At 40.5% G+C, this 72,089-nt stretch overlaps 3 protein-coding genes and 1 long non-coding RNA gene across 5 annotated transcripts; 3 read left to right on the forward strand and 1 right to left on the reverse strand.

Moving 5' to 3' along the window:
- Positions 1-4,805: 4,805 nt before the first annotated feature.
- Positions 4,806-8,942, forward strand: LOC310961223. Its single transcript, XR_014593627.1, has 4 exons — positions 4,806-4,854; positions 5,746-5,858; positions 6,007-6,083; positions 6,264-8,942. It is a non-coding gene; the product is annotated as an uncharacterized lncRNA (long non-coding RNA).
- A 7,812-nt stretch (positions 8,943-16,754) lies between these two features.
- Positions 16,755-19,777, forward strand: LOC310960641 (bone morphogenetic protein 2; the record flags this gene model as incomplete). The annotated part of the gene is made up of 5 exons (XM_083932394.1): positions 16,755-17,064; positions 17,310-17,449; positions 17,741-17,857; positions 18,430-18,619; positions 19,362-19,777. 5 exons carry the CDS (start codon positions 16,755-16,757, stop codon positions 19,775-19,777), a joined length of 1,173 nt encoding a protein of 390 aa, XP_083788520.1.
- Positions 19,778-20,984: 1,207 nt separating this feature from the next.
- Positions 20,985-29,816, reverse strand: LOC310961014 (uncharacterized protein). 2 transcript variants are annotated; one of them, XM_083932927.1, is made up of 3 exons: positions 29,697-29,816; positions 29,517-29,613; positions 20,985-28,267 (listed from the first exon to the last, which is right to left on the reverse strand). In XM_083932927.1, the coding sequence occupies exon 3, from the start codon at positions 28,132-28,134 to the stop codon at positions 21,859-21,861; it is 6,276 nt and encodes a 2,091-aa protein (XP_083789053.1). In that variant the 5' UTR covers positions 28,135-28,267; positions 29,517-29,613; positions 29,697-29,816; the 3' UTR covers positions 20,985-21,858. The 2 variants fall into 2 exon arrangements, with proteins under 2 accessions (XP_083789053.1, XP_083789054.1); XM_083932928.1 differs by having other exon boundaries at positions 29,517-29,610; positions 29,697-29,757.
- Positions 29,817-43,306: 13,490 nt separating this feature from the next.
- Positions 43,307-69,043, forward strand: vstm4b (V-set and transmembrane domain containing 4b). Its single transcript, XM_083933153.1, has 8 exons — positions 43,307-43,422; positions 46,261-46,668; positions 58,265-58,318; positions 58,524-58,631; positions 58,865-58,898; positions 63,937-64,061; positions 66,325-66,389; positions 66,993-69,043. The coding sequence occupies exons 1-8, from the start codon at positions 43,371-43,373 to the stop codon at positions 67,116-67,118; spliced, it is 972 nt and encodes a 323-aa protein (XP_083789279.1). The 5' UTR covers positions 43,307-43,370; the 3' UTR covers positions 67,119-69,043.
- Positions 69,044-72,089: the final 3,046 nt, after the last annotated feature.

The raw sequence follows: 72,089 nt of genomic DNA on the forward strand, positions 1-72,089 counted from the left end.
GTGGGAAAACCGCGTCAAAGAAAATATTAATCATAGCAGAGTATTTTTTAAATAATTGAATGTGTCCGGAGTTGGGCTTGAAGGTAATGGCCCTTTCCCTACTTCCCATCCCTGCACCCTTGCTTGGAGTACACCTATTTTCAAACTCAGCCTCAACTACACGCCTGTAAAGTTTTGTGACTACATATAAAAAAATAAACACCTGGCAATAGCCGCAAAAATTTCCCCTACACTAGGTGTCTCCAAGATCACATTTTGCCATGATGACGAACAGACAGACTCACAAGGTGAAAACAGTATCAGCATTGCTTTAGCATCTGGTAAAAACTTCAGTGTAGTCAGTATCTCTTTGTGTTTTCTTTTGTTGTAGTTTATGATGTCTACAGATATGTATTCATATACATTAGTCATACCAGTTTGCACACAGACTAAACATTTGCACACAGTTATAACTTTGGGCAATCTTCCATCATGAAAATGAGTTATTTAAAGGCGAGCCAGTTCATTTATGGAAAGATGAAGACAAAGGTCCTTGAGTCTGTACCTGACCAGCACATAGTCCACACTACTACTCTCATCAGCTCTAATGGAGCTGAGGAGGATATCCTCTAGTCATCCTAATGGCTCCAGTGAGTATTAATCTAATACCCCTGTCTCAAGTATGGCAATGGAGGCTTACAGAAACCTGGCTGCTTCAGTCTAAATCTTCACTTTTCTATGTCTCGCTCTCTTTTTTTTCTCCGTCTCAGTCTCTCTTTTCTGTCATCCCCTATCCATGTCAGTCATTTCTCTCATTAGGCCTTTTACAGTGTGTCTTTCTCTAAACTCTCATTTTCAGCTCGCCTTACTGCAAAATGTACTTAAACTATATTTTGACATTTTTATGAAGCAGAGATTTAGGAGAAGGTACGTTTAGATTGACCTTATAGGGAATTCATAGCGGGAAGGAAAATGTGTAGGATAAAATGGCAGACAAAGAAATTACATATTGGTGTTTATTCAATCAATGCACCCGCGGTGGGCGTCCTGTAGTTCTATTCACTGGCTAAAGGAACACAATTCTGCTCAATCTTTGAAACTTTTTTCTCAGCTGTTTGGGGCTAAAAGCAGCATTCTGTTGACATGATGTATTGAATTTGTTTCACAGAACAATAAACGTGCTTAATGAAATACTTAGACTGACTATTTGGGTTAATTCAGGCTCAAAAGAGAACCCTAAAAATCCATCCAAATGTGGGCTGACACAGACGAACACAGACTCCAGGGAAACACGTCTTCCCCGTAACTATGCTCTTCACCTGTTTTGAATCATCCTCTTAACAACTCCACCCATTTCTACAACCTACTCTGGCCTCTTGACGAGGTGAGCCCACCCCCCATAGCCTGACAGCCATGCAGGACAGCCAATCGGGAGATAATGTGCCGTGACAGATGAATCATAACAAACACGTTTGTGTTTCATGTTAAACCAATAGTTGGTGACTTATTTACGTTGACTACTTACATTCAAATACAACTTAAGTTACGTAACAAACATACTTATTTTGACCCAAACTACAACCTCCTCTTAAGTCTAATCAAGTGGTTTTGTTTGAATTTACCATGTGTTTAAAATTGAGGTATGTAGTAGTTTGACGCCTAGGCAGTGGCGGCTGGTGAAATTTATTTCTGGGGGTTGGCATTGTCAAAAATAAAGCAGAATTTCTCACAGAAAAATATAACCTGTTCTGGCAAAAAACAGTGAGAAGATTATGTCAATATAATGTACACAGACAGTTCACATTGTCCCTATTTGGTTCCTATCAATAACCCCAAAAGATAATGATTGACACATGTTGTAACTGAACTGAACATTCTTTTTTCATATATATATATATATATATATATATAGGGAACTATCCTATATATATTTCAGAAAGGTGCTTTAGGTCATTGGCTCCAGTATTTATCCAGGCTTGATCTGTTATTTTGATTTTGAAAAGGAGGAAAGGAAGGCAGGATAGTTCCTGAGCATCACAACAGGCAGTTAGATGTGACGTTTATACCAACCTCTTGTTAAACCATCGATCCCTTCCTTTTCCTCACTCACTGGTTGTCATGACAACTGTAACATTGCGCTGATCCGGTCCAAGTTGTTTAACAAGTTCTTCTGATAGTGATCTTCTCTGAAACAGATTTAGTTTGAGAGATTTAACAGTTAAGGAAATTGGTCGGCTCCATGTTGTGGACCCTCCAAACACAACTATCGTTTGAGTTTCCAGTCACACGTAGGCTGTCAATAACCCATCAAAAACACTATGGGTGAGAATTGGGGAGAGATTAAGGGAGTGGTTTTGGGCAATATTTGTATCGCCTCGAGGTCCCATGTATTCATCCCATAGAGCACAGCGAGCTGCGAGCCTAACCTCTTAATGAGTGTGTTTGTGGAAACAATGAGCGCTCTGGGACCGGTAAATTTGTGAGAGCAGCTTTCCTCGCTTCGGAAGCGGCTCGATAGAGACAGTGATGAGAGATAAGATAAATATTTCTATGCAGCCATTGCTTTTAGTTAGTTGTATTGCAGAAAATGCCCTTTACGCTAATAATTGACCACACAATTGTAATCCTAGGATGTAATTAATGAATTTAAAAAATAATAATAATATAGTACAATCGCCCTAGTTCCCTCTATGGGCAGAATACCCAGCAGGTTTAAAAAGTCCTGTCTAAGCATTCGTATGTAAGGAGTTGGAAATGAGAATGTGTTTACAAGGGCCACTAACTCACTTCAGGCCTTAACGGATGTTTGCTCCTACAGGGAACAATTAGAAGGTCACAGGACGTTCAAGGTGTCTTCCTGCCTTTTTACCTAGTGTCCCCTTTGGTAACATTTATTGTTACATAATTCCATCCAGCTATAACCAAATGAACAGCACAAACCTCATGTTGTTGATTCCTTGTGGTTGCTCGCAAGGCATAATTTTTTGGCCAAACGCCACAGGTGCTACAGACTCTTTTGACACTCTCTGTTACGTTCTCATTTAATGCAAGGGTACTGCTATTTAATTTAACTCAACACTAAGCTTCCAGTCCCAAATTCTAGATACTGGTTGAATTCAATAATAAATGTAGCTTTTATTAACTTACTTAATTGAGAGTTTAGAATCAATCATATGCTGACATATTGTTGCGTTGTGTTTTGAGGACTGACAAACACATTAAAATGATGTCAAAAACCTGTTGTATTTGAGGCATTGGTACCTTTGGACACTGTGCTGGAAAGTGCTGTGCTGAAACACAATACGGCAATGAGAACCAGTTTTCTTGGGTGTGTATTTGTGTCTATAAATACAGCTACATGAGCGACTGAGCAATAACATGCAGCTCAGTCTATGTCACAAGAGCGGCTCTCACAGCACTTTAACACGGATCCTTGTACAAAGAGGTCAGAACGATGAGTGAGAGTTAGACCCATGCTTTTCTGGTTTGGGCAGTTTGCATCATAAGCTTTGAAGCATGTGATGATGATGATGATTAGGGTGACCTGTTGGACCAGGTTTGGAAAAGAAAAACATTTCTTGATGATCTCCCTCCACAAATGCATTGATGTGGCTCTTTTGTAATAGTTCTCCCTGTGCCCTCTCCATAAGTAGAGAAATAATCAAAATAAGAACAAATTCTTGTTTGACCAATATTGAATGAATCAAGTGCCTATGTGACCTAGAATTATCCACAATCAGAACCAATGTAGCACAGAGGCCATTGTACTTCTTTTTACCTCCTTTTAATAAAGAGTGGGCATGAACCTTTTCGTATTCTTAACCTATCTTGCTCTTACTTTTTTCGTATATTGGGTTCATACGAGTGTGCCTCGTCAGATTAAGCAAGTGCTCCTAACTTCAGAAAACTTTGTGCCTGCGTGAACATGAGAAGTATCACCTGTGCGCGTTCATGAGAACTGTAAATTAGTATAATTTACACCTCAATGTTACCATATAAGGCTACATGTCCTGCCTGATATGTCCGGAAATGTTCATTGATAATGGCAACAAAAAAGTAAAAAAAAAGAACTTTTCGAGCTCCTGTCTTTCAGTTTCTGTTATCCACAAAATAAAGCCCATTCTTAATTGAAGTAAAGGGCCTGCTAAGAATAAGGTATGGGAGAAAACAAAGGGTTGTACTATCACTTAAATAAAAAATAAATGCATTGATATGAAAATAGCTTTAAAAAAAAAAAAATTCTCACAGGGCAATCGATAAAGGAGGGGGTCAGGGGGAACAGACGAAGAGAATCTGTAATTACACATTTTAGTGTCACCTTTTTCATTAAAGTTTCATTATTAGTTCAAGATTTAATTTTGTTTTCAGTTTAGTTTTCTGCTTCTCGGCTTATTTCACTTATTGCTTTCCAATTTTACGTCCCTGGCCTGATTTTTAGATTATATTTTGACAGTTATCAAGCCTTTTTTTTAATATATAGGACAGATAGGAAATGGGTTGAGAAAGAGGTGGAGACATGCAGCAAAGGGCCTAACCACTTAGCAGAGCATTTTTAATATTGGATCCTTGATTTAACAAATGAGCCATGCCTCACTACGGTAGCTTAAGCAGTTTACAGGGTTTAAAATATAGCTTTAAAATCTTTGGACACATTAAGTTAGTTTTCTTTTCGGTGAAACCTGGCTGGCAGATGACACCATAGGAACTTGGTTTTTTACTTTCTGTTTTAATTGAAAGTGGATGAATATTTTCACGTGTGCATGGCAACAGAGCCATGTGACTGAGGTGTCCTTTATAAGGAACAAGCTGTGGACTGCTGAGTGACAGATTATATAAAAGTGAAGGGCACAGACGACACAAAGGATGAACCATCAGGTAAGCCATTTTAATTCAATTTACATCATTATTTGTATATTTTTTTGGCTAACTTGTCAAACTAATATGATTTAGTTAGTGAGTACTTTCTGTTTTAAATATAGTTACCCTATAGTCCCGTCTTTCTAAAAACGTGTGTGTTCATAGCAGTATCAGTGTGATTATAGAATCTATAATAAGCTGATGGATTTCGTTTTTGTTTGTAAGAAAAGGAAATAAATGTGACTACGCAGGTGAAACATTTATCCACCTTGGTGTACCTGGATCATGTAGTTTTTTGTTACCACCATTGGGGGAACAAAAGTTTGAAAATATCTAAATTTACAGGTAGTGTCTTTCATTTCTTTTCATGTACTGTATATTTATATTTTATTTTCAGCATACAGTCACAATATCTCTGCACAGAGCCAACATGACAGCATCTGTAAATATGATCAAGTGTCAAAATCTGAAAATCTGTGAAACCACAGAAATCTGCTGAGAGATTCCTATTTAGTGATCAATAAAGTGATCGGAAGAGCCAATTAGATCCTGCTAAAATCGGTCCAATAACATTCTCTTAAATGTGTCAGTGACTGAAATGAAGTTAGTCTGGTTGGTAAAGACAGATGTCCGTCCTCCACAGAGCTGGTTCTGTCTGACGTTCCTGCCTGTTAAAGGGAAGGTTTTCGTTGCCACCGTACTCTACAGGGGAATTGTTGGGTCTATGTAAATCATAAATAAGTCATAGAGTGTGGTCTTTACCTACTCTTTAAAGTGTCCTGAGATAACCTTTGTTATGATTTGGCACTGTAAATAAAATTGAATTTCATTTAACTTAATTTAATTAAATATGATGCCAGTTTGACATATAGGTAACAGATGCGCAAGATATTTACTGTTTATCTGTAGATTTCTGCATCAAGAATGACTGACTACTGCACTGAAGAAATCTTCTTCATTGTCTTCCTGAGAAAAAAGATGGTGGCATCATGGTAAAACAACTTGAACGTGAAAACAACAAGGTAATACTTACTGCAGGATGTTACTATGTATTTATCACTTTGCCTTTGCCATAGCCTTTCTGATATACTGTACATTAGTTAGTTTGTAAATGAGAATGTAATGTAAATGAAATATTGATACCCGTCTGTTCTGTATTTTATCTGTCAGTGTTTCAAGGTTGCAGAAAAAAGAACATCTGTAGCGGCAGTGTTAATATCTAATGTGACATACTGTAGCTTTTCTGTGTAAGTATAGGACCATGAAAGCAGCACAACACACACTATCAGTCATGCCCCCTCTGTTGTTCTCTGTTCTTTGTGTTGCTGAGTTTTGTTATATTAAAATGTTATTGCTCTCAAAATATGCAAAAAAGCCATCTTTAGTTGGTAAAAGTATAACTAATAAAACCTATTTTCATATTACAGGCAGGTAATGTACAGGCTCTGAACAACAATCAAATAGCACCCAGTGGACCAAGTTCAGCAATTTATAGACATTTTTTATTGGAGTCTTCCCAGAAATGGCCTCAAGAAGAAAAGGCCTAAACAGACAGCTACCACATCATTTGTCTGATCTCCTACACAAACTAAGTGAAACTGGGACATTATTTATTGAGCTGTATGACCATAAGAAAGAAAGAATGCAAACCATTGCAAGTGAGCTTCTGGGGACATCTATAGTGATAAACAAGATGCAGAAAAGCACAAACTCAACCAGAATGATGGGGGCATTTGTTGGAGGACTTGGAGTTGTGGGAGTAGCTGCAGCTCTCTTTGCAGGAGGATCGTCAGCCAGTGAAGGAGCTGGAAGGATGGCACTACTAGGAGGCACTGCAGCACTTTTTGGAAGTGCAGCTGTTATTTCAGCAAATGTAACCAAGGCAGAAACAGAGAAAATAAGTATAGAAACAGTGGAAGAATTGGGAAAAGAATTCATGGCAATTATTGAACTACTAAAAGATGTCCTGATAAAAATTAAGAAGGCGTCTGAGGAGCTGGAGGAAAACTCCTCCTCATTAATGACAACAACTAGGGAACAGACACAAATAAGTCTGTCAAAAACAAAACAGCTTCAGCAAGTTCTTAAGCAAACCACGGAACTGTCAGAAAGGAGCAAGAAAGTAATGGATGCGACTCTAACCATGCTGATGCGAGTGAGGGAACTATTAAACTTCATCGTCAGTATCACCCGAATCACTCCTAGCTCTGAAGAGGACGCAAAGTTAAGAACCTGTATCACAGAATCAGCCTTGCAATGTGAGAGAACAGTTCTTGAGTATGCAAAGATGAGGAATACACTCAAGGACTTTGAGGAAATGATAATAGAATAGAAATATATGACATTCAATCATTAAAAAAACACAGTATTTTAGCAGAACTGTCTCCAAAAGATTTAAAGTCCAACTGAAATCATATTAGTCATCCCTTTTGCTGTCAAAGATAATCTCAACGTGTTTTTAAATGTACAGTTAATAGTTTATTTTTTATTGTTAAAAGGATGAAAAAATGTAGGGAAATATCAAATACTTCTTTTCATCTCGACATTTCTGTGTCTGTGTTTCATTGACACCTGTTCGCAGGCTGAGCCCCGGCAGGGGAACCACAGACCAAGTATACAAACTTGTGCTACATGTCATGGGAAGACAGCATGTGGTGGTGGTACTGAAGAGTAAACACCAGACCAGCATCTAACCAAAGTGATTAGCTGAGCACCTAATTAGCTCTCTCGCCTTCAAACTGACATTATCTGTGCAATTTCCCCCAGCAAATGTTTATTTGGTGGTTCGTTAAACAAGCTAAGGTGCTATACAAGACTTGTGTTCGTGTTGCTAAGATAAGAACTCTGATTATGATAGAACACAGACATTACTGCTTTATGCACAATGTGATTGGTTCCATCCACGTAGAACTTGTTATTCTTACAAAGTAATGCGAAAGTAATTGGCGGCATCATGAATTTCTGATAGGAGAGCACAGGACAAATGATTTACACAGCAGATATACGTAAATGCTATAGCAACCAGAATAACAGCATTTAACTTCATTTTAACTGTAAGTCGAAGATGTATTAAAAGAGATATTTTATATATTTGGGGCAATAGAGTGGAGGGTTTATTGGTTTATGTACTGCATGTTACATTTCTGTCTTTACATTTTGTTTTATTATTCTCCAATGATCAAAGTGTTTTTATTGTTTTTCTTTGCTTGAATATATTAATGTTTAAACATGAGGTTGAAACAAAAATAATGTAATTGATTTCCCTCTGTTTTGGTTTGAAATATGCTATTTGAAATCAAAGTCTTACTTATATTTTACAACATACAGTATGATTTCATGTTTTACAACATATTATTTCATAACATTTTGTTTGCTTAATACAAATTGCTGTCATGGGTGTTGACACAGTCAAAAACCTGTTAAGTCAACTGATTATGCATAGTAGTCAGTGTGTAAAACCTGTTCAACCTGTAACATTACACAGCATCCAGACATTCTGTCATTGTTATTTTCTCAGAAAAAGAGTACATGAAAATGTTAAGAATCAGAATCAGAAATACTATACTATATGCACTATACTACTAATAATCCCAGGGGGAAATTACTTATATCCTATATCCTTATCCTACTTGGAAATTACTCAGGCCTAGACCACACATACAAAAGCCTTTTTGTAAACAGGGTTTTTCCCTCCTTCATTTTAAAAAAAAAATCACACACAAGTAGCGCTGAGTTTCTAAAAATATTCACCCTGGACAGCGTTTCAGATTCAAAAGATCAATTTTACAGTTATCTAAAACGTAGTTTGCGTGTGGACAAAAAAAATCTAAATTTAAAAAAATAAGTGTGAACTAGGCCAGAAGCCAGACATCAAAATATACAATTACAGACTTGAATTTGAGATAATAGTGAGTCAATAGTGTAATTATAATAGTATACAGTAGTTAAAGACATTAAACCTTCATTGAGGAAATGTCATATTAGACATACTGCATATTAAAGATGTTGTGTTTTTCTGTATATGCTTGACATTGCTTGTAGATTAAGGGTAGGTAGAAATGTAGCTAGCTACATTTGAAGACTGATAAGATGTACTGTATATAATTGGTAAGAGATAACTGTGTCAATAAACTGATTTTTGGATTGCTTTGATGAATTACACAACTAATCTACTGATTCACTAGCCTTTATCCTCTGGCCTTGTATGCTGTAATAAAGACTAAGAGGGTGATGTCAATTTAGGATTCTTGCAAGACTATTATATTGCTTAGTCATACAGTCACACCTATACAAACTGTCCTTTCGCTTTCACTTCAGTGTGTGGTCCAAAACAACAAAGCATTTATTCATTAGCTGATTAGAAAGAATGCAGGAAATTCGGCATTGAAAATGCCTTCTGTTTGTCCTCAGCACAACAGAGTATTAACCTGACTCCACCCGATGGATTGACTTGCATGATTCACATTTGCTCTGCATATCCATCTGGGAACTCTCTTTTGGAGATCTTTGTAAAGGGGGTGAAATAACTGGTTGCTGATTGGGTAGACTATCTGTCTATCACCGCCTATGATGGAACTAACAGAGCAATGCAATAAAACGTGCTCAACAGCTCCGCTCATCTCATCCGTCTAAGCCGCCGTGTTGTTTACACTGAACATTCACTTCTCGTTGCGTCACACACTCGCCTCAAAACCAACGCTGATTGGACGTTCGCTTGGCAAACGGCTCCAAATCGTCTCCATCCCACATTACCAGACTGATCCATGAGTAAAATACAATGGAGTTGTCACGAACAGGAGGGTCTCATGAGGCTAGGAGAGTATAGCCACTGCTAGCATTCCATCCAACACGTGTTTGTGTCCTTTCTATTGGCATAGATGTTACTACATCCAGCATAGATGTTACTACTTCCAGCTCAAAGTAAAAAGTTTCTGGCTATACTACCCCTATGCTCTCTGGCTGTCCTTCTCAAGTTCTGTAAGAACTTGTAAGTTCTGTAAGAGTTCAGAAAACATGTATAAATACAGACAAGATCAATGCAGAATACGAACAGAAGGCAGCATCTATGTTTAACTCTCGTCATAGCCAAAGCAAATGGTTAAAATGATGTTCGGTAAGAAAGGTAAGAAGTTTACTTTAGTTTGACACCATAAGACCAACTGAAACCATTACACCATCATTTGTATTTGTAGTTTAAACTAAATTTTAGCTAGAACTTTAGCCAAAATCTGTCTGACTGCTGACACAACACAATCACTGTAAGTGTCCTACAATGTCAAACTGTTCCTTTAAGCATGAAGAGGTAGAATACAGTGTGTGATTGCAAATCAGACATGTCACCAATCATCAGTGACAATATTAGTTATAGTTGTACCCCTGTAATCGCTGCAGCTACACTGAGAAGGCCTGCTGACCCTGCTTGTTTGTGGTCAGAGCCAATAGAGATGCATTTTTAAAAAATCACGTTACATTGTGGCTGACTTCGACACCCGTGTCATATGTTTCCGCTTTTGCTGTGATTGTATTCCTCTTCATTATTCATTCAAACAGAGTTGCAGCAGTGGCCAGCACTTGTAACAAATGCCTTCCATGTGTCTCCAATTGCCTCAGTAGAGATATTTAACACAAGGTGAAGTCATTAACACATGGTCACACTTGTCAGATGTGGAGCCAGGCGGCCCTGGGTGAAAGAGTAGACAACAGCACACTAAAGCTAATGATAAAGAAATCATCGGCAACATGCTTGTGCATCAGTTCTTAATGGAAAAATTCAGCAAATTCAGCATTTACTAAAATGTAACAGGAAAAACAGAGAAGCCAGTCTGTAAAAGTCTTCAACAGCTGGGGACTAAACAATGGATTTGGAGGACAAATATTGAACTATACAAAAAATTTGAATATGAGTACATTTGACATTGTTACTTTAGACACTAGCATCACTTTGGGGTGTTTTTCACTTAAGGACCCTTATGATACATCCAAGACAAACCTCGTTGTTAAGCTTGAGCAACATTTTACATTACTTTTAAGTTTATCCAAACTTTAGTCAAGACAATATGGGGCCTGAGAATATCAAATCAATTAAAAGAAAAATTAAACACACTAGAATTGCATTTCTGAGGTTTTCTTATGAAAATAATGATAGTCATTTTATTTAAAAACCCGGAGACACCTACAATAAATATGACATGGCATTTTGAACCTTATACTGAAATATGATTATACTCTACACGTCAATGAAACTGAGCATCCAGCACAAAAAGCCCAAGTCAATATTGCCATCTTCTGTTCAACTAAGAACACTGCATCCACCCAGTAGAAGTGAAAACTGAGTTAATGATGTTGTATACATGGACCAGTAGGGAAAGCACTGGTATGAATATTAAAATTAATTATGGCTTGATTCCATTTAGCTGCCTCAGTTTTCAGGGTTCTTGTATTGTGTATGCTGGCTCACTGGCAAGCTGCCATGGCTTACTGGGACACTTGAATAGAACAGAGTCATAGCTAATGTGCTTATCCTGCTAGGGCTAGTCCAAATGTATCCTGTGAAAAAGGCTTGAAGCAGTGAATTTAATGGAACCGTACAGTTACAGTACATCCTGTTATAACACATCCTAATCCTGGTCTCCTGTGAACACAAACTCCAAATTACACCCAAAGATATTTACATGAAATCCAATTATTTTGTGACATTTATCTGCTTATATTAACGCCTAGGTTAAGGCACCATTTCAATTCATAGCAAGTGGATGCATCATCGCTAATCATGAGCGAAATGAACAGTCAACACCATGGCTTAGCAATTCATACTTGAAAACTGCAGAACAATGTCTGTGTGTCAGGCATACATCACATACCTAAAGAATCAAAACTGTAAACTTATGGCATGCTTAGTACCCAGCAGTCAGCTTTCCCCTATCTGGTTAGCTAAATTGTAGCCAACTAGGTAAACTAGTTAATACAGTATATAGTTACTTAAAGGGGGTATGTCAGATCACTAACATTAGCCATGTTTGCTTTCTCCTTATTTCTGTGCTAACATTTGAGAAGGATAACTGGTTGGTTGCTGACTTATTTTTAAGATGATATGACATGAATTATTGTTAGTCAGAAAAGATCAAGGCTAAATCTTCTTGATGTAGGCTAGCAAGCTAACATTAGCTAACAGCAAAGAATCAAGCTTGCTTAGCTTTTATTCGAGCACAGTGTGAAAGGAGTGGGACTTGGGAAGGGTCTATAAGTAAGAATGCTTCCCAAAAAGGTTATCTTGTCCATTTCATAAAGCTAGCTAAGTGACAAGCAAAGTGAGACAGCCGTTGTCATGGATACAGGCAGTCTCTTCTACATTCCAAACACAGATTCAGACACTATGATTGGAGACCTTTACAAATAGATGTGTAATTCTTTTTTTTTTTTTTCAAAATGAACAAACAAAAAAGTAGAAAACTCACAGAACATTATCCCACCACCCACACCAGTTGGTCTTCCCTTCTCAAACAGAATATCTCAACCACCTTACATTTGTAAATTTATAATGATGTAAGAGCACAGCTGCACAGAAAAACAGAATGTGTCGTTTACCCCTACTGTCAGACCCAGGGCAGGAATGAGGACTCAGATGCGGAGGTTTGCGGTTCAACACTGAATTTATTATCTTGACGACTGGGACGTGACACAGGGAAAAAGCCACAAACAAAAAATCAGTCCGTACAGGAGGAAAAAACAAAAGGCAAAGTTAACAAATAAATCTCAAAATAAGCACACTCTGTACGGGAGGAATAAACAAATACAAAGTGAACAAAATAACAAATTAAATAAAGACGCCCCAACCTGGAGGAAAAAACAAAGTCTCAAGAGAATTCAAAAAGGGAAAACTTACTTGGACCAAAATAAGGAGTACAAAAACCTCAACAAAGAAACAAAGATCTCAAGAACACAGACAAGACTGCAGAACAAAATGCTGGATACAATCGACTCACTGTACGAAATAATCTGGCACAAAACAGGGGTAAAGACACAGACTTTATACACATGAGGGAAGGGGAGCAACAGGTGGAAACAATCGGGAATCAGGGAATGACTTCAGACCGGTGACACAAGAGGAAGGGCAAGTGACCTGGAACGAGAGGAGAGTTATCTTTCAAAATAAAACAGGAAATTCACAAGACAAAATACCCAAAGACAGGACAAACCTACCGTGGCGTGACACCTACACCATAGGAGTTGTGGCTACATTATCGAAATGTGAGATAAGAGGCTGCCATGTAATATAGAATTTCACAGTTGACCCTCGGAGTGAATATTAGATTTATTTCTACTTTAAGGAAGGACATTAGGTCAGTCTGCCAAGATTGTTCTGCTGGGGGTTTAGGCAACTTACAGTGTAGAAGGATACGCCTGCGGACAATCAGAGAGGCAAATGCTAAAACATTTAATGTCTGATGACTGAATTCGGAATAGTTTGAGGGAACCCCAAAAATAGTAAAGAGCAGACAGGGAGTGATAGCTACACCTGGAACCTCTGACATGATCTTGAAAAAGCTCTTCCAGAACCATGTTAGCTTCGAGCATGACCAGAACGTATGGGCTAAGTGAGCTGGGACAAAGGGACATCTATTGCAAACTTCAATACTGCCAGGAAAAATTGTTGCTAGTTTTGCTTTGCTGAAATGCATTCTATGCAGTACTTTGAATTGTATTAGGTCAAGGCGGGCACAGGCTGAGGAGCTATTCACTTGTAGTTTGGCTCGCTCCCACCAAGGATCCTGGAGTTGGATACCTAGCTCTTTTTCCCAGCCCTGTTTTGCTGTGATCCGTGGAGAGGGGTTAGCCTGGAGAATACCTGTGTACAGCTTTGATATAATTTTTATCAAAGTTTCTGGTTTGTTAAAAATTTTAGGTTAATCTGCCAGTAATCGTAGAAATGTACTGCAATGATCTTTAATAAAACTGCGAACCTGGAGATAGCGAAAGAAGTTGATCCTGGGCAAGCCATGCTTATGGGACAGACTCTCAATCAACAAATTTGCCCTTTAAAAACAGGTCTCAGAATGATATGATACCTTTCTCCCTGTAGTGTAAAGTGTAGTGTAAGTGTAAATGTGGAGTCAGTGAGACAAAGGCTTAAACAGTGTTAGAACAAGAAGGCTTGGTTGTTAATGGTTGTGCTTCTAGCCCTTTGACTTAAACACGCAAAAAACACACCGAGCAGTGGCAAAATGCGGCATGCTGCCATGTTACGTCTATGAAAAGCTGCGGTGGCCGAGCTGCAGCAGTATTGGGAAACATTTAACTTTTGGCAGTGAAGTATGGCCAGAGAATTCCTGCAGCCAATCAGTAACAGAATGATGGGACATGTTGACCTAAAAAATGTCTTCCCGACTGAAACACATAGACATGCAGTCAGAGCATGAAGCTCAGAACTGTTGCTTCTAAGTGGAAAAAAAAATGCAAACTAGTCACACCAGTCCATGTACAGTGGGTTAGTTTCCACAGGGCCTAGCTATCTTAATATCTTAGTTATCTCCATATCTGCATATTGAGGTTGCATAAAGTGTAGTGCGGGAATTTCCAGCCCATTCTTATTCCGAGGATAACACATATCTACCCATCCGCTGTAATATTAGATGCTCAGAGCAAGTGCTCCAGGATTAAGAGCAACAAACCTAGAACTCTCACCCAGGAGACTGCACTTCATGTCCTGTGTGTCCCATACCGTCACTTTAGCTACGTTACAAACTTAATTTAATTCTGCCCACGATCTTTGCCAAAACCTAACCAAGTGGTTCAGTTGCCTAAACCTAATCATGTAGTTTTGTTTGAATTCACAACATCAACCACTTGTTGTCCATGTTTCAAACAGCGACTGTAATGGAGGATCACAGTTTGACTTTATGGGCTACCCAGTGCATGGGCAAGTGACGCCAAATGGTCCTGACAAAGCGTCTGTAAAGGACGAGTCAGGATGAGGACGAGTTGGAATTTCCTGTCCTTGTGAGATTAGCGCCCACGCTTCCTTTTCACACCTTAGTATTGTTCATTTTCTTTCACAGCTTACTTGCATTCTGAAAAGATGACAGGATCGGTACCATCTAAGAAAGCCATTAAGCACTTTGTCCAAAATGTCAAACTATCCTTTTAATTTGAAAATAAAATTCTACTGCATGTTTCTCTAAAATCGTGTCTTAAACTCTCAACTCCAATGTAGAGGTTACAGTACAGTACCTGCAAATACAGCCGCATGTGCAGGGCACACTCGTCTGTGCTTAACTGTTAGGTGTAGCTCTGCAGGGATCGACGTCAGAGGGCTTCCCTTTAAGTCTATCTGTGATCAGCACATGGTCAGTGTAAACATTTGAGGACATCCCACACCCAGCAGCCGTCTCATATACGTTCACGTGCCAGACGTCACACACAAACACACATACAGTACTGTACAGTACAGAGAAACACAATCACATACATCACTGGAAGACATGGACAATATTTTTCTGCTCTTCACAGCACCTTTAGCAACGGCTTCCTCAGCATCTCATCTCATTTGTCTTCCTGATACACGCACATTTGAGTAATCACATGTAATACCTTTTTTCCCTCAGAAAACAAAGTTGAAAGTGTTACTTTTTAACAATAAAATGGACTTTCTACAACATGAAAAGCAGAGAAAAATTACAGTTTTACACACATCCAATCATCATGCTGGTATCTTGTCGTTTACAGTGTTTATAGGTGTAATCTATCCAGTGGCTTATCTGACAGTGTGGCTGCCAAGTGATACAAGAGAGATCAGAAAAGGGCCAATTCACTATGAGGCCTTAAACATGAGTAATGGCTCCTAAATGAGGGGATCATCATTCCTATGTAATCCTTATGAATTTGATTAACTGTGGGGGGGGGGGCTTGGGGTATTGATCAGCATGATGATCTTGGGAATTTGATCCCTTTTGTTCGACCTGATTGATGGGAGATCATCTCGGATTCATCTTAACGGAGGAATAAACATGTCGTGCTGATTCTGGTGTTAACTCTGAGTCACTGTCCAAACAGTAACGGAGGAGGTTGGAGGGAGGGGAGACACGATGACCGGCAGCGTTTTGTGGAAATGTGCGCATTAACAAGCAGCTTTTGAAAACGCGCTTCATTTGCGTCACGGCTCGTCTGTTCGTTTGCTCTCTTGCAACTGGCCTCATACTGATAACAGACAACTGGGCCAAGGGACACACGACGAGGAGCCCCGGCGACAAAACATCTTGATGGGATAACTTTATTTGACTGGCCCGCTAATTGGCCCGTTAGAAAACAACTGTAATGCAGCAGTGGAATAAAAAAAGGAGGCTTCCTCTCACAATAAGGTTTTATCTTCATATTTATACATTTACTTAACATGTATTAGTGACACATATTTGTATACAACATCTTAGTGATATTTTTCTTTTGTATCTAGCAAATAATGCATCCATATTTAAATTTTTTATCAGGTGAAATTTTTGGGGGGGTTTTAAACACTTTTATGATAGGCTAGTAGTTTCCATGGTGACTTCTATGAGAATGAATAATCACTTATTTAAAATGATCTTAATGATCTTGCATTAATGACTTAATATCACTGCAAACATGCCCCTGCGAACCAATGAAAGTTGGTTAAACGGATCAAATAAGACAAATATAACCTTTGACCTACTGTAACCTGGACATTCAAATAAAGGGGAATTAGTCATTTATTAATTTGTTTCTTTATAGCTGACTCTCGGGTCATTTTCACCTTTCCTTTGTGTTGTCTTTCCACCATCATCAATCACGGCCCAATCATCTCCTGGTGTTAGCTGAATACAGGGGCAGCCTGTCATCAAAGGCAGCGGGTCGCCCTTATCACCCGCCGTCACACAGGTGTAGAGCTCAGTCCGCTCTCACTAAAAATGACAACAGGAGCTCTGCGTCTCGGGCTCGTTCTCGCTCTCCAGCTGAGGTGCGTCACCCTGCTGGCTATCCCGCAGGACAGAGGTACGGCGGAACGGAAGGACGGGTTGGATGCGACCAACACGGCGAACGAGAAGCCGGGCAAGTTGTTCCATGGGAAGGATTTACCTCGACCAGCTGTGGCTCCTCACAAGAAGGCACCTCAGTTTATGTTGGATCTTTTTAACGCGGTGGCAGTGTCCGATGGGTCCCCGAAAAGTCAGAAGGAGATTCTGGAAGGAAACATTGTGCGGAGTTTTGAGGATAAAGGTGAGTAAAACTGACAACGAATGTTTTGTTAGAATGTATTTTAAAAAAGAAATTAAATCAACCCATACAGCGGCAACAATGTTGGATAAGAGTGCGTAATTGTTATCCAATCGCAAAATTACGCACGGTAACGCGCGGCTAACGTCCATGTTAACAACTTATTTTCAATACTTTGTTAGATGTCTTTAACTAAAGACTATTTTGACTTCTCACTAAAGGTGTATTCGATATGTTTCCGCCTGCAGGTCATGATGGAGAGAGGTTTCATTTCTTCAACCTGTCGTCTTTCGGCAGAGAGGAGAGAATGATCAAAGCGGAGTTCCGTTGGTTCAGAAAGAAACAGAAGTTTTACCTCGGAAATTCATACGGGCCTCATTTCTATAAGGTAAAATGTCTTTCGGGTTAGAGCTGAGTAATACGTATATCGATATCATCATGTTTAAATGAGTAAACATCCCCAGAGAGCTTTGTGACAGGTACTTTTATTATTCTGAGCATTATTTTGGTGAGTAATCTGCCACTCTCACCAAATCAGAACAGAACATTTTGCTTTAGTGTCTGCAGACATTTAGTGCATCTTATCTGTTAACTGAGGTTTGGATGTTTTTGTGAGAAGTAGGACTTTTTTATGGACACAGTTTAGTGAGCTAACAACTTTGTGTCTGGAATATTCCAGGTGGATCTGTATGAGGTGCTGGACAGCCGAGTGAAGCCATGGAGAGGAAACCTCCTCACCTCCAGGCTGGTGCCCCTTTACACACAAGGATGGGAAGTCTTCAATGTCACTCAAACGGTAACAGCTTGCCTATTTTTGTTTACTTTGTTTGTTGTTGAGAAGAGTTTCTGGATGTTAATATAAAAAAGTGTTTTAGTATTGGGTTTTTTAATGCTCAATTCCATGACTTTATGCATAAACATGTTTAGTTCTATCACTGATTGGTGTGAGGCATAATTTGTTCACACTAAATAGTTATTTATAATGACAAGTTTTTGAAGAGACCCTCCAAACATGTTTTTACATTTACTCTGTACCCTAGTCCACCCAGTGTATGTGACTTCAAGTTTCTACATCAGTTGTGTAAGTTGAATATTAATCAGCACTGACTTCAAAACAGTTTGTCATGTCACAAATCATGCTTGTGGGACCATCACTTAAAACTGGATTTTCAATGAGTGCAGAGAAACTTTCTGCTTTCAGTAGATGAACTTAAAAACAGCCTTCGAGTGTCAAACTCTGCACGCACATCATTCTGCACGGTGAAGCTCAAACATTCAACTGTGAGAACAAGAAGAAAAGCATATGTTTGAGAGGAGAAACTTTAAGTATTTCTCAACTAATGTGTTCATTCATCCTCTGAATGTCAGGTGTCAAAGTGGATCCGCAGCAGCCAGGAGAATAATGGCATCCTTGTGGTGACCACACTTCCTTCTGGTAACTGGATGGAGTCAATCGTGTCCTCATCTAAGAGGAACAGAGAGCTGACAGAAACCAACACCTACCTGGTCATATTCTCTGACGACGGGAGGAAAGTAGCATCAAACCAGTCATACCTGGGTAAGGTGATGGGTGTTACATACGGTGGGAGATACTGAGCATGGGCATTAAACGGTCATGTACTTTACATGTCATAGTCAAGCCCAAAATGTTCAAAATTGAATTAATTAAAAAAAGACATTATGATATAAATAATCAGTCAAATGAAGTGTATAATAACACTGATTGATAACGCTCATCTCATTATGAAATGTCATTTTGTCCTCCAGTTTCATAAAGGCTGAATTTGATTGTATGATTGATGTTTTTGTATTTCATAATGCCCATTTTCCCAGATATCACATTTCATGTCAACTTTTATTTCATGTCACTTTTCATGACAGTTTTGTCACTGCCCTCTTGCCTTTTAGCCAATCACATCTCCCCTTGCCTCTGTTAAGCCTCCGTTAAGCTCAACAACTGCTAACCAATTTAGACCGTTCGCTGTTATTCTGAATCAACCATCTGGAGTCTGCTGCTGTAAATAAATTCAGTACAAAGACACAGTAACTAAAACTCTGTAGCTTTTAAGCCTTAGCTCAACAAAGCTGCTCATGCGTTAATACAGTGAATTGTAAACTGTGTGTTATATAGTGATATACTGCTCATAAACTAAAAGTGAAGTGTAAAGTGCTACATTATTGTAAAAGTGGACATTCTGTTTGAATTCAGCAAATTAATCTGTCTGCGTCATGATTATGACAAATACTTTTTACATATGTTTCTATTCTAACCCATTGTGATCACCTTCCTCCTTCTGTAGGACAAGCCCAAGCTGCAGCAGCAGCACCGGAGCTTCATGACCATCGCATCAGGAGAAGACGTGCGTCTCCAGGTTTCCTGCCCCAGGGCCGCTCCCAGTCCTGCCAGAGGGTTCCCCTCTTCGTCGACTTTGAGGAGATCGGCTGGTCCGGCTGGATCATCTCTCCCCGAGGATACAACGCCTACCACTGCAAAGGCTCCTGCCCATTCCCGCTGGGGGGAAACCTCAGAGCGACCAACCATGCCACGGTGCGCTCCATCATGCACGCGCTCAAGCTCTCTAGTAATGACGTGGGAGCGCCCTGCTGTGTTCCCGACAGACTCCAGTCCATCAGTTTGTTATATTTTGATGATGAGGAGAACGTGGTTTTGAAGCAGTATGACGACATGGTGGCATTAAGCTGCGGCTGTCACTGACTGGCTGTGCATCTTCTGCACTCTTTAACACCGGGACAATGAGGGATGGGGAGATGATAGGTTCCTTGAGCTGATCAAAACACTGTATTTTCGTGCATATGTTTATATATTGTATTATTTTAAGAAATAAAACAACTAATCCTCATTCTAATCATTTATCAGTGATCTTTGTCTAGTTTAGTCCTGGGATTCTAAAATTTCTCATGACAGGATGCCCAAATACATTTCCAATAGACCTGAATTCCAGAGATCTCTCTCTAACAATCCTTAGTGGAGTGTTTTTGTTCTTAATCAAGGATTACGGTCTGATTAGTGTCTGCAGGTTTGTCAGGGGTAGATATGAACTGACAATGACTTTGAATATATTTTCCTGTGAGCCCTATGGACGTACCTTAAGGTCTTCTGAAGGACTTTGATTTGATGACACTGTCCAGGTTAATTATCCCGCCTATTGAAAGGTGTTTATAAAACATCTCATAACCTACCATCGCTTCTTCTCTTTGATTATAATTTAAGCTTGCTAGAATATCGTCACTTGGATTTTGTTTGGGTCAGATGTTCAGATTTTATCCAAAACCAGAGCATGGTGAGCGGCTAGATGGTCAATAAGAATCGTACCCTTATGAACCTCTACATATCAAAAGTTTCATCCAGAAAATAAAAATTGTCTGAAAAAATTCAGCATTTCATCTTAGTTCTTATTTACTTAATTGTGCACATTAATTAAGTAAGGCAACACACAGGTTGTTATTCATTTTCTGAAGTTCACTCCTGTCATTACAGTATTTGACCAACAGATGGTGAGATAGAGGCTTGGTTGATTCTAAAAACCGCATTACTGTAATTATGCAGTATCTGGCCCAGATTGCAATAATATATATTTTAAACAGACTCAAAATACACAAACTAGTGCTTTTAGAACCACTTTAAACCTATTACACATTACAAACATACTTTTCTCAATTGTATTTGTATTTATTTATTAAGGAGTAAATTACCCGATTGTAATGGACATTTGTGCTTTGCATTCTAAGAGTATTTCAGGAAAAAAAATATGTCACTTTAATCAAGTGAATCACCAATCATAACAGTTTCAATAATTATATTTAAAGGACTATTCTTCAATGAAGAATGAGAATGCAGTGAAAAGAATGACTACAGTGCAATAAAAGTCTGTAACAACAGTTGCTTTTTATTGGAATGGATCACAGACACAAGACAGCCCTGCTTATTCTAGTTAAAAAAAATACAAATGCAACAAACTTGAAAAACCAATTCTCTTTAGTGTAATCTGCATATTAAAAAAATGTTAATTGCAACAATGCCAGTTCAAGCTTTTGGAAAACATTAATGAAATGTATTTGTATCAAACGCATTCAATTGCAATTTCAGCTTTAGCATGCAGCATGTTTTAATGTTTAGTCGTGTGGACAGGATCCGTTAAAGTTAATAGCAGACAAATTAAAGACCAATTTTGAGTGATTTATATTTGCTTCAGGTGTCTCTAATGATAACTTATGTGACTGCAAACTGTCTGGTGAAAAAAGAAACCTCAAGGAAACAAACTTTGTAGGTAATATATCAAAAGGTCACAATACCTGAAAAGCAGTGGAGACCCCAATACCACTGCAGTTATATATAACAAAGTCTCAGCATTTACAATAAATATTCCACATTTACAATTGAGCTTACCCTCTCTGTTTACACTTAAATACATTATATACATGGCTCGCCCATGTCCTTTATCTTTCTCAAAAATTGCACATTATCTTACACAAGTCCTTCAACCCACATTCAAACAACAGCATTCGACTACAACTATCACTAATTCACAAATTCATTATCTCTTGTCAGTTTACACTCAAAGTCAAACTCGCTCTTCCTCACAGAAACAATCAAGGCTTCAGTAGCTTCACAAAGCCTGTGCAGCTTCTGTGTCTCATGTTAGTTAAGGCAAGGGAAGCAATACAAGATGCTTAACCTTGGGAAAATCCACCCTGAAAGCCTGTCCAAGATTAAACCACAATTGTCAAAAGAGCGAAAGTGGAGGGTGGGTTTTTCCTTTCAAACATCACAGTCTATCAGCTTGGACAGTCCAGCTCCTCTGTGCCTAGAAACTCCCCTAACATGTGGTCGTGTTGACCATAGACAGGCTCTAAATATGGATGTCCCTCCTTACAGTGCATTTGCCTCAACCTTTCGAGGTTTCTCTGCCCAAACCCATCTGGCTCCATATGAGGGCCTTGAACGGTAGCTTTCTGAGCCATGGGAGACAGAGGCACTGGGACAAAGCTGTGGTAAACAACCAGAGGCGGGGTCAAAACTTCCAAAGGGGATGCCTGAGGAACAGCACCCTCTGGTGGCTGGACTGGCAGCTGCACATAGCTTCCTGTTTCGGGATCAAAGAATGTTTTTGTCTTGACCTGTACAGGCATGTCCACAAAGAAGAACTGTCCTGAGTCTGGATCCTGGAGGAGCTTACGTTGGGTCATAGGAAAGGACTGCGTAACAATGGCATGCTCAATGCTAGACTGGCGAGAAAGCTGGCTGGTGTGGCTGTTGTAGCTTGACTGGCGAGAAAGAGTTAAAGGCTTAGGGTTAGGTATAGGGTACACATCAATGCTGTGACTTCTTCTGAATGACTTGTCCCTGCTAGCCTTGTCTCTGGCTCTGCCTCTCTGCTGAAATTCATCCATGATGGATTTTTCAATACGCTGGCTCCTTGGATCAAGCTTCTCGTTGACCGACGTATCGGCGCTGAGCCTGCACTCTGCTTTTTCACCTAAGTACCTATCAATGCTTTGTGATCTCTCACTAAGCTGAGCTTTGTACACGGGAACATTACTTATGACCCTATCACTACTGTAGTGTCTTTGCTCTGGCTTATTTCTACTGTGTCTGTTGCTGCTGCGACCTTGCCTTTCTGTTGCAACACTGGGTAGTGCGTCAGTGTTTCGGTTATTGCTTTCCACAGAATCATGGCTCTGTCTCTGCGTCTTGTGGTGCACATCTGTTCTGTTGTGATGGGGGTTTTCACTGTTGTGGCCTTTTCTTTCATAGGGTAGTTGCTCACTCTGGTTGTCACTGTTTTTGCCATGGTGACTTTCACTGTGACGATGACCATCTTCCATCTTTTCTCTGTGATTTCTCTCACTGCTCTTGCTACTTCTGCTGCTGCTGCTGCTGCTTTTGTGCTCGGATTTGTCACCCTTGTGTCTATCCACTCTGTGTTTACTGCTGCTTTGAGACGGCTTGTGGGAGGACTTCTGGGCCTCCTCCTTCTTCATCCTTCTATTTGCCAGTTTAATGGCTTTGAGAACAGCCTTTTCAGATTTGGGTAAGACAACTGGTGGTTTAAGCAGTCCTGTTTGGCTTTCATTACCACTGCAGGTGGACCCAGACCGTTCACTGGGTACCTTTGACACTTCATATACTCCAGTGTTTACTCTCATCTCATCAGATGTGTCAGCTGTGCTAGTTGTAAAACTCTCCACACCTTCAGATGATGGACTCACCCCAGAAAATCTGTCTTCCTCCTGTGGGACAGTGAGGAACCCTCCAACTTGTGGTTTCTTAGGGTTTTCACTTTGCAGATTGGAAGGAGACAGCAACAGGGGAGGTGAACTATCAGATGGAATCTCTCTGGGTTTCCTCAAGATTTCATCTGGGATTGGTGTGCTACCTCTGGTGATAGGTTCATTAGCTGAATGGAGCTCTGGAATTTCCTTTACTTGATGTGACTCCTCTCCCCTCCCTGAACCACTCAGACTCCCTCTTGGTGACCAAGGTTGTATAGTCTTTTTCAGTTTATTACTTAAAGTGTTGTCTTTGACCTTAAATAAGGCAGGGATCGCCAAAGTAGGTGAGAAAGTGTTGGAGGGTGACATTGGCGTCTGATTATTTTCATCATGAGTCAAGCTTTGATCTACAGTGGTATTCTCACTTTCTTTGCTGTCCTTGGATGACACTCCTGTGTCTTTTTGAGTAGATTTTAGCGGTCGCTTTACAACCTCGTGATCGCTTTCATGATCACTTAACAAATAATCCACTTCCATTCCTTGCAAATCCTGTTTTGTGTTCAGAATCACCTCATCAACCTCATCCACTTCCTCCACCTCTCCCATCAAGTTCTCCAGAGAGTGGTAAACATTTGACTCGGTCTCTGTATTTCTGTGCAGTGCACTCTCCACAGAGAAGTATGATGATTTTGAAGAAAGGCTGGTTTGATCAGGTGGGCTGTGATTGATTCTAATACCATTGACAAGTAGTAAGGGTGATATTATATCCCTGGGGATTTCACCAAAAGCCTCTGCATCCACATTTATTTCCTCTTCAGCTCTATTTATTTTGTCGGGTTCTTCTGCCACTAAATTATAAATAACATTGTAATCTGGTGTGTTTATATGGTCTGGTCTTAAAGGTGCCCTCTGCTTTACCTGTGCATTGCTGTTTTCAAATGTGGCTTCCCTTGTGGGGCTCATATCAACTTGCAAGTTAATTGGCTTATTTTCATTTCCTCCAAACTCTGTTGATAAATCAAATCTAGTTTCAGATTGTGGGTCATTTAAAGGTAAAATTGACTCACATATAGCTGCATCAGTTACTACGATGGATTTAAAATTTGCTTTATTTACCACATCCCACTTGTCTTTTACAAGATTGGTTTCACTTTGACTGGCTTCTCTAGTGGACAGGTCATTGTCTACTTCTTGTTTTCCTGAGCCTGTGCTCCATATCTCGTTTAAGCATACCTCACCATTTTCAGATTTTGCATTTTTGTTAAAGATATCCTCTTCTACTACATCTTTTAAACTATCTGTCTCCTTAATTACACTTCCATCTCTTCTACTCCCCCCCTTTCTGCTCCTAGGAGGAACAGGAGGAGCATCTCCCTTTTTGCCTTCATTTTGTTTCATTAGATTCTCTCCGCTCTCTTCAGATATCTGTCTCACTATGTCTCTCAAATTCACTTCTTCTGATTCATAGCTAGGATAATTTAATTTGTCTACAACAGGTAACATTAACCTACCACCTGATCCACGAGTCTCACAGAGTCTAGGTTCAGTTTGGGACAGGATCTCTCTCATGTGATTGTGGTCTCTTAGATCACCTAACCTCTCTTTTAAATCTATCTCTTGTTGTTCAAGAGTGCTGCCATTTTGTTTTTCCTTGGCCTCTGTCACAGAATCTGTCATGGCTTTTTTACATTGCTGTACCTTAGTTACATAACTTTCATCAGTGTTCTCATCAAATACTGTATTTGCATTTGTATTTCTCTTCTGCCTGTCTGAGATGATCTCTTCAAGTGCCATTTTGGCTCTGTCATAATTGTCATTTATAAGTGCTTTGTTTACTATGACGTTACTGTCTATCTTTGTGAAAGTCTCCTGCTTGCTCTGATCCTTCTCTTTCTGTGCAAAAAGTTCTTTCTTAGCCGTTGTGTTCCCTCTCATAGACAGCATACCCTTCTTTATATTCCTTAGCTCCCTTGAGATCAAGTCATTCTTAGCCTTCGCCTCCTCATCTATGTTAATGACACCAAATTTTTTCTTTGCGTTCTCAAGAACACGATCGCCTAGCCTCACTCTCTCTAGCTCTTTCAAAGCATGCAAATCATTAATTATGTGCTCACTATCTCTCATTTCTCTGCTTGGCCCCGTCTCCTTATCCACCTCCTTTCCTGTGTTCACATTCAGACTGCCTTCCTCAAACTCCTTTCCTTGTTCATCATTCGTCACTGCATATCTCTGATGTTTGATGTAATTGTTCTGTCTGGCTGAGAATATATACTTGAGTTTACCCTGTTTCTGGACAGATTTATTTTCCTTTGGCAATACGTTTAGTTTCGATTCCTCTGAATCTCCATTAGTGAGATTGTCAACATTACATGTTTGCTGTTTGTCAAGAGCGAGTTGAAGATCAGATTTAGCAAAATTTCTCCTTGGAACTGGTGGGGGCTCTTTCTTAACACTACCTTTTTTGCCTACCAGTGCAGCACCGGTTGCTTCATTTAAACTCTGAGATAAAACATAGTTGTTTGCTGGTACTGAACCCTCCCTCTTGGTGCCAACCATTTCTTTTAAATTGGCGGCCTTCTTATCTATTTCTTTCTGCCTCAGTTCTTCAGTGTCTGAAATAGGCGTATTGATGCTATCTGACTGAGCTGCAGATAGAGCTTTATTTTTGGCTGCATTAATTGCTTCTCTTGCTGCTCTGATCACATCCATTGTACTAATGGGTTGGCCACTGGTATCATTTTCCATAGAGCTTAATTGTTTTTCTCCAATGTCTTTCACATGTTGTTTTGCTTTGTCTGGTACATTTGGTGCTCTTTTCCCTGTTGATACATTTGATGACAACCCCTCTTTCTCAAGTGCATGGGGTGAAATAATAGGCAAACGATCTTTGTTAACATATAAGGTATTTGGTGAAAGCCCTGTGTTTGTTGGCTGCGCTTTTGGAGAGAGTTCTTTGTTTAGCATGAGTGGTGAAAGTTCATTCGCCTCAGTTGGTTGGTCTATGTGTATAGGAGCACCAGGGCTCAGAGGGACAAGAAGGTATTTCATATCACTGTCAACAGGGCTGGCCTTCTTGTACAAATTCAGAGATGGATAGTTTTGCTTTTTAGCCTTGGGACTCTTGGTAATTTTTGAGTGTATAAAGGGGGAGTTGGGATTTTCTTCACCAAGACTACCTACAGCCTCCCTTTTGCTTTGCAGTAGATTTGATAACAAATAATCATCCGAAAGAGGTCTGTCAGTATCAGGTTTGGTAAGACCAACAATTGGGGTGCCATTAGATTCCAAAAAAGGACTGAAAACTGTCTGCCCATCTTTTAAAATGGCAGGAGTGCTTAAGCCAGAGGCATAGCCCTCAGAGCCAGCTTGTGGATATTTCGGATGATCCGACTGTGGAGATTGGGTGCCACCCTCAGGCACCTCTAATGTTTTAAATTTAGGAGGGCTGTAACGGCTTTTCACCCTTTTCCTGTTGTCTTTGAGGTTGAAGAGGATGCTAGATGCGAGTGATTTGTAGCTGTCCCGCTTGAGTGGAGGTTCAGGGGTCAGTTTGGCCTCAGAGTGTGGTCTTAGTGGGAGGTCGAGGACAGAGGAAGAGAGGACAGTTTGAAGGATTTCTGATGTTTCTGTCGGTTGTCTGGAGGGTATGAGGGGAGTCATAAGCTGGCAGATGCTGAACGGAGTCGATGCCAAAGAATTGACTTCCTCAACTGCTGTCACCTCCACAGATCTAGCTTCCTTTTTTACCAACCAAAGACTTTCATCAACTGGTTTCGAACTGTTTTCCTGAGGGGTTATCCCAGGCTGATTGACTGGAATCACACTTGCTCTGGACCTGTTGCGCCTCCAGGGGGCAGCACTTCCATCTCCTCCATCTGATGAGCACCTCTTTTCAGCTGGAGTGGCTAAGGGCTTTGGCAGGACCTTTGGCGGAGGAGGGGGAGGGATGGGTTTAGGAGCAGTGGGAGGAGGGGGCTCAACTGCTGCTTTCTGGCATGACTGTGTCTCTTCTGTATACAGAGTCTCTTTTCTGTGTGCCTCCGTCAGCTCCTTGTAAAAAGGCAAGTCATACCATTTAGGGATATTATCTGTGGAGAGGATTGAGGTGTCATCTTTGCCAAAGGGGAACTGGTTAAAATCTCTCCATGTTTGGAAAGGGCTAAACTCACTGTGGAGGAAAAAGTTTTTGATGTTTAGTTTTCTTAGTTTGACAGTGGATTTCCCATGTTTTCTCTTTGAGGATTTTCCAGAGGGAAGGGCAGTATCTTTGCCTGTTTTGTTTGATGAACCATCACCAGAGTGATGCCGATGATGGTTCTTGTAATGTCCATCTGTGAGATTGGTGTGATAATCTGAGGAGAATTCCGATAGCTCTCTTTGGATGCTGCGAAGTGCAGACTTATCCCATGATTCCCCATTAGAGTCTGTCGTACCTCCATTTTTAATCAACATCCCTTCGCAGTTTTCCTCTGTGGCACTTAATGCCTTGAGGAAAGATGACATGTGGGATATATTCTTCTGTTGCTGCTGTTTCCACGGCAGGGCATAGTTTTTGTCTGTTTTATTTTGCCCTTGCTTTTTAGATTCCTTTTCATGCGTCTTTTTAAGAGGCTCTCCCACCAAAGGTTTGTGGCAACTGAAAGGTGAGTATCCATACAACAACTCGTCATTGTAGACAGCCTCATCTCCGACACAGAGACTTCGGAAGGCCCGATCGGTGAGAGTGCTGACCTCGCGATCGGTTTCGTCCATGAACAAGTCGGTGAACCCGTTGGGGAAGCGATGGTGGAGCATGCTCCCCACCCGATGGCTCATGTGTCTCTTTTCCAAACAGTTCATGATGTCATCAACTTCCTTTCTGTCTCTTGCATCACCTATTTTGCCTCCTCTTCAGCTCCTGCAGCTCTGTATATCCTCTGGTCTTCGTCTAGTTCAGGTTGACATCAGGGAAGTGGTGGGATATGTAAACGTCCTAAAACAAGACAGGGAAATCAGTGTCAGTGTTTAAAAGTTATGGTTTTAAACCAATCTACTCACTCACACATTATAAGCATCATTCCAGAATATGTGCATTTCAAAGACTCACAAAAAGGTTTTTTGATGATTACTATAAAAGGTTTTGAACTCTGTAGTTGCACCGATGACCTTTATGTACATGACATGTGCCGGCTTTGGCCATGCTGTCACTATGCAGGCAACAGACAAACACTTCACGCCATGTGCATGGCTATTTTAAACAATCTATGGTTCCTTAAGCTGTGACCACTAAGCATACTGTTGGTGGCTATGACAACAGCTCCTAGTCCATTTATAGGAACGTGATATATAGACGATTCCTTTGCAAAGCTCCAGAACAATATTTGTGCCTGCAGGTTTACACCACAGAGGGCAGGAAATGCAAGTAAATCATCACATCAGTCACAGTGCACCCTCAACAGCAGCTGCACTACTGGAGCTTACTTTAGCTATCTGGGTGAGGTCCTAGAATAGCTCATTAACCCATTTATATGTCCTGACCTGGGAGCAGCCACTGGCTTTTAACTCATCTCTTCAACTATCTGCATAACCATGACTCTCCTTATAAGCAGATGAGGCTGAGACATATATAAACACAGACATTCAGTCATCCACTTTTGTGTTTGATTTTATCTGTACTTTAAAAATGTGTAGTTTGAAAGCAATCTCAGTTGTCCAGAGATGTTCATGTTCACAGTCAGGGATGATTTGCAGAGAGGCAAGTGGGTTTATAACAGCCAATAAGACAATTATTATTATTATTATAATTATTATAACCAAACAAAACAGGTAAAACTGCTAATACTTACTGACTTTACTGTATATTTAGCCTGACTTTGGTTGCCAACAGTCAACCAGCTCTCATAACAAGAGATCAGTTAGCAACTACGGTACTTTCCCAGCATCTGCTTGTGTATTTATACCCAAGGAATGAGGTTGCCTAGTTAACTATACTGTATATAGGCGCGACCATTGGAATATAATTTTATATTTCACTCAAAGATGTATCAATATTAATGTCAATTATATGACACCATGTATGTGTAATGATTTAATAGCAATTAAGTCCAGGGGCCCTTGTGCTTTAGGTCTTTTTTGGACAATAATGTTTAGTCCAAATCTAAAACTTCTTATATTCAGTCCACTGGCCCTCAGTATTTTTTTTTGTCTTTGTAAACATCCATATAATCAAACTGCTCCCTCACCTTGGTGATGGGTCTTTCATGCTGAGCTTAACCATCCAATTGAGATTGTGGTATCAAACACAAATCCTCAGTGTAAAGTCCATGTCAGAATCACCTGCTGAGAATAAAGTCTTGTTAGCCGTCGCCTTTCATAGTAAACAAAGTAATTTTCTTGAAGTCAAAGAAACAAAGAAAACTCACCAAAGTGAGTCAAGCCCTCAGATCCATGTTCGAATGCACTGGTGTGGCCAGGGTCCTGATAGCGAGCTCAGAAGATACCAAAATAGATACACAAGTCAGTGTGGCCAAACTGAGCAGCAACACGGGACGCAGCTAGCTAACTCACATTGGAATAACCGGTGGGTGTCGTGTGGCAGGGTAAGGCAGGCCAGCAGGATGAAATGGACACTGTCATTGGTTATTTTTGTAACTAAGCAGTGAGGGCTGATAGGCTCCTCTCTCTAATGTTAGGCACCATTGAAAAGATGACAGGGCCTTCATGTCAATGAAGCCCATGAGTCTTGGTGGAGACAATACAGACGGGTGGGGCGTACTCACCATTGACTAACATTAAGCTTGTGACTCATTTTGCCTCTGTAACCCAGGGAAACAACCTTTTTGATATAGCCCATTGCATCACACAACTCCAAATTAGCGTGGCAGTCACTGAAGTGGAGATTGATAGCTGGAGGTGGCTGGATGCTTGCTGACTGATATGACTATGGCAGGGCTTGGCTAATTCTTATTGTTCAAGCTCTGTTTACAAGCTTGTGATGTGGACATGAACATGTGTAACTGGGAAGTCTAGTTTTAGGATCATGCAGCTGTTGTTGCTGTGAGATTGAGCTGAAACGGAGGGGGTATTTTTTTGACTTGTTACCCTTCATGAGTCAGAGGAAGTCAATGGATGAGGTCTCATGCCAAGGTTGACCCACTGTATTCCCTAAATTGAGAAAGTGGAGTGTTTAATAAACACTGTGCGGATCAACTTAATTTTATATGTCATGGAAGAACAATATGCATGTTACTCTGTACTTGCTGGAATGTGTTCTGTTTTGTCTTTGTATGAATGTCCTGTTCTATGTAACTGGTTTTGTATGTTAATCAGGTCTCTCTTGAGAATGAGACCATGTGTCTGAATAAGATTACCTGTTGTCTATGCATAGACAACTTCCAATATATAGCATCACTATCATCTGTTTATATAAAGGTTTGGCCACAAAATGAGTTTTGAAAGCTTTTGTTGAGCCCTAATTGGTCCCAGAAACAACTCCATGACTCCAGCATCCACAGTGTGTAGTTATGAGCAAGGTGCCATATTTAAGCCAGTCTATTTTTGTCATGTTGTATATCAAAAGGTAACAGCCTGTCTCTCTGCTGACTGTACCTTCCACACTTCAGCTAATCAATCATTTGCTAAACTTGCACATGCTAGTTGAATAGCATTAGGTAAGCTCACAGCTTTATTGATTTATACAAATAATATTTCATTACTTTTTGTGAGAAAAGTCCCTGCTTTGATTTTTGGAAGACAGACCTACTTGCTGAACAGTGTGGGAATATCACGTTGTGAGCTGAGATACTGCTCTCACGTCTTGCCCAGAATAAGGCCTCGCATAGGCCTGCCCCTCCTCTTCTAGACCTTTCTCACCTTTCTCTTTTTGCCTCCAACCCTACGACAGCAAGTTAGGCCATGTGTTTGTGCCAGCTAACCTTTCTTTTCCTAGGTCTAAGCCAAACAGCTATTCCATGCTATAGTGAAATTCTATCAAAAATCTAATCATCTTCTAAGAATGAGCAATTATAAAGTACAAAACTGTAAAATTGGACGGTGGCTGTAAAATGTAGTCTCGTCGTTATTTGTGAATGAACAAATCACACTCCATCGCTTCAGGGGTGTTGGTTGGGGCGGGGGGTCATTTGTAGTATTTAATGCTGATTACTTACTATTATATATATATGACTCCCATAGACATAGTCCAAGACCAGTACATGGTTTAGGCTAGACACTGAGTATTTCTACATTTTAAACAACAAGAACAAAAACACTGACTAAAAAATACTGAGCATACAGGTCGACAAAAGAGATATGGATCCGTTCATCTTTTTGGTCTTTTTCATTAGGGCTGGGTTTGCATGCTGATGTTAATAGCTAACCATATATAGCATATACAGTATATATGTATATATATCTATCGCAGTCATAAAAGATGTTTGACACTCTGATTGCTTTGAGTTATACACCTGTCAACCTGCCATACAAAGAGGACAGCTTTAAAAGCAGAGAGCAGACAGAAAGGTGAGACACTAAATAAGGAAGTCCAGTTCACCAGGGTCAGGATTCACTCTTTGTTTGTGCCATTATGACTGACACCCACATGTGTTCTGGTTGGCTGTGAAACCACAGGGAGCCAGCTAGCAGCCTGGCTGAGAACTGGGACAGACAGGCAGAGGGGGTAGCTGGCCTTCAGGAGTGACAAGCTAGTAAACCAAAGTATGGTAACTATTGGACAGCTGAGGCAGATGCAGAAGAAGATATGAAGATCTAGGGACTGAGAAATATTGTATATATACATATATATATGTATATTCTTATAAAATCTCTTCTTTGTGTCCATACATCCTGCACAGATGGGCAGTATAGTGGTCACAAAGGTTATGATGGTTATGTGTTATGATGGTAAGATAACTTTGTGTTATAAAGCACTTCTGTTACGTTTTCACATGGCAGCAAAAACCACAACAAATGTGGTCACTCATTTCCTATGTATGTCAAAATGAAAGTATCAGATAGATCACTATAGAAATGAAACAGATGTTGCACTTTTTTTAAAGATAATAATGAATGTGTTTTGATCTATCTGGAAGAAATGTGCATTTTGGATTTCACAGGTATTAAAAACGTAAAAGAGGAGCCTATAGACTGCAGACTGCTCCAACATAACATCATACAGCAAGCCGTTATTTGTGCGAGGGGCATGATGACAGGACTGCAATAACTGATACCCCTGAGGGCTGATACTGCAGGTGGCTGACCAATCAACAGAGAGCATTTACATGCTGCAAATGCAGTTATATCATCATCTCATGAAGAAGTCGAGATGTTAACCATGGATGAAATGGAGACACACTATCAATTGGAGCCAGGACCTTGACCTATGATATTTTATTGTCAGTAATAAATCTGAGGGGCATCAAAACTGTTGTGGCAACATCTGGCCCACAAATCTTCCCACAACAACAAACATCATTAAGCTACATCTAACAATGTCAACAAGTAGGCTATGTATCTTCCAGCCAAGGTAGCCTACAAGCTAAAAATACATGAAATACATAACACAGAGGTGATATGAATACAGATTTGCAGGATGTTTGAAGTGCTATGATTCTCACTAGTCAAAACCTGTGGTTAAAACTCACCCCAAGAAACGCAAAGGGCCTTGCATTGCAGGAACTATAAGGACACTCAGAAAAGTCAGAGAGCATAATCGTTTCATCAGCAAAGCTTTGAAACCCACAATATCAGGAAACTGCTCATCACTATATATGAGAAAAGACTCACAGCGCTTCAAGAAGTCAGTTAACTGCCCGGAAAAACTCCAAGAGATGAGGACATTTCAGACCTGTGGGTTTGTGTCAGCTGTCATCAGGGCTGCCCTCATCACTGGTGAGTATGATAGACACTTGTACTAAATTATATTCTCAACCTACAGATAAGATAAGTAGACATGATGTGGTAATAAATTGGAGGAGTACAGTACAGTTAGTACAGTATGTTCAAGCGTGTTATTAGCAGAGTTCAGCAGTGACCTGCGAGCGTCTTGATTTTTTACAGTAATGAAGGTAAAGACCAATCAGTGTCAGCAAGGTCATACATAATACATAATACAAACAAGCCAGGACATTTTTCCCCCTAAACAAGAATGATAGGCAATGCAGCTACACTTTATGCATGGAGAACGTGTGAAAGAGACACTGTATCGGTTCTGACCTGGAGGAAACATTCTATAAGTAGCTTTTAGAATTTATCTGAAATTTCAAGTTGAAGTTAGCCATAGTAGCCTTTAGCTAGCAAGTTCCTCGTTAGCTAATCAGCTGTAAATGTGGAATGAAGGGTAATTATTTACAACTCTAACAAAACAGAGATGAATGAATTTAAATAATAAAATGTTGTTCCTTAAACAAAGTAGTTAACGTTATTTGGGGGAGAGGCTGCAGTATGCATTTTAAAGCTTGAATATGGAGAATGAATAGAAAACCAGTCTTTTTGGAACCCATCCCCTCGGGCAAATCACACCATAAAAACATTGCAGAGGAGTTTTACTGACGGTTACCATTACTGCTAAGTAAACATGAAAGTTAGCCTACTGTTCAAGGAGAACCATAGCCCTTTGGGTGTGCATTTTAATGGTGTTGAACTCCTTTATCTCAGTCCATGGAGTGAATGTTTGGCCTATACTGACTCTGGTTTTTGCCCGTCTCCACTCACTCAGCTGCTGGGACTAATAAGCAGCTGTAGGATTGGTAAACTCCATTTCACCAGTGCCAGCCTACAGTAGTTGCACCCAACAACAGTCCCCAAAGAAATTGCTTTTTTAGGAAAACGATGACCTGGACAAATGAGAACATTCACAGGCTTACAGAAACAACAGACAACCCTGGTTACCGGCAATGCCAAACGCTATTTTACTGGTACAATCGAAACAGAAGGTGACAGAAAATCATTTTAAAACCAAAAAATTAAAATTTAAATATTAATTTAGAGTAAATATATTTTTTGATGGAAAAGCAATATTTTCATTCTGTACCCCTCAAAATGACACGTGGGTGTGTTGTTATTATTTTGAATATAGCTTTTAATAATAACAATAATATTAGATTCTACCTTTAAGATAACTTCTATGCAATAATTTTTTTAGGGTAAAATAATCAGTCCAAAATAATATGAAAGCATTTTTTTCAGTTTCATAGATTGCTGGCTCACACATCAATGCAATTGAATATTTGTTTTGTATTGCTGCCAGTTTTTAGGCTTTGTAGAGCATGACAATGTTTTGTGATATTATTTGTAGTAAAAGTTTTTTTGTTGTCTATTTGCAATACTTGTTTATTGGTATCTTGACTTGGGCTGTGAGTTGAAGCTGCAGAGAGCTGTCACACTGCCCGTGCTCTGCTTGCTGGACATGACACATTATGTAAGAGGGTCACACTCTGGTCACTGGAAACTTTATCTCTCTTCACACTCAGGGTGCGTTAAGTATATTACCATAGACTGATACATAACACATAGACTGTCCCATGACTAGTCACAGCTTAAATCCCTGCAACAGCCAACACTTTGAACTCCAGTTTAGGACCTTCAGCAAGGTAGGCTACTTAACCTGGTCTTGTGCTAATCCCAGAGGGGAAATGCATTAAAAAAATCGAATCAAATTACACTAAAAATTGACTTTGCTTGTTTATTGATTGGCTGATTTCTGCTGAACCAGCATTTGCTTTAGTTCTCATTTAGAAGCTAACAACAGGCCGGGTCTCAGAGCTGCCAGAGGAATGCCACTGGGGGTTATAAAATGTAAGATAGCTATTTGCTGAGCATGTATGGTCTGTTTCAGCAACACCCTGCTCCACTCTCAGTTACAGTCATACCCTACCACCCACAGTACCACTCCTCTGTCTTTTGGCATCTGAAAAGGAGCAGCTGAGGCTCAAAGGTATCTTGACATAAAATTGGATGTCCCCTTCCTGTACTTTCCCTTTTATGTCCACAGGTTAATAATTCCACCCTAGCTGCTAAATCCTGTGTCGCTAAATCTTTAGCTAAGTGGCATGTCATGCCCTTGAATCGAAATACATACTTCATAATATGTCTAAATAAATTATTCACTATAAGATGAGGCAAATGATTTAAACTCTTCAGTCTTGTGAAGTGCTTTCATATGGAAGCCAAGTATGAAAATAAGGTGTTAACAGAATACATTGACTATATGGAAATGAGATTAATTATATTCTCAAGTATAAAACATGTTACCTTTCAAGATATTTTTTGGCCTTTTCATGCCTTTATCTGAGGACAGCTTGGAGAATGATAGGAAACAGGAGTGAGAGAGAGGGTGGTGACATGCAGCAAAGGTGGGAATCGAATCCTGGCCGCTGCGTTGAGGACTTCTAGCCTTGGTACATGGGGCGCCCACTCTAACCACTGCGCCCTTTGAATTGAGTTTATGAATTTATTTCAGATTTGTAAAAAAAAAAAATATACAAAATTATAGAAAATTAAATTAGTTCACAATAATAAATAAAATAAGTAAAATAAAATAAATAAATAAGAAAAAAAACATGTAACAAAATAGATACAATTAACGATTCCTGGAAAGGATCAGGAAGAAGATTATTATTTAATCCTACCCCTTATTCACAATTCAGTAATCTATCTAATGCATCTACTATATGTACAATTTGAACATTATAGGTAATAAGAAGAGACATTCTTTTGTTTTATCGTGACAATGAGTTAACTTACTTGTCTTCTCGAGAAAACGCCATCTAAAAAATATTTGCAAGCACGGCGGTTGATGGTTTCCGCACTTCAGACTGAATTAAACTGTTAACTCTTGAAATCTGTTCATCTTTTCAAATTTTGTCTAGATTGTGTAGTTGTTAGTATTTCTCTAAACTAAGATTCCATACACGTGATTAATTTGGTCACTTTTTAGATACAGAATTAGCCTTGCTTGTTGCCAGTTAACTGTGTTTTTTGAAAAAAGGTCAGAAAATAAGGGCTCCACAGTGACTATGTAGTTATCAGAAGTTTGGCTCTGGTGCGCTGTCAACATGTCTACCATGCTCATGTTAAGCTAGGTTTGAAATAACAAAACACTTTGACTGTATGTGTTTACCCATTATGAGTGTTTTCGAAGACTGCAAAATCAAAAAAAGAGCAAAAGAGTCCAAACTTTTTATTTAATCACTTTATATTGTTTTCAAGGTGTGCAGCTTTGCACGATATGTTGGCGCATATCTTCAGTGGTAAAAACCTGAGGCAGGGAATAATGACCGCTGCTAAAGTGTCCACGAGCAAATCCTGTGCTTTACTTCTGCCCACGTAATATTTAAGAAGTACTGCAGAATACTGCAGGTGCATGACAGGTTCACTTCATGATCACAGAGTATTGTGCAACTGTTCTGTGCAGAACTGCCTATCTGATGTCAACAACGCTGTGGTGTTACCTCCTTCCTGTCGGTCTGAGCTGCCTGTTTTTGTGACCTGAAAATAATTCCCTGAGAACAATGTGTTTCAGAGTGTCTGCTGACGAGTGTGAGAGGAGATGGAGCAAGTTCATCGCAGAAACTAGGTAGGTCAACAGGTTATGCTGAACACACAACCATTTAGAGATAATTTCCAATGAGTACATGATCCACAAAGCTTTTACTAAGTAGATCCATGGCTCCGAAAGGTAAATTGAGACTTTTCTCCCCCTAAAAAGACTCCATTGGTTGTTTGTACAAGCAGCTTATTACAACCCGCATTTACATTTTAAGTTGCAGCGACCTCCTTTGGCTGCAGTAATGAGGAGGAGCAAAGAAGGAAGACGTGACAGAGTATAAAGAGGTACAAAGTTTGCAAGGGAAGAGCTTGGAGTGGTGGAGTGGTCAAACTAACACAGGACTTTCACTGAGGAGACGGCTCTGAAACCAAAAGACAATGCTGACTTACATAATGTAGTTATGTGACTTACTCACGTACATGAGTTAATAAGTAATATAAGTAAGACCCAGAAAAAAAAAGAAAGTTGTTGACAAAACCTTACCAAACTGTGACCGTTTCACAACAACCACATTTTTAAAACTCGGCTGTGACATTTAGGTAGGAGAATGTGATGATCTGCTGCTACAGGTAGAGGCGCTAATTTAGGAAACACTCCTGTAGGTCGTACTAGAGGTTAGGAACAAACTGTGGTCAACAACAAACAAGAAAGAGAAAAATAATTCTCATCTTCCGTACTTGTAACTTTTTTTGTTGATCTTTTCAGTTTAACCTAAAATCTGCTATCAGGAAGTTTTCTGTTAATACCCCCAGAATATATATTGAAAGAAGCTCAGATAACCAACTGCAGAGGACTACTATTGATATCATGAATATTGACACCTCGCCTATCACATTCATCAAATTACTTAGATTGAAATTCTAGAGATATTGTATACAAGGGCCCCAAATGTTTGTCAGAGTGGCTGTTTACCGCTTTGGTAAACTGTTCACAACCAGTGATGAGGGGTCATAAGTAGACATTTCTTTTCTTGAGACGGCAGTTCAGTCCGTGGGGGTCGCCAGTCCAGCTTAGACCCAGTCCAGAGTGTGGACTGGTCAAACATTTTGTGCTTGTTGGGCTTCATTTTTGGCATTTTCATATTCATTGACCTGGAATCCTAACTGGAATCCTGTCAGCTTCCAACAACTTCCAATCACTCAAGTTTGAAAAGTGAATACGTTTCATAGGCAAGGCGATATTTGTTTGATTTACTGCGTAGTGTTCTGCTGAATAAGACCTCTCATGAGAGTGTTGGCTCACATTGACCAGCAGTAACCTCCTCAGTGATTCCTAGACATTCTGGATTCAAATTGCAAACACTGGTGATGCAATAACATTTCGGAAAGGAGCATGATACCATGACTGAGACTTTTATCTACCACAGAGTAAACAGGTTGTGAAATCAAACATCTTCTCTTCCTCTCTCTCTCTCTCTCTCTCTCACACACACACACACACACACACAGGCATACACACACACACACACACACACACACACACACACACACACACACACACACACACACACACACACACACACACACACACACACACACACACACACACTGTTTAGCTGCATCCCCCGTACTGATGAACTGTTCTGTTATAGGTAGTGCATTGCATTTTGTTTGTTAATGGGCGTGTGATGCCTGTCGGTTGTTTTCCTTTCAGAAATTAAGTATGTTTTGATTGGAGCGGGAATCGGCCTGTTCTTAGCTGCTGGATTCATTATTGTCAAGGTCTGCATCATCAGGAAGCATGTTTTTGATAACAGCACAGGTGAGGGGATGGACTGTGAGGTCATATTACAGCCATTTACTATTGAAATGTGTGAACTGAACTGGTGAACAACTTATTTCTTTCTCTCATCTCATCTCATCTCATCTTCATCCGCTTATCCGGGGTCGGGTCGCGGGGGCAGCAGCTTTAGCAGGGGACCCCAAACTTCCCTTCCCTGGGCCACATTAACCAGCTCTAACTGGGGGATCCCGAGGCATTCCCAGGCCAGTGTGGAGATATAATCTCTCCACCTAGTCCTGGGTCTTCCCCGAGGCCTCCTCCCAGCTGGACGTGCCTGGAACACCTCCCTAGGGAGGCGCCCAGAGGGCATCCTTACTAGATGCCCAAACCACCTCAACTGGCTCCTTTCAACAAAAAGGAGCAGCTGCTCTACTCCGAGTTCCTCATGGATGGCTGAACTTCTCACCCTCTCTCTAAGGGAGACTCCAGCCACCCTCCTGAGAAAACCCATTTCGGCCACTTGTACCCGCGACCTCGTTCTTTCGGTCATGACTTATTTCTTTCTCTTATATTTTAAATTCTACCAAATGTCTACGTCTTATATCTGAATTGTATGAAAGTTGAATAAAATATGACACTGTGCTTTGTATGTCAAACTGTTCTTCCCCACAGATGGAAGCATGAAGAGACCTTCAGAGGTAAGATGTTAACATTAAAGAATGACTATGATATAGAGAATTCTTTACATTCAAAATTGATTTCATTTCTGTCCATCATGCATAAACCTAAATATTTGTGTAATGACAAACTTGTATTTTGTTAGTTGAAGGAACCATGTTTGTATCAAAATGACAGGTTCCCTTTACCTTTATTTACTCTCAACTGCAGACTCACATGCTCACTTTGAGCCAACCCAGCCAATCAGAACCTCCCGTGGAAGCGGTGTCCAATGACATACAATAGTAAAGGTCAGGGAGAGTGATTTGCAGGATGATGCTAAACTGGTATCTGAGCGAAAGATCAAGCAGGAGGCACGCTGTTCCCTTACATTTTCCGCCCAAACCTAGATCTGTTTTACCCTTGTAATTGTACCTAAATCACATATCGTTATGGTTTACATAATGCATGTCTGAAGATTTGTAATAATTCATTTTTATTTGTGGAGTTGTGTTGATTCAAACATAAACAATGTTTCATTCATTTAAAGCCTGAATGTGTTTTGTTTCACTCTTCTAATAAGAACTTCATTTCATTTTCCACAAGGGGGCGATATTTACCTTCAAGAAATATATCATCTGAGCTCTTTGCAATTTGATGACTAGTGTTTGCATCAGAAGATAAAGTGACAGGACATTTAATCATATTAAGATATTTATGCTGTGTCTCAGCTTCCCTTAATGAGGCATCATTCCCAAGAATCATATACTGGACATAAAAAAAAAAACATTATTACATTATTATACATTACATTACATTATTACACTACATTATTTCTTTTGGTAGAACTTGCAGGGTCTCTGTTAGCATGCCACTGTGGGTGTCTGACAGTGTTGTGTTTCCTCCCACCAAGCATTTAATGTACACATACAGTAAAGGAGGAAGCACAATATAACATCATTACAGAGTTAAAAAAAACACATATTCAAATCTGACTTGGCCTTGTTCGTAACACGCTAAAAAAGAATCTACATACCAAGAGAGCTCAAGCAATCTTCACACTGCATTTTTGCTAACATTTTAGATGTTTGCTAACATGCTAACTTTGCCAGTGGAGCTTAACATCAGAACAACTCATTTTGAAGATGGGATTTGAGAGATAAAGGATTTATTCATATAAAAACGCCAAATGAACAGTTGACACTCAACCATCTCAACACAAGGTCAATTGAGTAGCTGTTCTGGAGATTCAGTGATCTTTCCATTGCCCACAGGAATTGTATTTGTAGCCTATTGGGCGTTATTTCCAATTTCCAGCAGTCAGACGTCAAAACTTCTCGTCCATGTTGTCTTGAAAGCTGAGATTAAACCTTTGGAACCAATCTCAAGTTGTGTAAATATTGCACTTATTGCACTGTTGCACTTACAGTAATTCAAGCACCCTTAGCTCTCATGCTATAGATACAGTGTTTTTGGCACTGTTTCAACTCAGTGTCATGATCTATATCATCCTAATTTATAGTCTTGAGTTTACTGCCAAGTTTGTAAGACTGCCTTCTCCAGCCCACAGATAGATGAAGAGCCAATAAAAAACCTTCTCTTATATCCTGGTAACCCTGTATACTGTACTGCATAAATCATACAGCTAGGATGGACAAATTAGCAGCTGGCTGGTAAAGAAATTTCAATCTCTTGCAACCCAGCCAGCAGCCTGGTATCACCAAAAGGTGTGTGAATGACACGTTATTTCTCAAGCCATTCAGGAGATCAAAAGAACTAAAAGGAGAGTGAATAATGGAAACCGATGCAGACAGATGTCCGTCCTCCACAGAGCTGGGTCTGTTTGACGTTCCTGCCTGTTATAGGGAAGGTTTTCATTGCCACTGTGTACTATAGGCGGAATTGTTGGGTCTATGTACATGTTAAATAAGTCATAGAGTGTGGTCTTTACCTACTCTGTAAAGTGTCATGAGATAACTCTTGTTATGATTTGGCACTGTAAATAAAATTGAATTGAAAATAATTGAATTTTGGACTTATATGGGTCAAGTAACAGAAACACAACTCTTAGGGCAAACTCACACTGTCCGTCCGTACCGTGCCCCGTGCTTTAGGGTACTTGTCCCCCCCTCCCTCTCCCCCTGTGGCCAAGGCCCGTTTGTACTCACACTGCCCGGGCCTCGTGCGAATGCTTCTTGCTTGCCTATACGTCATCACGCAGTAAACACTCCACCTCCGCATCACATCAACGTGAACCTTTTGCCGCCATTGTTGTCTTTTTTTCTATGTCTGAACAGGGGCACATAAAATGACGTCAGAACCGCCGTAGGCCTCGTGCAAACGTGCTTTACAAAAGCCCACCTCTCCCAAACGGTCCGTGGCTGGCAAGCATACAGTGCCTAGGCGCGGTAGAGTCATATTATCGAAGTCCTGTTTATACGAAATTGTGAGTCAAATAACTGATTTAAACCAAACATATAAGAAAAATTAAAACAAGCATCAGCGTGAACAGAACTACCTAAAATGACAGAAATGTACGTTTTTTAATTTAGTTTAGTATAGCCCATGTCCAATCTGCTAACATGGAGGGAACGGGACTTATGACTTATTATGCAGCCAGCCACCAGAGGGAGATCCAGATGCTTGGCTTCACTTTTGGGGAACTGTCAAGCCATCCATCTTTATACTATACACTCTATATTTTAAACACTTGGTTAGATTTAGGCAACAAAACTACAAGGTTAGGTAAAGGAAAATAACATGGTTTGGGTTCAAATAAGTGCTACATTTGTTACGTGACTTTACATGAGTTCAAAGAAGTCAACATTTTTGTTTTCTTTGGCTTTCACACGAGATACATACATACATAATCAAGTACAAAATATGCTTCCCTCAAAACATAATTGAGAATGCAGTTTCTATGGGAAATTAATTTTAGGAGACAGTGCTGGGTGGACTGGAAAATGGTTTTGTGCTGCAAAGCTTTATTTTTTTCTGATGTCCAACATTAAGAAAAGAGCTGTCTTTATAATAAGCAGGAAAAATACATGAACAGGGAGTCCTACTCTGTGTTTAGAGCCCTAATATGGTGAATCCCACATCACATTTTGCAGCGACTACTGAAGGTTATAGAGCTTTGGTAAAGTGGGGACTTCTCTGTCGAGGGAACAGCCATGTTTGTCAAACTGTCTCCAGACTAAAAGCACTTACGAGGCCCCGCCGGCCATCTACTTTATTATCTGTAAATCAAAGTGTCCCAGATCCTCACATCACTGCTGTCTGAGGTTTGATAAAAGCCAGCAAAGAGTCCCAAAAACCCTGAGCGGACAGAGTGCTGTACAAAGATTCACTGTGTGATCCTGTTACACGAGACAGGAGATGAGGGGAGATAGATACGGACACACAGACACAACGATTTAAGTAATATGGGGTTTGAGGACCAATTTTGAAAGCAGGATGAGCAACCGCACCAGCCTAACACTTGAAGAAAGTCTGGGATAATTTAGTAACTTTAAATGCAGGATGGATCCTCTTCTCCGTCATTTCTCCAGCCACAAAGATGCCCACACACAAACACAGACTGCAACCCACCCCCCGCCTCCCTCCCCCTGTGTCAGCATATGCGTGTGTTCCAAAATAAAAGCCCTGACTTTGGTCTGCACCCGCTGTCCTCCACAGCTGGAAGTGTGATTTGCTCGGCGTCAATCTCAACAACACACTGTTCCCTCCCCTCCATCCTGCACAGGAAATTACATTTCCCACTTACTCGTCAGGAGCAGGAGTGTTTGTGTGTGTGTGTGTGTGTGTTTGTGTGTGTGTGTGTGTGTGTGTGTGTGTGTGTGTGTGTGTGTGTGTGTGTGTGTGTGTGTGTGTGTGTGTGTGTGTGTGTGTGTGTGCTCGCACATCCTCACCTGTCCGTCTCTGTGCACATGCATATGTGTGTGTGTGTGTGTGTGTGCACGTGAGCCTGCCAAATGTGTTTTCAGTGTGTTTGTGACATGCAGGGGGGAGGGGCGGAGGGAGGTTCTGAGTAGAAACAGAGCGTCCAATGTTTCATATTTCACTCCTCAGCTGGGGGAAAAAAGAGAAGAGGAGGAGGAGGAGAAAACCTGGGGCTTCTTTTCTTCAGAGGCAGTTAACTGGGAGTTTATGGAGGCTGCAGCCGTGGAAAATGAAGATCTCCTCTGTGGTCTTCGCTCTCCTGACTCGAGCACTGCTTGGAGGTAGGAAAAGTTTATTTTGCTTCATACAAAAGTGGATGTGGCAGAGAGTGTTTTCCGTTCTTTTTCAGAGAAGCTTTACAGAAAACATCGGAGAATCAGAGAGGATGTTGGGGTGATGGGTGAAGAGATGGAGAACAATAGTTTGGGTAGATAAGATGGTCTGTTAACTGAAACCTCTTTATATACTGTTCAGTTACAGCTGAAATAAATCTAGTTCCAAGTAAGATTGCAGGTTATGTTGACAAGAAAATAACAAGTTTATCAAAGTTGCATGTGTTTGTAGAGATGAGAGGGGATTCCAAGGTGAAAATTGGTGGTTTTCAAAATAAAACTGAGCTTTTATTTATACCATAAATGTATGTATAGTTTCACATATACATCAATTTATGGTGATTTCAGTGACATTCTGTCAAAACAGATTAATCTAATTGAACAGTTTGAGTTCAAAAGTCAACATGCAGCACTTTTCAGCAACTCAGCTGAATTTTCCTTGTTCTTTCACTCAAAAGTAAATGAAAGACAAAACAAAAAAAGGCACTGATTTTATTATGTGCTGAGCTGAAAGATCTGAGTTGTGTGACAGTAAAATGCTTTGTTGAAAGAGTACACTATGAAAGTGTACATTATGAAATTGTGCTCTGTTGCAAAAACAGATGTGTAATACATTGTTATACAACACATACAGCGGTATAGTTTGTTCCTCAATATTCACGCAACGTATGTCGTCACATACCAAAAACAACACGGGTGTCAGCGTGACGGGAAGAGGACATGATTTGTATGGATTTAAGATTTTACGTTTAGGTTTGATTGCAGAACAGACTTTTATTTTATTTGTTGAGCTGATTGTTATTTCTTTCAGGCTGCTTTTTAGGCAGGCATTAGAAACTTATGAATACCATGTTTAATGCAAATCCTTAGAGTACTTTAATACATTTTAGAGAAACGTTTTATCTCATCATTTTTCTTACATGCTTGTTAATTGTTCAGTAATTTGTCATAAAAAGCTCAAGCTTTGAGCGTGTTCACATTCACAAACCTCAGTGTGTTTGACTCAGATCTGAGAGTAAGTCTGATGATCTGAACCAGGGCTACACAATAAATATATTTTCTAAATATTAGAAATAATACTTTCATCATCACAATATCAACATGTTTAATAAACACAGAGCAAAAAACTTTGGGACTTTTGGAATATTTTAGTCAGTTGAAAGAGAGAATCAATCGAAAACTGCACTTCCAATATCCCTTTGGTGTTCAGTCCAATGTTAATTTTGTTCAATAAAAGAATGTTGGTAATATTTTCATTTTCAAGCCATTTGTTGTACTTTAGCAGTACACTTAGAGCAACAGAAAGGCATAACTGAGGACATTTTAGTATTTCATTTATCACAAGTAATATCAGTATTGTGATATTCAATGATGCTATTCAGTGTTTCCCCTAGGATGGAGTTGTAGCAGCGGAAGTGAAGCCCACGTGCGGGGAAAAAAAAATGTTAGGCTGCAAAGCGCGTACTGCTGGGAAGGGCTCTTTGAACCTCATTACATAAAATATCCTATGTGATTTGACAAACAAGCAGTTATGAGTGACCTGTATCAAATTTGATCATAGTCTTTTCCGATGAAAATGCAAATGACAAGTCATTATATTATTATCACTTATTTTAGTCTGGTTCACGCAACATTAGTTGAAAATATTTTAAAATGAATGAATGAATGGTTATTTTAATTAAGTGCTGAGCTTAAATATCTGAGTTGTATGAGAGTAAAAAGCTATGTGAGGGTACATTATGAAAGAGTACATTATGAAATGAGCGAGGTTGCAAAGACAGATGTGTAATATAGTCATGCAACACATACAGCAGTAAAGTTTGTTCTTCAATATTCATGCGATGTATGTTGTCACATACCAAAAACAACACAGGTCTGTTGACTGCTGAGCATCAATGACAGTATTTTACAGCTTGTTCTCTCACATTCTATCAAGTGTGGACAGAGAAAGTTATTGAGACGCTTGTTTATTGTTAAGACACGGATGGGAACCAATCTCCTTGTATACGAAAATATATATACTAATAATGTAATTAAAAGAATTCTGTAGCTGCCATCAATTTCCTGGAGTGGCGCACCTCCGCTGCTGAATGCATGTAGGGGAAACACTGCCTTATTTCGAGTAGTCCTTATCTGAACTGCATGAATACGTTGTTAATCCCGAACTGAATCGTGTCACAGGACGATCTTCCTTTGACTTCACATTCTGAGCACTTTTAAGTCTAACCGTCAGTGTTGGCTAAAAAGTAGTAATAAACTTGATTGAATTCTCGAACTTGAAAAGAAAAAAACTTAGATATTTAAAATAATGCCACGGTGGATTATCTCCTTTCAGGACAACTGAACAAATGTCAGCTGTTGATGAAGTTGACCATGAATGGAGATTGTTTGGACCACTGCTGTGTGGTCAAGGATCATTAACCAGTTCAAACTGTGATGTCAGCATTGAAATTTAATGAAATAAACTAATATGTTTGATTCATTGCAATTAATTTGTTTATTTTTGGGTTAATCGGTTAGGTGACTCAAAAAATTGCAAGTATTAGATTACATTTAAAGCCATATATTCTTAAAACACATGGTAACATAACAGATAGGTCTTAAAATAATGAACTAAATGAATGTGCCACTGACTGGTCACCATCATCCACTTCTCTGACATGTTTTTCAGCTCATGAGGGATTGAATATTATCAGATAGACTCCAGTCATCTAAACAAATCTGGACATCTTGATATTGCATACTGCAGCAAATGGTTGTAAAAAAACTTGTATGAATCTTTTCCAGGTTTGTGTTTGGCCATCAACGTCACCATCACCCCTTCCCCCTTCACGGTGGCTCAGGAGGGTCAAAATATCACACTTACCTGTGTTGTGTCCCAGCGGCGCCGCAATGCTGCTTTACCAGTGGTGAAATGGACCTTCCTGCCAGAGGGCACAGACCGGCCTGAGGACGAACTCCTCATAGCCCGCGTCAACATGAGGAAGGCCCGATTCTATGGCAACTACACAAAGAGTTTCCCGTGGCCCAAACTGAAGCTGACGGTGGTGAAGCAGGGAAAGATATTTGACCTGGTAATCTTGAATGTGTCAGAGGGGGACCGGGGGCTCTACATGTGCAGGGTGCAGGAGTTTAAAAAGAACCAGGACCGCTGGAAGGCCTCATCAAACAGCACCGCCGCTACTGAGCTCAGAGGTAAGGGCTGGACTTGTTGTTTTACTTCATACTGTCCTTTTCTTATCACTGGATGGTTTGCCACGCAGCATCACTTGTTGAGTTGCAGATAAGCCATTTAGGACAAAACTACTTTAGTGGAGTCAACATTGAAACCAGGCAAGAAACAGTGGGCATACCTAGTGCATAAGTACAATGTGTAAGTTAAAAAAATTAACTAACATTATCAACAGAGTGTGCATACTAACCAGCGAGTCCTGACACGTCCTGTCTTGTTATACCACTTGTGCCACAAGAGGCGGTAGTGAGTTGCTGTAGCGTCCATAGAAGCAGATAAACCATTAGCAGTACAACAGTTACCAGCTTTAGCCTACACCTATAACTAAAACTGTTAAGTATCTGTACATAATTGAGAAGTGTGTCATCTAAATCATGACATTTTTGCACAAGGTTAAATGTTGCCCCCTACTTTTCGGAGCATGTGGTCAGTATATTGCACCTTAAAAGGGATGCTTCAGCCAAAGCCTTTTTATGAAACACTGAATCAAAGGTGGCTTTGAACAGTTTTAGTTTGCTCCCTCATGAAGGGAATGGTCAGCTTGGATTCATGTCATTGAGCAGCTGCTTCAGCGTTAATCAGGAATGATTTATTATAAAGTCATCCAGGACAGGTTCAAAGATATCTCTAACTCATCATAAGATACTGGTTCGTTAACATAACTTCTGTTAGCCAATCAATCATATCTACTATTTTAATCTTGATTAAGTTTTTCTGGAACTACTTTTTAGATACTTGTTATTCAGCAGTTGGATCCTGATTTGTTCCACTGCTACTCAGGAATGTGTGTCTCTTAATGTATGTGTTACCAAATCGCTTCTTCAATTATTCGGACATAATTTCCCGATCTTGGGGTCGTCACCCCATGTAGGGTTGCCCAATATGCAAATTAGACGTTTGAATCTTAGACATGATCTCAAATGAATATCAGTGCCACTGATTGTGCTTAAGGACAAGTAGCATAGCCTGTCAGTCATTTGAAAAGTGTCCAATAGTAAATAAATGTCTTGGTGGTGAACCTCTGGCATTGGGCTGCTGCAATTTCTACCGGTAGAAGAAACCAGTAACTGTAGCCCAGTTTCTCACAGAATGACATCACTGCTTTTGATGGTGCAGGGCGGAGACTTTACAGCTATTTCTCAAACCACAACAGAAGCAATGACTAATGCAGTTTTGATAATAGTAAGACCGCAAAAAGTTTTACACAGATGTCAGGTTTGCCTGCAGATCTCCCATGGTCTTCAGCAGACTGCTATTGAACAGCTTCAAGCTGTGAACACATGAATCTGTATGAGGCTTTAGCTGGATTTTTCTGTAAAAGGACATGGATGCCCTTTTAATTTAGACCTCAAAGATATGATCAAAGATTTATGCCCAGTCTTTCTCTTTAATGCCTTCAAGAAAATGGAGCCCCAAGTAAACCCAAATTGTTATTAGAATACACTGAAGATAGCAGAAGAACTTTGTACTAGGGAGCCGTTCTACATCTCCAGTAGGCTAGTAACAATTTCCTTTTACCACAAATGGATGATGTAATCCATCTGGCTGGAGAGGTAGTGAAGTTTCAGGGAGAAGAGGCACTGTCCTGCTTTTGATTTGTGAAGGGAAATATCATTGGTTAGGAGCAAGTCTAGAGATAAAAGGATCCTCCATTGCAATGCGTTGCGGCTTTCACTAAGTAGATGATCTTGGAGAAAGAGCAGAGAGAGTGTGAGGTTTCAATGCCACCGCTGGCATATGAGACATTCACACAACGGAATGAATGACAAATCTACTGGTACCAGATACTGCTCAGAAATCCCTTCACTTTCATAAAACCAGAAACACACTTAAAAGCTTTGTCATTTTTTCCTTTGCGTCTGTCAAGCTTTATGTAATTGCCAGAATATATGCAATTTAAAATGATGATAAGGGCAGATTTTTGTTATTTGTTGAAACAATGGGTCCTGAATGTAAGACGGAGGTAAACAAGAGCAGGCTTCTCATTTCAAGCATCAATTGGTTGGCTGAAATTACTTAAATATGCATTTTAATGGTTACACATATACAGTATTGTGTTAATTAAAAGCAGAGCTGCTAATGCTAGCTTAAACTCAGGTAGCATGCAGGGCTGGCTTCCAAAAAGTGGGGAAATTATACGCATCGAGTGTGCTGGTTGTCAGAATCAGAATCAGGTTTATTGCTAAGTATGTTGGACATACAGAGAATTTGACTCCGGCTTATGCTTTGCTCACAGTTTCCAAACATTTAACAGGACAAACCTAAACATAACAATAACAATAACATTTACAGAACAATAACAGAACAATAACAGAACAACACAGAACAATAATTTAAGATAAAAAATAGAGGTAATATTAAAAATAGGTTAACAAGTAAATATGAGAAATTTAAAATAGAAAGATAAAATAATTGTGTAAAGTAAAGTGACCAGGCTGTTATAAATATCTTTGTTATGTTATTTACAATGATATACATAAGGTGCATAAGGTGCATTTGTCTTTGGCATGTGTGTGTGATGTGTCGGGTGGGGTCAATTGTTCAGCAGTGTGACGGCCTGGGGGTAGAAACTGTTTTTATGTCTGGCTGTTTTTGTGTACAGAGTTCTGTAACGCCTGCCAGAGGGGAGAAGTTCAAAGAGGTGATGTGCAGGGTGTGAAGGGTCTGCAGAGATGTGAACTGCCCTTTTCCTGACTCTGGATGAGTGCAGGTCCTAATAGTGGGCAGTTTGACACCAATGATTCTCTCTGCAGTCCTGATTGTCCGTGTCAGTCTGTTCTTGTCCTGTTTGGTGGCCGATCCAAACCAAACAATGATGGAGGTGCAGAGAACAGACTGAACTATTGCCGTGTAGAACTGGATCAGCAGTTCTTGGGGCAGGTTGAACTTCCTCAGCTGACGAAGGAAGTACATCCTCTGCTGGGCCTTTTTGATTATGGAGTCCACGTTGTGGCTCCACTTCAGATCCTGAGAGAGTATGGATCCCAGGAACCTGAAGGTTTCCACAGCAGACACGGTGTTGTTGAGGATGGTGATGGGGGGCAGTGTGGGGGGGCGGCTCCTGAAGTCCACTGTCATCTCCACAGTTTTGAGCGTGTTTAGCTCCAGATGGTTCTGACCGCACCAGAGGGCCAGCTGTCCCACCTCCCGTCTGTAAGCAGACTCGTCACCGTCCCGGATGAGACCGATGACGGTTGTGTCGTCTGCAAACTTCAGGAGTTTGACAGATGGGTCACTCGAGGTGCAGTCATTTGTATAAAGGGAGAAGAGCAATGGAGAGAGCACACACCCCTGGGGAGCGCCTGTGCTGATGGTCCGGGTGCTGGATGTGATCCGCCCCAGCCTCACCTGCTGTCTCCTGTCAGTCAAAAAGTTAGTAATCCACTGACAGGTGGAGGCTGGGACGGTGAGCTGGGAGAGTTTGTAGTGGAGGATGTCCGGGATGATTGTGTTGAAAGCCGAGCTAAAGTCTACAAACAGGATCCTTGCATAAGCCCCCGGGGTGTCAAGGTGTTGCAGGATGTGGTGCAGTCCCATGTTGACTGCATCATCCGCTGACCTGTTTGCCCGATAGTCTTTGACTATTCTACCTTTTTAAACTAATGTAGTCATGATAGCCTTGGAAATAATGATCAGTTACTACCTTCGGTAGAGGCTAGTTGGCCGGGAACAATTGCAGCTTATGTTAGAGCAGATAAACACAATGTTTAGCCTGGTTTTGGAAAGGCTAGAAAATAAGACTAATTCAAACTTGACAGACCATGCCTAGTTACAGTTGCTAATACTGTATATGTTTGGACAATCACAATTCAGGAGAGGGGTTTAACAAACAGTAATTTGCTTAACAGAATTGTTAACACCAGTGGGTAGGCTTGTACTGGGTAGGGATGGGAATTTCAAACAAAAATACTATTCAATATTCACTGGGAGCTATATAGCTCTTCTTCAAGCTTTAACACGTAAATCATGTGGTTAAAGAAAAACAACACTTTATTTTTTAAAGGATTTCTACACAGTACTTTTTGATGGCTGTTGTAAAATTAGTCTTTGCCATACCTGCCGATATTCGGTTGTGAAAAAGAGGGATGTTTCAGGGTATCAGCGGATCTACCTTTAATGCCTCCACCTTAAGTGTGTAATATGTTCAGGTACATGAAATTAACCTAAAAATAAGATTATCCACTGACCTCCGTTCCACGGAAACCACCAATAATAACATCTAAAACACAAGTGAGTTTTGCATGGTAAGTTTAGTTTCGTCCAGTGTCGGCGCAGAGGGCAGAGACTGAATGAACGCAGTCAGACCAGAGTCAAACAGGTCATCGGGGGCACAGCAAAAATTGGGAGTGTTGGTTCTTTGAGGTATGGTCTTTGCTCCTGTTTATACAGAAGCATCTATCCAATCTCACAGTGAAGTAGATATGCCCTTGTGCAGAAAAGAGCTGAGAACTGAACACGACAAGACGATACTATTTAATTTTTCATCATGTTCTCACAAGTATTCACAAATTTGAAATTCATGTCCTCCCCTGTGTTCGGCGCTTTTGTTAATTACTTTTGAGCTTTTGTGACTAGTTATGCTAATGCTAATCCAGATTTTACTCGTAACACGCTGAAAATGTGCCATGTGAGCTTTTTTTTTCTAGAGAAAGAGATAACAGCAAGTATTTAGGGCAGAAAATGCAGAGAACGTTCATGAATTCAGTCAGTACTGTGTTACATCAAAGATCAGCAGAAAGTAGTCAGAGAGGCATTCATGTGAAATTGCTGCTTTAAGAGTGATTAATCCACCGGTGCATCACAAAGTTTCATCCTTGCAACAATCTAAAGACAATCCATATTATTTCAGGTAATTGCTGTATACTGTCAGTGCTCATCAACGATAGACGTTGCTCACCACATTTTCCATGGAAGCGCTCCCACATGCTGTGACTTTTGGGGTGTCCACAGCCAAGTCTGGGCCTGGGTAGACATGCAGTCCCTACCGAGAGCTGTTGACATTGGCCCTGACACGGAGTTTCCCTCCCAAAAGTAGAACAGTCCAGAGAGACTCAGCAGAATTGGAACAAGAGATAGTTATGCAAAGGAAGGTAAAGTTTGAGTGTTTGTCTGCAGTGACAGTCAAGTGGGCAGCTGGCTCATGTCTGGCACTTAACCTTTAGTGGTTGAGGATGTGGAGAGCTATTTTCATCCGAGGAAGCGCCAGTATATTGTGGTTTCAGAGATATTAATAAAAAAGCCTATCCCAACATTTTTGAATGACTACTGCAATTATGACATGAATGGCAATACATATAAATAAAACTACCTCATTTAGTTTTCATTGCACAGCAGGGGTGAGAGGGAGCCCAAATACTTCCCTTGTTTAGCAGGCTTGAGATATCTCCAGACAGCTTTGTAGCTTTTGGTAACTGGGATATTACATAGTTTTTTTATGGATTTAGATTTATTTTCCATTTATGACCCTACTTTGTGGCTTGCAATTAGTTGCAAGTAGAATTAATGTCTGTAAATATCTTTGTTTTGAAAGGAAATGTTAAATAAATATTTAGAAAAGTAAGATCTGAATTTATTCATCCAAATCCCAATCTGATTCATCAGAATCTGGTTTTGAAAACCCAATGAATCCTGACTCTTATCTGAAAAGTTGGCAAGAAATATAATTCAACTCTAAGGTGAATGCTGTCCTCTAGGAGAAGAAAGCAGGATACATTTTGGATTAGTTAGGGACTTAAAAAGAAAGGCCAAATTTGTAGCATCACATCCCGAAATATTTTGACTTCAATTCCTAGTGTGACTTCAGCTCCAAAACTGCTGCTTCCTACATTTCTCATAATGCAACTGAATAGCATCCTTTATTAGACCATTCCTGCCTGATAAATTCCCAAATCTTTCAAACTTCATACTCCTAGTTTGTCAATTTAAATATATCAATTTAAGGGAAACAAAATTAACTCAAAGGTCAAGTCTTCCAGGGTATCTGCAGGTTTCAGCAAGTCAAATTTAAGACTTTTAAAGACGTTTTTAATGCCATCTTGAATGAAATTTAAGACCGAAAACATTACAAATATAGGCGATGGTGGGGGGATCCCGCTGTATTACAACCCAAGCATAGCATTTGTGTCACTCAATGTGACTCAGTCAAGTTTGCTTTTTGTCTGTTTATTGAACAAAAATAACCTTGTTGATGCTGCAGATTAGCTCGCCTCTGATAAAAGGCGCTAGTCCAAAATGAGTCATATAGACAGTCTTGTCCTTTCCAAAGGTAAATGTGCTTACGATGTGTGAGACAGGGAACATCAAACGGAAGAGATCTCCTATCCCCTCAGTGGAGTTGTAAGACTGGTGCTTGACCACTGTGTTTAAAATCCACAAAACATCCGATTTTAGTGTTGGTGTGGCACCAAATGCTGCTCTCAGGTCAGTGCTAGTATCAGCAGCTCATAAGAAAGTAGCCTCTCTACATCCTCTTTTCCAAATATCCCACGAGAAAAAGGAAAAATATACAACTTTAAACAGCCCCGACAAATTTAAGACCTTTGAGTAATGTATTTAAGTCCAGCCTGTAACATTTATAATTAATTTAAGACATTTAAGGCCTTAATTTTAGATACATGAACTTAAGACCTAATGCAAACCACTGTCCAGAAACTAGATTGAGTAAAGCTGCTGAGAAACAGCAGATGACTGAGACTTTATGTGCTGTCTGTCTTTGTGACGTCAAAGTGATGGAATTCCTGTGGTGGGATAACATTAGGTGACCAGGTGTGTCCACAATCACACAATCACACAAAACTCCCATTACTCTACTTACTACTGCTATAATAAACACATCCAGAGAGGTCAGAGGGTTTGGTTAAAAAACTGAGGGGACGAGCACAGTGTAGACACAGCCTCCTCTAGGCATAAACAAACTGAACTCCTAGGTATTTCTATAACACATGCGGGCGACTGCAAGTGAACAAAGGTGTTTCTAAGAGATACACAGCACACAGATGTGGCATGGGTTTAAGTATAGCAAGAACATGGAACATTGTATTGGCAGCTTCACAAGACAAAATAAGACATTCCGCAGTTCTGGGGTCACAAACATCTCTGTAGAGTTTTTTTTAGAAGCCAACATAATAGGCCTATGTTTATCGCCATAATAGGGACACAGGGAGCAAATGTACTGAAGGATGCTAATTCTTAGAAGAAAAGATACAGGAAAGAGACAACAGGAAGTTATATGGTGAATTATTCAAAACTTTGTAAAGACACACAACGTCGCTGTATACTTGCATTCATCTCTAGTCATTTATAATGCAGTGAATGAGAGCAGTGACTCACTCAGTAGATGATGAAGACATAGAGGATCATTATTCACTCTGTCTGTGTGTATTGATGTTTACAGTGTTGGGTTTGTTGGGGCACAAAAAAGAGCCACAAATCTGAAACACAGTTTGCAAATGAATGCAACTCTTTTTAAATGTCTCCACTGTAGTCCGATGCAGGCTTTTGCCATTCAAAAGTTGCTTTAAAAATAAGAGATAGATGAGGATAAAAGCCAGTTTTAGGGCAAAATGTACACTGGATTAACCCCATTTCTGATTATTCAAACATGTACAGCTGCCGCACTGACAGAGCTGCACAGAACCTGAGGCAAAAACAGCCCATAGCCCACGTCATAGATGTTATCGAGATTTACACTGTGAATAATTAAGTGTGAAGGGAGGGTGGGTCTTTAAATTGAATCTGCTGCCATTTCAAACAAGTGGGGGAAAGTCTGTTTTAAATGCTATGTCACCAAGAAACTATGCAGCGAGACAGTGTGCATGCGCAAATGCATTTTCTGTAGTTTTACCATAGCATGCACTAGTGGTTTTAAGACTTTCATGAACAATTAATGGTAATATGGAAAGGGGAACATTAAGATATTTGTATTGTCATATAAAATAACCCTTTCACACAAGCTTTGCCTTTAACATATCAGCCAAACTACACAATGTAGATGAAATTACACTTACATACACACAAGTCAGAAGTTAACAAGAGGTTAAGAAATAAAAGAGGAAATTAAATTGAATTAAAAGAAGCTTTATGCCTACATTTGAATTATCATTACTTTATATACCACTTATTAATCTGCTAATTAGTTAAATGAATACATTCAGTAAACACCCACCAACACATCCAATCTGCAGCATATGCCTGTGGAAACCCAACTTGTGATGTAAGACAGAAGTAGTACTATTAGGAATTCCCTATAGTGCATCCAAACAAATTAACTGTCATCAGGAATTCCCTGCAGGCCAGGAGGATAATGTCAATGTTTTAAATATTATTACAGCAGTTTATTATTAAAATAACATTGTACATAAAATATCAATTTACACTGAAAGTCCGGACATGGAGCTTGGAACAACGTGACCTCAAAGTTGAGTGCTTCGAGAGCTTCCCGGCATCACAAATGTACAACAAAACATGTAGCTACTGTTTACGTGAGAAGCAGATGCAAGAAGCCAATGTCTGGCTACTGAGATTAATCCGACTTTCCGAGATGGAGATCCGACTACACGAGCGAGGGGGGTTCTGATTAGAATTCTGACTTGGAGCTCAGAAATTTCAACATTCGTGCACAACTTGAAAGCACCATTAGTCGTAGCACACAAACGCCGGTCTCTGAATGCGCGCTGCAATATAAATTAGTCTTACTTACGGAACACTAATCCTCTGTTTAACCGGCGATGTTCGTGTCCTTGTTTTGGGACAGTAGGGGGGTCACTGTGAATCTGAGGGGGTCATGTCAACCCCGTCCATAGTGCCATTTGTGCTCACGTATGTCTGGCCCCTCTCCCATTCGGACAGATTTCCATACAGTCAGATCCTGGAAAAATGTTGACAGAAATTATGTATACATTAAAGTGTGCTGTTTAACTGTAATTTGAGAAACTTTGTGACCCGGCTGCCATTCTTTTCCTTCAAAACGGACCAACTTGCAACTCGTTTTGCAATAAGTCGTTCTGTTGCTCAGATTGTTTTTGGGTTGATGCAGGCATTTTGGTCTGCATCATTGATAATGTCACTTGGAAATCAAAAATGAACTCAAAACTGTTCCATCCACTCCTTTACATATCTATTTCCCCATAACCAGTAGAAAAGACCTTCTCCTTATTCCATTCACCTACAGATGGAGGAGAATTGTAAATGTATCATTTCAATCCCAAAATTAATTGTCTCAAATCTTTTTTTCTGTTATCAGAAGGAGGGCTCTGGTTACTAATTGGTTCATCTCTACGTATAAACAGATTCTGCATGTGAACGTAGAATCTGTAGACAACAGACAAGATTTGGAAAGGGGGAGCGGTCTGGTTTCCCTTTGTAGTCCGAGTAGTATTGACCAATCACGCTTGAGTAGGCTTTGGCTGATGTAGGTAACAGAACCCAGTGGTTATTGTCTGACAACGATTTTGCTTTTCATTTGGTTTTTGTCATTATTTATTTGCATCCATATGCAGATATGTACGCCGTCTCTCAACTCCATTCTTGAATCTCAAGCTGCTTGGACCATAAACAATGAGTGCCGCTCAAAAGTGCAAGTCTTGGCTGAGATATTTGCTGGCTACACTGGAAAGCCTGAAATATTAGCCGTTACCCCCAGAGGCTAAATTTGTGTAGTTTTTCTGGTGTTTTAGGGTTTTGATACAGAATTGTTTTTTTGTAGACAAAGAGTTTTCAGAAGTACTAATGCAGGGTCAATGCATTTTGGAATCATCTGAAGCATGCTCATAGAAAGTATGCCGGTTGCTCAGTCAGTCAGTCTCCACGCCTTATAGCCAGTCTGCCTGTGGGAAAGTCTCTAGCCGGCATGGTGAGCCGGCATGGTGAGCCGGCATGGCGAGCCGGCATGGCGAGCCTTTCTGTCGTCAGCTTTCGGTGGTTTGGGTATTTCAAGATGCCCTGGTGGGTGTCACTTCACAAGCTTCCTACCACCAGCTCAGCAAGAGAACAGCGGTGTTAAGACTACTGTGGTCAGATGGGCTGGAGAAATGAGTGAGTGTGTGGTGTGAGATTTCAGGTTGAGTATGGGAAACATATTTCTCAAGCATTTTGGACACAAGCTGCACATAGCTGGGATTCTCATTACACATATGAAGGCTGCATTCACATGTCTCTGATTCCCCACTGGTGCTCATATTTTTGGGTTGTAACAAATCTACTTTATTAGATGTCCAGTAATATTTAAATCAATTATGATATAAACAAACAAATCACAATATGTTGTTGCTTGTTACTGTAAACTAATACATTGGGCTTGTTGTATAAAAGCAATATCACATGAGGGGGAGTGCTGTATACTGAATATCATCACTGCTGTGATTCATAGGAACTCCCTTTCATTTGATATTAATTAAGTATGAATATAAATATGCACTAGAACATAATTTCACTACTTATTACTGACACAAAATCTAAGTTCAATCTATTGACAATCAATCTATCGTGCAGGTGCAAGTTTGTGGCAGTAAACGGGAGTGGAACACACATAAATTAGATGGGCTAGGAACTTAATGTTCCTGGCAATTAGGGCTGGGTTTAAAAAACTCATCCAGGGAATGAACTGGGATCAATCTTGACATACTAGCTTGTCAGAAAGAGGTTAGATAACAAGCGGCTGTGGCTCAGAGTTAGAGCGGGTCCTCCTCTATTTGAGAGATCCGCAGTTGGATCCCCGGTTCCGGCCCGCATGTCGAAGTGTCCCAAGACACTGAAACTCGAGAGATGGTATGTATGATATGTCCACTGCCATCAGTGTGAATGTGATATGAAAGTGTCTTGAGTAGTCAGAAGACTAGAAAGGCGCCATATAAGTACAAGTCCATTTACCATAACTCTCCCAAGTTAGGCTAAACTTTGGTGAAGGAAAAACTGTCATGTCATGTCCCTTGACCTCTGACCTCAAGATATCTGAATCAAAATGTCACTCAGTACTCATCGACTGTAGGGTCTGTAGAATTTCACTTTATTGTGTTTAGTATGTTCATGTTTAATAAAAACAAATTCACACTATACGATACACAACGGCTTTGGGTTCAACTATTTATTTGTGTCTTGGCCTCTGTATTGTGATCGTATTGTGAGGTTGTAAGCAATACCCAGGCCTACTGGCAATATGTTGATGTTGATGTTGTCAATGTTACAAAGAAAAAAAAAGAAAAAAAAACTAGTCTGAGGTCAGCCACTGTATGGACATTGCTAAAATGGGCACAGGTAGCCTTGTTTTACCAAAAAAGTTTGTTATGACGGTGAAGAGTCAGAGCATGGGTGGGTGTGAGGTGAAAGTTCACACTGAAGCATAATTCCAAAGCAACTGTTTGCATTAATTCATAATTAAGATTGAGCCCTCTGGACAGTGTTTCAGACACAGGATCGGGCAGGGAGGAGGCCGACCTCGGCTCGTTGTCTTCCTACAATTAGCTTTATTTAAACTCTAGCCAGTGTGTAATCAGTCGGCAGGAAGGCCACAGTGATGATGACTTTTGACTTGCTTCTCTTCTCTCCCTTTCTTTCTTCATGTAGTGCATGTCCTACCGGCCACCAAGGCCAAAGAAAGCCTGTGGAGCTTGTTTGAAGGTAAGTGAACATATTTTTAGTTGGTGTGTTTGTGGTGGACTGGCTCTGTGTCGTCCTTGGCAGGCAAAAATAGCCCAACCCAAAGGACATAGTACAGTGCCTGAAATAGCTCAGCGAAACATGTACTTTTTGTTTCTTTCAAAATGTTGTGTATTGTGAAGCAATAGACATGAGTCTGATGTGTGTACATGTTTTTGCATTTCAGATGTGTACCTGTGTGCAGTGCTGATCTGCTCAGTGGGTCTGCTGTGTATGTGCATGTTCACGGTGACAGTAACCTGCCAGTACATACAGAGGAAGCAGAGGTTAAAAGGTTAGCAGCAACATCGAGATAACACCTAACTGACCTTTATCAATCTGGTTCTGATCTCTCAGTTTTCTTTGTTATCCTGTTTCAATTATTTTTTCCATCTTTTTCTCCACAACTTCTCTTGTCCCTCCCAAAGTAAAAAAAACTCAACTATGTATAGACTGAGAGTTCAGAAGTACAATAACCTTTGCCTCCACACCAGTTTTTATGTTTCTAACTGTGTTTTACCTTTGCAGATAATTACCTCCTGGTCAAAAGTCCTCAGAACAGGTAAGATTTTGGGAAACACTGCCTCACACATAGCCGATTATAATTTATGGGACATTTCACATAACAATAAAGTACAAAAGTAATGTGCTTTTAGTGGTTTAAGTTAAAATTCCCTGCTGTGTTTTATATCCACTAGTTGCAAAGCTTAACCCTTTGAACTCTGAAATAGAAAAAGCCCGCCAGTACCTACATTGATATTTGCGCTTATTGTGATTTCATTTATTGGAGTATCTTCAAATACTTCATGTACATAATCAGTACAACCAACGCTAAAGGGTAATGTAAGTAATTAAACAATAATGAATAATGAAAGTATTTAAATTGGGTTAGAAAGAAACAAAATGCAAAAAGCTCACATGTTTCCTCATCACATTCAATGGAATAAACACACAAAACCTCATCTCTCATCTCATCTCATCTTCATTCGCTTATCCGGGGTCGGGTCGCGGGGGCAGCAGCTTTAGCAGGGGACCCCAAACTTCCCTTTCCCGGGCCACATTAACCAGCTCTAACTGGGGGATCCCGAGGCGTTCCCAGGCCAGTGTGGAGATATAATCTCTCCACCTAGTCCTGGGTCTTCCCCGAGGCCTCCTCCCAGCTGGACGTGCCTGGAACACCTCCCTAGGGAGGCGCCCAGGGGGCATCCTTACTAGATGCCCGAACCACCTCAACTGGCTCCTTTCAACGCTAAGGAGCAGCGGCTCTACTCCGAGTTCCTCACGGATGGCTGAACTTCTCACCCTATCTCTAAGGGAGACTCCAGCCACCCTCCTGAGAAAACCCATTTCGGCCGCTTGTACTCGCGACCTCGTTCTTTCGGTCATGACCCAACTTTCATGACCATAGGTGAGGGTAGGAACGAAGATTGACCGGTAGATCGAGAGCTTTGCCTTCCGGCTCAGCTCTCTTTTCGTCACAACGGTGCGGTAGAGCGACTGCAACACCGCCCCCGCTGCTCCGATTCTCCGGCCAAACTCACGCTCCATCGTCCCCTCACTCGTGAACATGATCCCGAGGTACTTGAACTCCTTCACTTGGGGTAAGGACTCATTCCCTACCTGGAGTAAGCAATCCACCGGTTTCCTGCTAAGAGCCATGGCCTCAGATTTAGAGATGCTGATCCTCATCCCAGCCGTTTCACACTCGGCTGCGAACCGATCCAGTGAGTGCTGAAGGTCACTGACCGACGATGCCATCAGGACCACATCATCTGCGAAAAGCAGAGACGAGATCCTCAGCCCACCGAACTGCAACCCCTCCCCACCACGACTACGGCTTGAAATCCTGTCCATGAAAATCACGAACAGGATTGGTGACAAAGCGCACCCCTGGCGGAGGCCAACCCCCACCGGAAACGAATCCGACTTACTCCCGAGGATCCGGACACAGCTCTCACTTTGGGTGTACAGAGATTGGATGGCCCACAGAAGTGACCCCCTCACCCCATACTCCCGCAGCACCTCCCACAGTATCTCCCTAGGAACCCGGTCATATGCCTTCTCCAGATCCACAAAACACATGTAGACTGGATGAGCATACTCCCAGGCCCCCTCCAGGATCCTTGCGAGAATGAAGAGCTGGTCCGTTGTTCCACGTCCAGGACGGAATCCACATTGTTCCTCTTCAATCTGAGGTTCGACTATAGGACGAACCCTCCTTTCCAGCACCTTGGAGTAGACTTTACCAGGGAGGCTGAGTAGTGTGATACCCCTATAATTGGCACACACCCTCTGGTCCCCCTTTTTAAAAAGAGGAACCACCACCCCGGTCTGCCACTCCCTTGGCACTGTCCCAGACTTCCACGCAATGTTGAAGAGGCGTGTCAACCAAGACAGCCCCTCCCAACCCAAAGTTTTCAGCATTTCTGGACGAATCTCATCAACCCCTGGGGCTTTGCCACTGTGGAGTTGCTTGACTACCTCAGTGACTTCCGCCAGGGATATTGACAATGATTCCCCATCAGCCTCCAGCTCTGCCTCTACAAAAGAGGGCGTGTTAGTCGGATTAAGGAGTTCCTCAAAGTGCTCCTTCCACCGCCCGATTACCTCATCGGCTGAGGTCACCAGCGTCCCGTCTTTACTGTAAACAGCTTGGACGGTTCCCCGTTTCCCCCTCCTGAGATGTCGAATGGTTTTCCAGAAGCACCTTGGTGCCGCCCGAAAGTCCTTCTCCATGGCTTCTCCGAACTCCTCCCACACCCGCTGCTTTGCCTCTGACACAGCAGAGGCTGCAGCCCTTCTGGCCTGTCGGTACCTTGCAACTGCCTCCGGAGTCTTCTGGGATAGCATATCCCGGAAGGCCTCCTTCTTCAGTCGGACAGCTTCCCTGACCACCGGTGTCCACCACGGTGTTCGAGGGTTACCGCCCCTTGAGGCACCTAAGACCTTGAGGCCACAGCTCACCGCTGCAGCTTCAGCAATGGAAGCTTTGAACATTGCCCACTCCGGTTCAATGCCCCCAACCTCCACAGGGATGCCAGAAAAGCTCCGCCGGAGGTGTGAGTTGAAGATCTCTCGGACAGGGGCCTCCTCCAGACGTTCCCAGTTCACCCGCACTACGCGTTTGGGTTTACCTGGTCTGTCCAGATCTTCCCCCATCCTCTGATCCAACTCATCACCATATGGTGATCAGTTGACAGCTCTGCCCCTCTCTTCACCCGAGTGTCCAAAACATGCGGCCTCAGATCAAATGATACGATCACAAAATCGATCATCGACCTTTGGCCTAGGGTGCTCTGGTACCACGTACACTTATGAGCATCCTTATGTTCGAACATGGTGTTAGTTATAGATAATCCGTGACTAGCACAGAAGTCTAATAACTGACGACCACTCGGATTTAGATCAGGGAGGCCGTTCCTCCCAATCACGCCTCTCCAGGTGTCTCCATCATTGCCCACGTGGGCGTTGAAGTCTCCCAGCAGAACTATGGAGTCCCCTACTGAAGTCCCATGCAGGACTCCATTCAGGGTCTCCAAGAAGGCCGAATATTCTGAACTGCTGTTTGGTGCATATGCACAAACAACAGTCAGAGTTTTCCCCCCTACCACCCGCAGGCGTAAGGAGGCGACCCTCTCGTCCACCGGGGTGAACTCCAACACCGCGGCGCTCAGCCGGGGGTTTGTGAGTATCCCCACACCCGCCCGACGCCTCTCACCCTGGGCAACTCCAGAGAAGAATAGTGTCCAACCCCTATCCAGGAGAACGGTTCCAGAACCGAGACTGTGTGTGGAGGTAAGCCCCACCAGATCTAACTGGTAGCGCTCCACCTCCCGCACAAGCTCCGGCTCCTTCCCCGACAGAGAGGTGACATTCCACGTCCCAAGAGCCAGCTTCTGCTGCCCGTGTCTGGTCCGTCGAGGCCCCTCACCTTCACTGCCACCCGTGCAGCAGCGCACCCGACCCAAATGGTTCCTCCTGCGAGTGGTGGGCCCACAGGACACACAAAACCTATTGATCCAAAATATTTTTTTAAAATTTAGAGACATAAAGAAAATAGTTCTTAATACTCACTTATTTGAACTGTAAACATTTATTAGTTTTTAAGATATGATTATTTGATATGAGTGTAATAAGGGGTTTGATAGTTTCATCTGCATTTGCACTGTACGTCACGTAATGTGATAACGTTATTATCAGTTTTCATTGTGGTCACACAGCAGAAAGATTGAATGTTCTAGCTATAATATATTTTTATTTTAGATCATTTTATAGAGCATCATGTAAACAGGAAGATCTCCTGTGGCCATTACAGGGTTAATACTATGGCACCAATGCAAGTTGCCATACTGTTTTCCACCGGGTGTCACCTAATGTGATGACGTCGTTAAAGGAATAAAACATGATGGCGTTTAAGACGGAAGCGTTCACTTTCTGCAGCAAAAAATAATGAATAATCTAGCTATTATATTTAGAGCATCATGTAGTCAAAGATCTGTCACGGCCATTACAGGGTTAATACTCTGGCACTGCCGCAAGTCGTCAGCTCATTTTCCACCAGGCATCACGTAACCTGATGACATCATACAAGCATACATGCGTCATGATCATCTGCTGCCAAAGAATGAATGCTCTAGCTATAATAGTTTTTATTTTAGATTGTTTTAAACATGTAAACAGGAACCGCCCGCAGCCACTCTGTTTTCAAAGGGTGAAACAACTTTTTAGATATTTTAAAAGAAGTGTTCCATTGATCCAAGTAGCTTACTTATGATGAATTGGCCTATTGGGTAACGCACAAATCTCTATTTTTGCCCATAATTTTAATGGTAGACCAAGCATGACTACCAACATATCATTTCTTTATCAGGTTTTCCTTTAAATTTCAATGTTTATTTGAATTGCAATCACAAAGGAATTGTAAACCATAACAATGCACCCAAGATAGTTAACGGTCAATTGAGAAGGTTGTGTCTAGATGGTAACCCAAGATCTGCGAAAGTCTTGCGAGATGGTAGAGGTTAGGAATTAACTTTGAATGGTTAAGGTTAGTATAGGTGGTCGGGAAGTGAGTCTCGCAAGAGATTTTGCAAGTTACGCAAGTTTTCACAAATCTAGGGTTACCATCTAGACACAACCCTCAGGGAAATGCCATCCTGTGATGCTGGTCATATGGTTTTGGGAGAAACCATTTTTTAGTTGCAGGGTGAAGTTCTGCTAGTCACATAGTTGAAAGAACTTTTGCAGTTTTACTTTAATTATAACTGTGATATTTATTTTATGTGAAACTCTTTGTTTGAATGCTAACTGTAATGGTTTTTAATCCTTATTATGAGACCAAGACCCACTCAATCGAAAAATGGACATTGTAAAAACCGTAGATTTAGTGACATCATGGCAATTTCAAGCTCAAAATGTTTGTCTGATTTTATAATATGCTTTCCCTTGATTGGTAAAATATATTATTTTAGAAGACAATAATGAGAAAAAAAATGTCATTATTATCAATGGACATGAAGGGTACCCTCAATTTGGTAATAACTCAAAGCTGACAAACAAGCCAACTGCACTGAACCTCTTGAAATCTGGTCTCATTGCAGCTCAGGAGAGACAGTCACTAGTATGGTCAGTGTATCTCCTGCTCTGCCTAAGAAGGAGAGGAGGTACAGGAAGAAAAGGAGCAGAGACTACCAAGAGGAGATACCACCAGAGATACCAGCAAAAGGTAAATAAGAGTCTGTGGGTGCATTCACACTCACAGTTTCATAGGAAACTCATAGTAGCTCATTTATTGTACATCAGTTAAATATTTTTGCAGCAGCAATAACTCCCTGTAACTCATTGTTGCAAGTGAGGAACACCAGCAGAAATAGCTTAACATGAGACTGAACTGAGGTTAACTCTCAGCTCATTTTGTTCTGTTTGGCCTTACAAACATGTGTTGGCATTTGAGGTCAACATCCGCCCCTTCCACATATAAACACTTGACTTATGGGGTAGCATGTGGAATGAAATGAATCATTTTTTCATCATGATGCGGTTAAACAACCAGAGCCCCACATTCACTCCTGACTCACTTTTGATGTTTTAAAGTTAAAGTGGAAAGTGTGTAGAAAAAAATACTGCTCTTTGAGGGGGTTCGAAGCATTTCAGGGGTGACCTTGTTGACTGCTGCTGTTTGGAAACGGTATTAATTGTTGTGGGTTTTTATTGGCCTCTTGGGGGCAGCAGAATATGTTAACACAACATTGACATAATGTCACTGTGTAAAGTCATTATGGGGAATGTAGCAAACAATTGCCTGATTACTATACGGTATACGTCAAGCAACATTAGCATCCAAAGCTCACTAATTCACATGTAATATCTTGTTTGTTTAATCCGTACAATGTCTGTGTAAAAACATCAATTTACCGTTTTACAGAGGGTTATGTGCCACACTATTGTTGACGACTGTGAACAGTTGTTTTTACAAGGCATGGCAAGGCAAACTAATTTATATAGCACATTTCATACACTGTGGCAATACAATGTGCTTCACAAAAAATAAAAAAATAAAAGCAACTGTCAGTACATAATCATAAATTAAAGGATATAAGTAATTAAAGTAAAATTAAAAGTATGAGAATATTGAAGTATAATTCCAGCGGAAAAACATTCCATGGGCTTTTTTGTCAGTAATTTACATCAAATAAGCCATCAAGACAGTTGTTTTTCGTTGATCAACCTCGTCTCGTAGTATAGTACATTCAGGTCGATTACCAAATGCAATGGAAAGGCCCATGATGATTTATTCCAGTAAAACATCTAAACTTTGTGGTTTGTGCCAGTTTGGTGAAATAGAAGTTAATAATAGGGCATAAAACCAGTAGGAGATAAAAGCATAGAATAGAAATGACTAATAAAGAAATAAACTGAAAATAAATCATTCGTCTACCATAGTGAGTTTGCAGAGTGCTGCTTCATCCTGTTTGGTACGGACAGTGGGTTTTTCTAATAAGGACTTCTGCTGTGATCTGAGAGAACTCTTGCTGCTGCATTTTGTATAGTTTGTATAGTTATGACAAATGAATTAGTGACATTTTGAGGTTCTGGAAGGGGGATTTTGTTACTGTTGGACAGCGCTAGGTTAGCTGTTCGTTCACGGTTTACAGTTTTCATGCTAAGCTAAGCTAACTGGCTGGTGGCTTTAACTTCATACACAAGAGCTGTGTTAATATTCACATCTAACTTAAGGAAGTGTATTGAATCTATTAAAACCAAAACATTGAGCTGAAAGATGCTAAAACACTGTAGGGCTGAGAGGGACTACAGGGTCGAGTTATAACTCTTTGTGGGTCCATCACTAGAGGCGACTCCTCTCCAGAGCTGTAGTCAAGAGTAACTAAATCAAGTCCAAGTCGAGTCCAAGACCAGATCCAGTGTGTGAGAGTCAGGAACAAGTCCAAAGGCAGTCGAGACCAAGTCAAGGCCAAGTGCAAAGCAAACAGGTCCTGTTCAAGACCATCATATTTCTCCAATGTGAATACTGTAATTAAGGAGTAAAGATGGATCTATAAACAAGGTTGATCTATCTTCTAACATCAAACCAATCAATGCAGAAATGTTGTCATTGCTCTGTACAACTGATCCCAATCAGCAGCCAGGAACAACTTGATCAGTTCTCAGTTAGCGAGTCCAAGACAAAATGAGACATAATTAAGACTAGAGTGGACTTGAGTGCAGATTTAAGCCAAACAAATGAATGCTTTGTGTGTATTATTCAGAGCTCCACAAGACCGAGCACTTTAGTAGTGGGACTGAGTTTTAATTATTAGAACCAGAACCAGTTTGAAGCTTGACACATTTCCTTTTCCACTATGTGAAAGGGAGCGCATGTCAAGTTTGTGGTTATGAATGAAGAGGTATGGTTTTTGTTGTACACATCACTATATACATTTTCTAAACAGATCTCTACAACACCACTGACTTTTGTTTTTTCCCTGCAGCTCCCATTGGAGACAAAACACGAAGACCCAAACTTTTAAAACCACAGCCAAGGAAAGTTGTGTTGGTGAGTTCTATGCATTTGTTTACCTTAATCATAATTTTTTATCTTTACCAAGTAATCATGATCAATGAGGTAGATTAATTAATCATTTTTACTACACTAACTGTATGTACAGTATCATTTTGAGCAGTACACGTGCATTTATACATTTTGCCTAAAACATACCAAACAAAGCAGGCCTTCCCATTGACATGCTATTATTTTTATTGTGCCAAATATAATGGAGAGCAACCAGCATGTGGCAAAAATGCCTGTAATCAAAAGTACCAGAAAATGTCATAAAATGTGTTAAATAATTAAAGTTTAATTTGGGTTGAATTGTCACTGGAATCAAGTGACTGTGGCAACTTGGCATTTTAATGGCACAGAATGCGGCAAGACATAATTGAATTCTGGCAACCTCAACCCAAGAACCCGACGTCTGCACACATTTACCAAACCAATTCGGTCATGTAGAGACCGAAATCTCAAGCGTAATGATGAAGTTATACATAAAACTCTCTTGCAAACTCCCTGCTCATTTTCTAACCACTGGTACCACTTCCCTCCCTTGCCACCTCCCTCTCCTCCATCATAATTTTCCCCCATTTTCTCCTCCATCTCCAGCCGAAGATAGTAGAGGAGAATCTGACCTACGCCGAGCTGGATCTAGTGAAGCCAATTCCGGAAACCAAGGCGTCGTGTAGCGGCACTGTGTACGCTCAAATACTGTTTGGGGAGCAGCAGCTATGAGAGAAACACCTACACCACTAGTAACGGTGCCTTATGTAAAAAGTATTGTCTATTTATAGTCCGTATTGTTTTGTATTCGAATTGCTTGAAATTGAATGGCAAAATGTGTAATGTCTCACAATTATGATACAATTGTATATATGATTTTATATGATCTTTGATACAACTTCTTTTTATGGGACCAAGATACAAAAGGAAATGTTTCATATACTGGAGTATGTCATGTTGAAATTTGTTTTGCACCTATGTTTGAATCATGTGTAGTTTAAACTGGGAACACAATAGAAGACGGGTGCTTATTTAGACCAGATCTATACTTCGTAAAAATCAGAGGGGAAACCAGAGATTTGAATTTGCAGGCTGATCTGAGCCCTCCCGTTCACATCAAACCGGTTGCAACCCCATATCATAACCCTAGCAAAACCTGCATGTTGACATGTCTATGCATCAGGGTCCACTTTAAATGATGTTAGAATCAGGCAGATACATTGGTCTCTAGTGATTGGTTAATGAAAATTGAACTAACATCCTGCATGTAAATTTAACGCCAGACTGAAGCTGGAAACGGAATGTAATGAGTTAACATTTCTGTCTGATATGAGGCAACGTAGCGTGTGGAGCTAGAACCTGGAGGTGATTAGCATAGCTTAGCATAAAGATTGCAAGCAGGGGAAAAACCAGCAAGCATGGCTTAAGCTAGCTAGCTAGCTAGCTAACATAACTATGGAAATGTACGCGTTGGTACTGCTGACAAAAGCGACCCGGTTGTTGTTTGCCATGAAAAAAAGTATGTATGTAACTCCCTACAAAACTACAAATTGTTGTTTTTACATTTATGTATGTGTAGAGGTAAACATACAGGTAAAACAGACCAGAGACAATTGTAGTTTAGTGAGCTCTTGAGGTGTTGGTAGGTGTATTTTTGAACCGGAAAAGCCGGTTAGCTGTTTTCTGATGCTTCCACTTTTTGGGACTTTCCCTATACAGAAATGGGAGAGGTATCGATCTTCGCATCTAAGCTATGAAAACTACTACTTTAAATACATATTATCGAAGACTCTATGAGTAACCAACAAAATGCCATGCAATATACAAGTTACAAAGTGAAGTGAGTAAACAGATTTATGAAGGAGACAAAGTCAATTTAAGACATCCGTTGTTATGGGTGTGAACCAACACATTTTCAAATGTGATTTACTTCTAGTGTGTTCCCAGCAATATCTGCCTCACAACATCTGTGTTCAGTGTGTATATGTATGTCAGACTGCAATTTATAATGACCACAACTCCACAGAGTTGATATGAAGGTAGCGATTAGCCCCCTGACCTCCCCCGATAGGCAAGTGCGCGAGACAATTCAAGCCCTTTCATCTGGTGCCAACATCAACTTAACAGGCTGTTAGTGTGACACACACACACACACACACACACACACACACACACACACACACATTCACATACATACAAACGTGTAGGATAAACACCCTTTTAGGCTCAAAGGCACATACTATAAATCCAAAAAGCTGCGAACAATTGACACCTGATCTACAAGACCTGTGTTTGGACAATTTCACATTAACATTAGTCAAAGATTGCTTCAAATCTTGAGGTTATTTTGTTGTTTGAGATGAGATAAGAACCAGAAGCCATTGGCTTTAATCCCACATACCTTCATAAGGTCTCCTTGCTTTCTCACTTTCCGTGAATCTGAGTGTGAAAGTGCTTAGGCCTCTTTTTCCATTTAATGATTCTCTGGATTCAGGCATGGAAAAGCAAAGGAGAGTTTTTTAAACAGTGAACTTGAAACCCAGACACAAAGGCACCGGATCCCTCCCTTCCCCCAAGACTTCCACTATCTTATGTGGAGTTACCCATGCAGATGGAGCCCTTCACAAATACGTCTTAAGTCTTACTTTCCACTGCATGCCTGCTGAAGTCCATGTTTTGCCCGAGCGTTCCAGCTACTTATTTGGTAAACAGTAGTACCAGAGTATTTAGTCACTTGAAATGATTTGACTCTTCTGTAAAACATTTAAGAATTAACTTACATGTGGTATTTAGAGCTATGTAGTAAATTATGTAACAACTATGGTTATATAGCTAAAAGCTAATAGTAGCTGAAGAGTCACGGTCACAAAGGCCCTGATTACACTAGCTTTAAAAATGCGTTTAAGCAACAGCTGAGACAACCATTCACATCTGTATCTATCATGCTTCTCCACATGACCACCTCTATTACTGCCTGCATCCCTTCTGCTTGCTGTGGGTAGTCATGTTAGCAGTTGTGTTGGTACAGCTGTAAATATCGCTGTCACTCGAACTCATCACCTTCCAAAGGGTAAAACGATGGAAGGTCCCCCAACACTTCGTCCAACGTGCTGTCATCATGTCCTGCATTGATTACATATTTTCCTGTTATATTCTTGTCGGGGATGCATCAGGATGCATTTGCATTTACACTACAATAGATATGTGGTCAAATGCGTCCCAGACCAATTCAGCAAGTGGTTTCAGGGATCCAATTACAATGACCTGGTTTCCATTTAGCAGTAACATGGTCTCAGGGATCCGAACACAAGTGGACAGTGCTAACTACAGGTAAAAACACTGTCAGGATGCAGTGAGATCAGACGTCAAAAACCAAATTCGGAGGTATTTCTCATGTCACAGAAACCACTGAGAGTGACTTGTGTGTTCTGGAGGTTATTATCAGACTGTTTGCGACGTGTCCGTCTGTTCCTTGAACAGCTGCGTATGCACTTATCCAGCTCTCTGGAGCTTTTCCACAGCTGCCTTTAAAAGACCACCCTAGGGATTGCCGATGGACCATAACCTTATTTTAAGGTTATAGAATGTAACAGAATTCATGGATATCTGGATATATTGATACAGATATTCCTGTAATTTCGTCGTAATAATAGTCGGAAGTCGGAGCAGCTGTGAAATGGATAATCACATTTTTTTTCCTATACCTTTTTCAAGATTAAAGACCTCATAAGGCAGGTAAACATAAAAAGCACCCGAAATTCCAAACATATTACACACATAAACCTCCAATCATAATAATGATTTATGTGAGATAAGACAACAACTGAAATTCACACGCAACACAACATTAACAAAAATTATTTCTATTTTAAATATGTAGGTTATCTATATCGTAAACGGAAATGATATACATGTTGATTTATACACATAGAGCGGGGAAGTGGAATCGGATCACAAGTGGACACTGAAGACGCATGTCAAGATGCAGGCTGCTGCTAGGTGAGAACACACAGACTGAGAGCTTGTGACTAGTGCACTTGTGATCAGATCACTCCGATCGGATGTCCCAACCCGTGGAAAACAAGATTAATGTGTTATTGTGATGGTTAACATTTGTATTTAGTGCTAACCACAGGTTCTAAAAGACAGAACTTATCCATTTGAAAACGCAAAGTAGGTCAAATGTATGTTGTACCCTCATTTGGCAGTTGAAGCATAAAAGTTGATTTAAAAAAAAAAAAATCCAACTATATACAGTACATGGCAGATTGATCTATGACTGTTTAACCCATTTTACAGCAAGCTGGTGTTTGTGGCCTTTGACATTCTGTGTTCCCCTGCTTATTCTGTATGTTACATTTTAATTCCAACCACTATGGACCTCCATTTGTCACCATTTCAAATTTCCATTGTTCTCTCATGTATATTTCAGTAGCACAGTGTGTCTTATCCATATACGAAATGACTGAAAGTGACCTTTCAGTGGCGGGCAGAAGTGTCTTAAAAATGCCCTTAGACTGTGAAATGTTAAGTTTCTTCCAGACCACATCGTCTTTAATGAGAGTCCACTAACTAGAACCATGTGTGTGAAATGTGCCTCTCCCTCTCTCCTTTCCCCTTCCCTGCCCACCACTGACCTCTGCATTCATCAACATTCCAGCATTTCTTCTCTTGTTTGTGTTGTACAATTCATCTGTACAGAGTGTAGCAGTATGTGAAATAAATATTGAAGTCGATGTAATCAGGTTGCTGCCAGAGATGTGTTTTTGACCAATGCTAGCAGCCTCGCTCTTTGGGTGCCGATGTTGGTCCGTCTGTCGATCAAGATGGAAATATTTCCACAACTATTGGATCGATTGCCATAATATTTTATAGAGATATTCATAGGATAAAGCCCCTTTGCCTTTGGCGATCCCCAAACCTTTTCTCTAACATCACCAACAGGACAATATTTCTCTTTGTCCTGTGAAATATCTATGTTTTATATATATGATAGTAGTTTAACTTTTTATCTAGCGGCATCATTAGGTCTAAATTATTAATAACTTCTGCAAATACCAGTAAAATGACAAAAAAAGACAATAACCTCAGCTGTACTTTGAGTTTGGTGCTTATTAGCAAAATACATCACACTTATATGCTACACTAAGATGGAGGATATAGTGAACATTATACCTATTACACATAAACATGCTGCCATTCACCCAGGATAAATACTTCGTAAAATAAATATATATATTACAATAAATGATCAGGACTAAAACCAGTCAAACCGTTCCGGCTTAAATGCAGTAAAATGTCAAACAGGAATTAAATACTAACCAGTCATAAGGATAAGCAGTAATAGCTCAAAACAAGGCAGTAAACTGAGGTAAACAAAGCATGTTGAAGGTTAAGCAAAGCAGTAATAATTGTCTAAGCAAAATAACACAGACACAAGCAAACAAACAAAAAACTATTACCTTTGTCAAAAGTTTTTTTTTTAAATATAAATATAAACGTGTAATTTTGACTGCCCAAACCCCTCCCACAGTTAGTAGTGTGGCAGGGCATATCTCATCCCCAAACTGAACCTCCAAATCTCCTTAGGCCTCCTCGGGCCCACGGCATAATATTCAAGTCACATAGTAAGCCAGCAGGAAATCTAACAATCCCTGCATTCCTATACCCATACTACCTTACTGTTATATGCCAGAAAAAAAA

Source organism: Echiichthys vipera (genome assembly GCF_963691815.1).
Source record: "Echiichthys vipera genome assembly, chromosome: 18".
NCBI classification, from domain to species: Eukaryota; Metazoa; Chordata; class Actinopteri; order Perciformes; family Trachinidae; genus Echiichthys; species Echiichthys vipera.

Coding starts and splice junctions, on each gene's coding strand:
- LOC310961014 (XM_083932927.1), bottom strand. CDS start 28,134: ATGAACTGTTTGGAAAAGAGACACATGAGCCATCGGGTGGGGAGCATG.
- vstm4b (XM_083933153.1), top strand. CDS start 43,371: ATGAAGATCTCCTCTGTGGTCTTCGCTCTCCTGACTCGAGCACTGCTT. Junction 43,423..46,260: donor GACTCGAGCACTGCTTGGAG/GTAGGAAAAGTT, acceptor AATCTTTTCCAG/GTTTGTGTTTGGCCATCAAC. Junction 58,632..58,864: donor GAGGAAGCAGAGGTTAAAAG/GTTAGCAGCAAC, acceptor TTACCTTTGCAG/ATAATTACCTCCTGGTCAAA.